Source organism: Triticum aestivum, chromosome 4A, assembly GCF_018294505.1.
Source record: "Triticum aestivum cultivar Chinese Spring chromosome 4A, IWGSC CS RefSeq v2.1, whole genome shotgun sequence".
Lineage (NCBI taxonomy): Eukaryota > Viridiplantae > Streptophyta > Magnoliopsida > Poales > Poaceae > Triticum > Triticum aestivum.
The window spans coordinates 332,403,293-332,475,381 of record NC_057803.1 but is presented as its reverse complement, the minus strand read 5'-3'; the positions used below and the strand labels follow the sequence as shown (position 1 = coordinate 332,475,381).

The following is a 72,089-nucleotide window of genomic DNA, read 5'->3' as shown; positions in this document are numbered from 1 at the left end:
ATTTCTATGTCAATATTAAAATTTTGTCTTGAATCTTTCAGATCTGAATATTCATACCACAATTAAGAGAATTACATTGAAAATATGCCAAGTAGCATCCCACATCAAAAATTCTGTTTTTATCATTTACCTACTCGAGGATGAGCAGGAATTAAGCTTGGGGATGCTTGATACGTCTCCAACGTATCTATAATTTTTGATTGTTCCATGCTATATTATATTTTGTTTTGGACATCATTGGGCTTTATTATACACTATTATATTATTTTCGGGACTAACCTATTAACCGGAGGCCCAATCCAGAATTGCTATTTTTTTTCTTATTTTAGGGTTTCTCAGAAAAAGAATATCAAATGCAGTCCAAACAGAATGAAACCTTCGGGGACGTGATTTTCCGAACGAACATGATCCAGAGGATTTGGACCCCACGTCAAGACATCAACCAGGAGGCCACGAGGTAGGGGGGTGCGCCTACCCCCCACGCGCGCCCTCCACCCTCGTGGGCCCCCTGTTGCTCCACTGAGGTACTCCTTCCTCCTATATATACCTACGTACCCCAAAATTACCTGATACAGAGCCAAAACCCTAATTCCACCGCCGTAACTTTCTGTATCCACGAGATCCCATCTTGGGGCCTGTTCCGGTGCTCCGCCAGAGGGGGCATTGATCACGGAGGGCTTCTACATCAACACCATAGCCCCTCCGATGAACTATGAGTAGTTTACCTCAGACCTATGGGTCCATAGTTATTAGCTAGATGGCTTCTTCTCTCTTTTTGGATCTCAATACAAAGTTCTCCCCCTCTCCTGTGGAAATCTATTTGATGTAATCTTCTTTTGCGGTGTGTTTGTTGAGATCGATGAATTGTGGGTTTATGATCAAGTTTATCTATGAACAATATTTGAATCTTCTCTGAATTCTTTTATGTATGATTGGTTATCTTTGCAAGTCTCTTAGAATTATCAGTTTGGTTTGGCCTACTAGATTGATCGTTCGTGCAATGGGAGAAGTGCTTAGCTTTGGGTTCAATCTTGCGGTGTCCTTTCCCAGTGAAAGTAAGGGCAGCAAGGCATGTATTGTATTGTTGCCATCGAGGATAACAAGATGGGGTTTTCATCATATTGCATGAGTTTATCCCTCTACATCATGTCATCTTGCTTAAAGCGTTACTCTATTCTCTTGAACTTAATACTCTAGATGCATGCTGGATAGCGGTCGATCTGTGGAGTAATAGTAGTAGATGCAGGCAGGAGCCGGTCTACTTGTCTCGGACATGATGTCTATACACATGATCATACCTAGATATTCTCATAACTATGCTCAATTCTTTCAATTGCTCAACAGTAATTTGTTTACCCGCAGTGAATACTTATGCTCTTGACAGAAGCCACTAGTGAAACCAATGGCCCCCGGGTCTTTCTTCCATCATATTAATCTTCCAACACTTAGTTATTTTTATTGCCTTTTATTTTACTTTGCATCTTTATCATAAAAAATACCAAAAATGTTATCTTATCATATCTATCAGATCTCACTCTCGTAAGTGATTGTGTAGGGATTGACAACCCCTTATCGCGTTGGTTGCAAGGATTTATTTGTTTGTGTAGGTGTGAGGGACTCGCGCGTGGCCTCCTACTGGATTGATACCTTGGTTCTCAAAAACATAGGGAAATACTTACGCTCCTCTACTGCATCACCCTTTCCTCTTCAAGGGAAAACCAACGCAAGTGCTCGAGAGGTAGCACTCTACTGCACCTGCCTTTGGTTGTATGACATGTTGGCCATCCACCCATTGGGCCCACATGTCATACACCCAAAGGTAGGTGCAGTAAGTCAATGAAGCTGCGTCCCCCTCCGTGCCGGTGCAGTATAGTCATCTCACCGTACTTCTAGTTGGGGCCAAATGGGAGAACTTTTATGTTTACTGGTTTATTGGTCCGCTTTGCATTTTGCGCCAAGTTTGGACCTTTGATTAACTAATAAAATGTAATGCATGTAACCAAAAATGTTGTGTAATTCACCTTATGAAAACCAAATAATCCAAAAACACTTCGGCACGGTACATTAACTCCCTCCTCGTTTCTTATTTTGTGACATATCAACCAATGAGAGATGCGGGCCATGCATACTTTCAATGACTTGAGACTACCAAACATCACATGCGGTGGTTAGTTCATTGCATGTAATCCTATTAAGTAGCAAAAAGACATTAAGTTATCTCGCCGATAGGAATAAAACAAAACACCATGTATTTATTTACAGAGGGAGTAGTACATTTTTTTACATGCATTACAAGATATTGCTAGTCAAATACTAAATCCAGATGGATGTGGTAGTACTACTAAATCCAGAGGGTGGTGCTAGTACTATTAGTAGTACTACCAATGTAGTAGCACTATACTACCCGTTGGTCAAATTATTACGTGTTACTCCTCACAGTGAAGTGACAAGACCCTATGCCAGAGATGACACCTGAGTATAGGCGCCGTGTTCGGCACACCATAGTCAGCCTCACCGTCTGCAGTCACTATCATCATGGCTGTAGACCTGGCCTTCTTACAACTAGCCGTGTTCGACATAATTTCCCGTGCGTAGATGCCCGTGCATTGCACGGAACACCAAGATTGGGGGGTGGACGCCGCCGGCAGCGGCCATTGCACAAGATTTTTCCATGGCCTTCTAGATGTGGTGGGGAGGAGATAAGGCTGATTGTGAGAGACAAGGAGTTGTTTGTAAATAGGGAACAAGTGCAGGCATCTTTTTGCAAAACTGGAGAAGTTTGGTTTGTATGCGTCAGATCTAGATCCGACGGCTATTGGTGAAAGATGGCAGGCACAACATCATCACCAACTCAGGACCTATTTGATTCGTAGGATTTTGAAAATGCAGGAATAGGACATGGCAATATTACAAGTTTCAAACTGGTATTACAAATGTTAGGAGTAATGCTGCACCTACGAAGAGGGAATTACTAGGAAGTTTACATAAGAACTTTCATTACTTTAGGTGGATGCAGCATTATCGTACAAACTAAAATCCACCGCCCTGACAAGTCACTAATGGGCAAATAAGTTTTCGAGTCTCTAGCCACTTGATGTTTCAAAAATAAATTCAGCTTCTGTGGAGACTTTGTCATTTAGGCTTAGACGCTTGTGGTGATCAGCACACCATTCATTGTTGCGCCAGAGAACGCCAAACCTCATTACCTTGAGCACACTTGCCTCTAGAACAAAGAACCTAGCCAATTAAATCTCTGATGTGCTGCCTCGGTAGTCGATCAAATCAATTTCTGTAAGATGGAGATCAGGGCATTCGATGAGATTTTTATATTGTGGCACATTTTTCACTTTCAGGTCTTTTTTTATCTGCAAAAGAAGAGAACATATTAGAGGAGCTGGCTGTATAAGATTGTCGTGTCATCAATAGGTACCAATATCATTCTCTCATACGATAGGGTTGGCTGGCTAGTGATATTTTTTCACTCACTCTCTCTCTCTCTTTCTCTTTCCTCTCATTTACCTAGGAGTACGTGAAAGAGCTTGGGCATTTGTTGCCTTCCACTATGTGGCCGATGCCATATTTCCCAAAAGTATGCCACATAATACGCATCGATGTGAAATCAAAAGATTTTGGCACCGCTCTCGCGATGTGAGAGAGTTAGCACCGCTGTGCACACAGACCCACATGTATAAACAAATCAATCAAACCAACTACACCAGCCTCTCACTCTCCCAAACAAGTGCTTTTTTATTGCATCAGTCCGCTCTCTCTCTCTCCCATGCAAGTGTTTTTTTGATTGCGTGAGTTAATTTGGCACCGAAGCAAAGTAGGTGATCTAGATTGGGGCACCAGGTGAGAAATGGAGGGGCATCGATGCCAAATGCATCACAAGAGAATTTGGCATGTGTTTTAGCCTACATAGTGGAGGGCCATTATAGCCCACTTTTGTACTACCTCTTATTTAGTATAATATTTTGACCATAGATTTACGTAAGAAAATGCCAATGCATGTCACTAAAAATTACACAATTTGAAATTATGTTCAAATACGAATCCAACGATATAGTTGTTAGTGACATGCATTAACATTTTGTGAGTTAAATCTATGGTCAAATTTTAATACTAAAAATAGGAAGAGTAAACCAGGACGGAGGTAGAACTTGCTCTTAGGGTAACCATAGAGTTACTGGAGTAGTCTAAGTTACTTTCCACTATGACTAGCCTAGGCTAATATAGTAGTACAACAAAACAACGATGCAGGTGATCACGTGAGAAAAAATACTAAAAACATTTCTTTCGGTGCAGTGCGTAGATGCAGTTCTGAACACTACACTTGTCATCGTAATTTGGGAAAATTACAAAAAATTGAGCTACGTTGTGATTACCGTTTACTAATAGGAAAGAAGTTTCACCTCGATGAGTAGCTTCTCCGTGCATGGAAAGCATGTAAGGAATCCAACAACTTGATCCAGATTGGGGCCGATAGATTTTATTGCCCAGATCTTCACAGTGTGCATAGACTGGGTCAAGATTGTGGGAATAATTTTCTGGAAGACGGTCATAAATACATCAAGAAGAAATTTAAAATGTGAATTTCAAGAAGATGGAGAAGAAGATGAGTGTTGTAGCTGAACGATTACGGATCCAATAAAGAGTTCGGAGAATTTGGCAGACGAGTGCACCAATGCTGTCAATTTCGGCGCATCAATGACCCTGATTTTTGTTGGACCTTCTAGATCTAATACAAGCAATCTCTCAAGGAAAGGCGCATTCTCAATGACCATAACGTCGAACAGCTGGAGTGATATCTTCCCAATTGATGTCTTGTTGCGGGGCCAGCAAGACACATAAATCCATCGGAGATTCGTCGAGGCGATGTGGAGGCTAATGAACCCGTGGATCTACTCAAGAAGAAGGTACTCGAGCGCAGTACACCTGCAGAGCAGGTGCTCCATAGCCTTCTTCGAGATGACAACGTCGAAGAGGTCGAGCTGCTTGAGTTGAGGGAGAAGAAGGGCGGGCGTGGCATTAATCTGGGGAAGATAGCAGGAGCTGAAGCTAGCGCGGCGCAGCGTTGGCGCGAGGTGGAGCGCGGATGGCGCCAGAGAGCAACATGCCTTTGCAATCCCTGTCACAGAGGCAGCTGTCAACGGTGAGGTTGAGGGGGACGAGGCGCCATAGGGGGCGCCACCACCAGGAGAGCAGGGCGGTACGCACGGCAGATTTGGTGGGGAGGAGGCCGATGATGACGAGTAGCATGTTGTCGGGGAGGTTGCTGATGAAGTGCGGGCTCGCCGGATGCGGTTTTGGCTCGATCCTCCTCCGCTTGCTGGCTGCCTCACCGTCCATCTCAACCGGCGGCGATGCCGGTGTACACGTGTGCTGGTGTGTGTTGTGTAATGGGTGTGCACGAGTGCGTCCTTCTGTGTATGCTGCCGCGCAATGGTGAATTGTGAGAGAGTGCGTCCTTCACACGGAAGAAGTGTGTCCTCAATGCGCCCTCAATTTACTAGCGTGCAGGGTGCTACCCCGAGTGGTTTCTGAAGGAAATATGCCCTAGAGGCAATAATAAAGTTATTATTTATTTCCTTATATCATGATAAATGTTTATTATTCATGCTATAATTGTATTAACCGGAAACATAATACATGTGTGAATACATAGACAAACAGAGTGTCACTAGTATGCCTCTACTTGACTAGCTCGTTAATCGAAGATGGTTATGTTTCCTAACCATGAACAAAAGAGTTGTTATTTGATTAACGGGATCACATCATTAGAAGAATGATGTGATTGACATGACCCATTCCATTAGCTTAGCACCCGATCGTTTAGTATGTTGCTATTGCTTTCTTCATGACTTATACATGTTCCTATGACTATGAGATTATGCAACTCCCGTTTGCCGGAGGAACACTTTGTGTGCTACCAAACGTCACAACGTAACTGGGTGATTATAAAGGTGCTCTACAGGTGTCTCCAAAGGTACATGTTGGGTTGGCGTATTTCGAGATTAGGATTTGTCACTCCGATTGTCAGAGAGGTATCTCTGGGCCCTCTCGGTAATCCACATCACATAAGCCTTGCAAGCATTGCAACTAATGAGTTAGTTGTGAGATGATGTATTACGGAACGAGTAAAGAGACTTGCCGGTAACGAGATTGAACTAGGTATTGAGATACCGACGTTCGAATCTCGGGCAAGTAACATACCGATGACAAAGGGAACAACGTATGTTGTTATGCGGTCTGACCGATAAAGATCTTCGTAGAATATGTAGGAACCAATATGAGCATCCAGGTTCCGCTATTGGTTATTGACCGGAGATGTGTCTCGGTCATCTCTACATTGTTCTCAAATTGTAGGGTCCGCACGCTTAACGTTACGATGACAATTTGATTATGAGTTTATGTATTTTGATGTACCGAAGGTTCTTCGGGGTCCCGGATGTGATCATGGACATGACGAGGAGTCTCAAAATGGTCGAGACATAAAGATCGATATATTGGAAGCCTATATTTGGATATCGGAATCGTTCCGGGTGAAATCGGGATTTTACCGGAGAACCGGGGGGTTACCGGAACCCCCCGGGGGTTATTGGGCCTACATGAGCCCTAAGGGAGAAGAGGAAAGGAGGCAAGAGGTGGCCGCGGCCCCTCCCCTTCCTAGTCCGAATAGGACAAGGAGAGGGGGCGGTGCCCCCCCCCCCCTTTCCTTTCCCTCTTCCTCCTCTTTCCCACTTCTCCTTCTCCAACTAGGAAAGAAGGGAGTCCTACTCCCGGTGGGAGTAGGACTCCCCCTTGGCGCGCCCTCCTTGGCTGGCCGCCCCCTCCCCTTGGCTCCTTTATATACGGGGGCAAGGGGGCACCCTAGAACACACAAGTTGATCTTCGTGACCGTTCCTTAGCCGTGTGCGGTGCCCCTCTCCACCATATTCCACCTCAGTCATATTGTAGCGGTGCTTAGGCGAAGCCTTGCGACGGTTGAACATCAAGATCGTCACCACGCCGTCGTGCTGACGGAACTCCTCCCCGAAGCTTTGCTGGATCGGAGCCCGGGGAGCGTCATCGAGCTGAACGTGTGCCAAGAACTCGGAGGTGCCGGAGTAACGGTGCTTGGATCGGTTGGACCGGGAAGACGTACGACTACTTCCTCTACGTTGCGTCAACGCTTCTGCTTCGGTCTACGAGGGTACGTAGACAACACTGTCCCCTCTCATTGCTATGCATCACCATGATCTTGCGTGTGCGTAGGAAAATTTTGAAATTACTACGTTCCCCAACAGTGGCATCTGAGCCTAGGTTTTATGGTTTGATGTTATATGCACGAGTAGAACACAAGTGAGTTTTGGGCGATATAAGTCATACTGCTTACCAGCATGTCATACTTTGGTTCGGCGGTATTGTTGGATGAAGCGGCCCGGACCGACATTACGTGTACGCTTACGCGAGACTGGTTCTACCGCCGTGCTTTGCACACAGGTGGCTGGCGGGTTTCAGTTTCTCCAACTTTAGTTGAACCGAGTATGGCTACGCCCGGTCCTTGCGAAGGTTAAAACAGCACCAACTTGACAAACTATCGTTGTGGTTTTGATGCATAGGTAAGATTGGTTCTTGCTTAAGCCCGTAGCAGCCACGTAAAACTTGCAACAACAAAGTAGAGGACGTCTAACTTGTTTTTGCAGGGCATGTTGTGCTGTGATATGGTCAAGACATGATGCTAAATTTTATTGTATGAGATGATCATGTTTTGTAACCAAGTTATCGGCAACTGGCAGGAGCCATATGGTTGTCGCTTTATTGTATGCAATGCAATTGCGCTGTAATGCTTTACTTTATCACTAAGCGGTAGCGATAGTCGTAGAAGCATAAGATTGGCGAGACGACAACGATGCTACGATGGAGATCAAGGTGTCGCGCCGGTGACGATGGTGATCATGACGGTGCTTCGGAGATGGAGATCACAAGCACAAGATGATGATGGCCATATCATATCACTTATATTGATTGCATGTGATGTTTATCTTTTATGCATCTTATCTTGCTTTGATTGACGGTAGCATTATAAGATGATCTCTCACTAAATTTCAAGATAAAAAGTGTTCTCCCTGAGTATGCACCGTTGCCAAAGTTCGTCGTGCCCAGACACCATGTGATGATCGGGTGTGTGTCAGGACCCCGACTCGATGTCACATCGATCTAGCCGGTAACACTTCATATCACTTTGCGGCCTCACGCACGGTGTTCCCACGGGTGTCGCCTTACCTTTGCCCGGGACCGTTTGCGCCTTTTGGCTCACGTATATGATAGTGTCGCTAGCATCCATATGATAAAGAGCCCGGGCTGACATGACTAGTCGTAAACCCAAAGTGGCACAGACTTACAGGGACAGGCATCCATGACCCAGCTTCGAACGTGTCGGTCATCAGCAAGTGGGTCCGGGCTGTAGCACTGGGCTAGCAGGACTCCGGTAAACCGGGCTGTAGCGGGCTAACAGGACTCCGGTACTCAAAGCGTGACATTTCCCCGAAGGGACAGACACAGGAACGAAGAAGGACACATGCCGGCCAGCCTAAGTGTTCCAGAGCAGTAGCAAGCTACCATGGCTCAGCGGTAACACTAGGAGACATTTCCCGGTAAGAGAGGCTACTAAAGATAAACAACTAGATAGTCAGATCCCACACATACCAAGCATTTCAATCACACACACAATATGCTCGATATGTGCAAATACAACGAAGCATCACAACATGACTCTACGACACAAGTACTTTATTCATTAGGCTCCGAGGAGCGAGATATTACAAACATGGGTCTCATGACCCAACACTCAGAGCATACAAGTCAAAGCACAAGCGGAAGCTATCATGTCTGAGTACAGACATCTATAAATGAAAAAGGCTGAGAAGCCTGACTATCTATCAGATCCTGCCGGGGCACAAGATCGTAGCTGAGGTAACAAGCTAAACGTCGAAGTCCACGTGGAACTACTAGTGAGACTGAAGTCTCTCTGCAAAAACATAAAATAGGCAAACGTGAGTACAAATGTACCCAGCAAGACTTACATCAGAACTAACTACATATGCATCATTTTCAACAAGGGGATGGTGGGGTTTAACTGCAGCAAGCCAGCTTTGACTCGGTGGCTATCCTAAACTACGACTGCAAGCGACTCTTTTGAGGTGGCGCACACGAGTCCACATATTCACCATATCAATACACCACTATGGATCCGCTCCCGTCTCCCTACGAGAACGCCATCCATAGCACTCACGCTTATCTTGCGCATTTTAAAGTATCCACTTTCACTTGTCTATGAACTGATATAAGCAACCCAGAAGTCCTTTTCCGCGGACACGGCTATTCGAATAGATGATGTTAACCCTGCAGGGGTGTACTTCTTCATACATGTTTCCACCACTTAGCGTCTGCACACGACATGTGCTCGGCAGACTTCAAGCGAAAGCCGACGTGGGTGTAGACCACGACCTACCTAAACACTCAAGTCTCTAGTCCAGGTTTATCGCCTATTCGGGTTCCATCCATGAGGAGATCCGGCCGGAGTTTCGCTCACAGCCCCAAACGATGTGAACAGGGTTCCCGAGATACCAAACGGGCATCCGGTACACCGTGCCACGTACCTACCGCATCACAGCCCACCCCTACGGTCAGCGCTGTCCACGGCCTCCAGTAAGCTACAAACACCAGAAACTACTTGCAACTCCTGGACAGAGGACTAGGGTGAATAAGAAGTCGAGCGGGGTCATATTTCAGGGCCCAATGTATGGTAGTAACTGAATCATGGATCACAAACACAGAACTCAGTTCCTGAGGACGGCTACAATGAGACAACCCACCATGTACTCCTACATGGCCTCTCACCGCTACCTTTACCAAATCGTGTTCACACACTTAGCTCTCACACAGTAGGACATGTTCACACGCCTCTGATTCATCCCCGATGAATCAGACCTGACTCAACTCTAAGCAGTAGCAGGCATGACAAACAAACATGAATGAGTAGGCACAACAGGGCTCAAACAACTCCTACTCATGCTAGTGGGTTTCATCTAATTACTGTGGAATGACAGGTCATGCAGAGGATAAAGGGGTTCAGCTACCGCAGCAAGTAACAGATGAATCGATGTTGTCCTAATGCAGTAAAAGAGAGCAGGAGCGAGAGAGTGGGATTTTATCGGAATGAACAAGGGGGTTTTGCTTGCCTGGCACTTCTGAAGATAACATTGAGTCTTCATCGGTGTCAACGATCACATCATCGGTATCACGTCTATCGAGAGGGGACAAATACCGGCAACACAGAAAGGAACACAATCAATGCAATGCACAATATGATGCATGATCATGACATGGCAAAATGAATGTGTTTTGGGCTAATGCAACTAGCAACAGATTAAATGAAGTTGGTTTGAATCCAAGATTCAAATTCAAACTCCATATGGGGTTATTTAAATGTCAGTCACTTCATTTGTCCTAAACAGTAGTGATAAGTTGTTCTAACATGCATGAAAATGGTACAGATGGATTCCTTGAATTTTTCTGATAATTTTTCATATATAATTTATTTAATTTGGAGTTACGGTTAATTTTCTATGATTTTTAGAAGTTTTAGGCATTTTCTGGAATTCCAGAATTAAATTAAATCCAGAAAATACTTTATGACATCAGCAGTGCGTCATGCTTGCATCAGCAAGTCAACAGGGCTGCCCCGGGTCAAACCTGACCAGTGGGGCCCACTGGTCAGTGACACAGGGGCTAATCCCGGTCAAACCCAGCGCTGACTGGGGTTTGACCAGGGGTGGGGCCCGCTGTCAGTGGCCTAGGGGTTGATTAGTGTAGGGGGGGGTTAGCCGCTAATGATGCCCACGTCATCATCGCCGGACTTACGCCGGCGGCGACCAAAATGGCGGCGGCAACGCGCCGGACTTGCGCTAAAGGCGACGGAGGCGGCGGCTGAGGGCACCAGGGCATAGCCCTCGCTCTTGCGCATCCAAAGGGCCAAATGGGAGGGGTTGGGGTGGTTCGAGCTCGCCGGGGTCGAGCTCGTGGCGGCGGCCGGCGTTCGGGAGCAGCCGAGTATGGTGCTAGAGGGCACGGGAGGCGAAGCTACTGGTAGCTGCAGGTTCGTGGAGGCGCGCTGAGCACACCGGTGTACTCGGGTGAGAGCTCCAGTGGCTGCCGTGACGGCGGCGACGAGGTCAGCGGCGGCCGGAGATCGGGCCAGCATGGCGCAGTGGCTGCAGCGCGTTAGCCAGAGAGCCGAGGAGCGCGTCGGGACCCTGGGGACCTGGGGAGCACGCGGGGGCTACTGGAGCGAGCGGAAGAGCGCCGGGACGCGAGGTCCACCGGCAATGGCGATGGCCGGAGCTCGGTGCTTGCGGGGAAGGCGGCTACGGCACGGGAACGAGCAGAAAAGGAGGGGGAAAACGAAGAAGATCTTACGGCGGTCCTGGAGATCAGCACGGGAGGCTCGGGGACGGCCTGGCTGCAGCCAATCGACGACGGAGAGGTCCGGCGACCGGCGGTGAAGAAGATGGCAATTGCGTTGCTTCGGTGCCTCCGGGCTCGCGTGATTCACCGGAGAGGAGCCGCTCGAGGTAGCAGAGGCGATGGACGACTCGAGGAGGCGAGGCGTGCGCGGTGGCTACAGATACGGTTGACGGCGGCGAGAGGCGTGCTCGGGGCTGCGAGAGAGAGGGCAGCAGGGGAGAGAGGAGCCGACAGGGAGGGAGTGAGAGGGGGTCGGGGGTGTCGTGGCGTCGCGGAAGGCGACCAGGGCGACGAGGGGGTAGCCAGGCAGGCAAGGAGGAGCTGGCGCGGCTCGCCTGTGCGCCGGGCACGCAGCTGCTTCGGGGCGAGGGGAGGAAGACGACGGAGGGTAGCGGTGGCGGGCTGGGCCGGCCAGGTGGGGGGAGCTGGGCCGGTCCTGATGGACCACCAGGTAAGCGCCAGGTAAGATGCTTTGCTCTTTTATTTTATTTCTATTTTAGTTACTGTTTTCTATTTTATGTAATTGTGTTTGGATTTATTAAAAATGCCAGAGCATTTCCAAAAATCATGCAACTGACTGTGGCCACTGTTTGGAATATTTCCAACAGTAAACATTTCAGTTTGTGATTATTTGAGCATTTAAAATATTATTAGCAATTAAATGCCCAAATGCAAATACTATATAATTTAATTCAAAAATCCAGGAATAGCCTATAAATATGTTCATCATTTTTGGAAGAGGTTTTCACCTCTAACAGAAATTATGAACATTTCCAAAGGGCATTCTGGGTTATTGAAAATATTTTTTTATTGAACCTAGTTAAATTTCATTTGGTGCTAGGGTTTCAACAATCCCCATTTCAAATTTCTTTGGAATTTAAACATGATGGCATGATGAACAAGCAAGTCAAGCAAGGGCTGAACTGGGGCTGTGACAACTCACCCCCACTAAACAAAAATCTCGTCCCGAGATTCAAGCGTAGGGTAAGGAGAGGGGGGAACGTCAACTAGTATAATCTTCATGATCCAGGGTGCACTTCAATTGAACGTTGATTCATTCACCATCATTGTCTTGAAGTCTTGCCTTGAGAACTCCAACTAACATAACAACGAGAGGGGAAGGGGACTCTAGAAGGACTGATCTTTTCGAAGATCGAACAACTCAGGATTAACTCACGGAATGAGACATAGGACTATCTCTCGGGTTGAGACACGAGATACACATCAAGAGGGGTGGAAAGAAACGGATGACGAAGGTTCACTAGATAGACAACAATTTCACGCTTAAGAAGGTGGTAAACGATTGTCAACGTAGCGAGGAGTTGAGTTGCCATGATACCATAACGATACACCCCGGAGGAGGGTGATTCGTAGATTATTTCCTTAAGTGGCAAAAAGAATTACCTTTGATTCAGAGATCATTGAAACTCTTTATATCAGCTTAAGGCAAATCATAATCGATCATTTGGAGGGGGTCGGTAGAATGGCATACTCAAACTTGGATGATGTGGATTACCTTGTTGAAGACAACGTAATGGATGATTTTTGCTTATCACCGGAAATGGAAGGGACATTGGTGGTGCAAGCTGGGAACAAAATGCAAATGCTGGGAACGATTCTGGTAACTGGGGAAGAACCCAACAATAGAGAGTGAATTCACTGTTGGAGTGGTTATAGCATAACCGAGGAAATCTGGGGCAATCCCAGCTAGTGCCGATGATAACACGTAGCGCTTGTGCGTGCTCTCAAGAACTTGAGCATTTCCATATTCATCAAGGTTTTACCAACATCCGTGTCAAGGGTCCGGTAACACAACTTACTACCATGATGAATGGTGATGGAGGATGCAGATGCAGAGGAAGATAACACCTTCTCAGATTACACCTTAGCAAAGCCAAGGAACAAAATCTGGATGATCGACCGAGAGACATTTAGCACTCCGCTTCTAATGTTCTCCTGGATGTGCTAGTGTATCCCATTCATAGATACGGTTTGATAACTAGAACATCAAGTAAAGGTCGGACTTCGGGAACACAAGAATCCATAAGGAACAACTAGGGAGGTAAACCCTACGAAATCCTTATAGGGAGGTGGCCAACTTCTTTAATCAAGATACTACAATAATAGGTCTCTCGGCTGGGTGGTGCTGGCCTCGACATCCACTTTACCGGTTATCGAGGGACCAATATTATAGTTCTTGGGAAATGTTCCAAACCATCATATCTGCCTGAGATTCAGATCTGGTTGGTGTCAGGATATCCCAGACTCATCAAGTCTAGAAAGAAAAATGAAAGTTTGCAACGCAAATCGACGAGATAATGTTGCGGGATTCTCGGGGAGTGAGCTACGATAGTAAGCTCCAAAACATGAGCTGGTTCTGCTACAACATGTGAACACGCTGTCCCAGACAAACATGACCACGTGGTAGTCTTATAATAAAACACTACCGAGTTCAGGAGGGGAAACCATCATTAAGGACATCGAAGTCTCCACGCGTGGAAATCCAAAGAGTTCACCTTGGACAGACTCCTTTATCTTTGAACAACTCAATCAGTGGCTTGGTGTGCTAGGATATACATATAGAATGAAGGTTGCAAATCTCCAGACCACCGAATACTTCGCACGTATGCATGACTGACTTGGGATGATTCCAAAGGAAACAACATTGACTTTCTCGAATCCACGGCGGCAACTTGCATCAAATGCACATGGACTGGAGGAAGTCACTTCTTACATCCGAACATTTGCTCCATGAACTAGCATGAAGAAATGCTTTCAAAAGTTTCCAACACTAACTTAATGTTCAACAAAATCATGGAGGGAATAAGGATGTTGTCAATGGGCTCAACAACAATTCATCTAGGTTTCCTTTTAAAAGGAATTCCATAGTTAAGTGAACACGGTGATAGCATTGGTCAGACCAAAGATATAATGGTGTATGCTCGAGGAATCAACCACGAGTAAGACAACATTACGAATATCGTTGGTTCTGATTTGATTTGACGATAGCCCACACTCAAATCAAAGGATTGATAAGACAATAGATCCAGCAACTGATCACAGGGACCAATCGATGAAGATATCATCTTTCTTCAACACACACTACACAAGAATATCCCTTTGGATGAACTAAATCGGGCAAGCTTCTATCTTCCAACTCTCCAAGTTGATGCATAGCTTAACCAACTAGCTCAGGGGTATCCAACACGGATTCTTGGAGAAAGGGTGGTTTACAGGATAAACCAACTTGATCACGAGCTTAACATAACAGTCAGGCGACAACCTGGTGATACTTTCGAGAAGATATTCGGAAAATCACGAACCACCGATATGTTACTAAGCTCGAGAACAATCTTGCTTTTCAGAGCAAGATGATATGATCAAATGAGCGAGGACTTGACAAAATCCTAACTCATCAATCAAAGAGTGCACCAGGAAATAAAGACTAGGTAGCACGATCAATCTTAGAATGGTGATTCAATAACCAACATACTAAGAATAAGATTATTGTCCATTAACTACCAAGCAATGGGGTTGCTAGGAGTATTGAGTTCACACATCATGATTCACTTGTCGGCACTCCGGCTGCAACAACACGGAACCGAGGAATGAACAATGATGGCAAGAAGTATCACTGTACCAAGAGTTCATAGGATGGTGTGCAATTCCTATAACAATCCCGATATAAAGATGGTAATACTTCAGGGTAGAACAGGATCAAAGGCTGGATTAGCAATTTGATCTGCGGGGCACAACTTCTTTGACCCAATCCTGGATATGGAAGAGGTACTGGAGTTTGTTTCTCCTAGTCATTCTGCGATAGAATGGCTTGACGGACCACAAGAGTATTAGGCATCGATAAACGAACGCACGCATACTCTTGACTATCAATTGATAGACGAGGGTCAGAATGCAACTAAAGAGATCAACTCAAAGGATCATATAATTTTCTGAGTTGTGGACGCATAGATTAGTATGTCGAACCAAGTTCAACATGTTTCTTCCGGATAACCCATGCTGAAAGGTAGAACTGGCAGAGTCACGATTTATGAATGGAGAACTCCTCAAGAGTACTCTAATTGTGATCTTTTGATCCAATAAACATCTGCCATAAGCGGTTCATAGTATTTGGAAGAAGGAAATACCACGGACCTCGAGGACTATCGCAAAGTTACTAATATCCTGAAGGAACTAGCAAACACTATCAACATGAAGTAAGTAGAGTGAATCTCGGGTTCAAAGCTCAAGGAGTAGAATACCTACTACTAAGTAGCATCACAGGATGCTTTCGAGAATGATGGCCAGAATCATCACACTGGGAACACAAATCATGGCTAAATTACTAGATGATCCCCTAAGACACCTAGGGTCATAATAATATCTCCAACATATATGTCAAGGTAACGGAGTACCTCAACTTACTGATTAGTGTGGTTAATCTGGCCCATGGGAACATTGAAACGGGAAGAAAGGATTTGCAAATGCATCAGGCTACTTAGAAACCTGGGATGACTCGGACAGCATAACGGCTGTAAATGCTCAGAAAAGATTTGAGACATTCACAAAAATGGTGGCATAACCACTCAGAAGCACAATATCAAGGTTTCGAGATCAACAATTAACATACAGAGGTAGAAACTGAACTGAGGCTTAAATCCAACAAACTTATAAGTCTACTGATTAGTAACACGTGATCCTAATAGAAAGAAGAGATAGCCTAGTTCTTAATCCCCGTAGAAGATAAGATGATGACTCAGATCAGAAGGGCATAAGGTATAAGGAGTAAAAAGAGCCTTACGTTCCATCCCACAATCAATTCCCTTACATAACTAAAGAATTTCTAGACTCAACTTCGACCAGTTTGGCTTGGTAATCCTACAGGCAGTCAGGCTCTGATACCAACGCTGTCAGGACCCCGACTCGATGTCACATCGATCTAGCCGGTAACACTTCATATCACTTTGCGGCCTCACGCACGGTGTTCCCACGGGTGTCGCCTTACCTTTGCCCGGGACCGTTTGCGCCTTTTGGCTCACGTATATGATAGTGTCGCTAGCATCCATATGATAAAGAGCCCGGGCTGACATGACTAGTCGTAAACCCAAAGTGGCACAGACTTACAGGGACAGGCATCCATGACCCAGCTTCGAACGTGTCGGTCATCAGCAAGTGGGTCCGGGCTGTAGCACTGGGCTAGCAGGACTCCGGTAAACCGGGCTGTAGCGGGCTAACAGGACTCCGGTACTCAAAGCGTGACATTTCCCCGAAGGGACAGACACAGGAACGAAGAAGGACACATGCCGGCCAGCCTAAGTGTTCCAGAGCAGTAGCAAGCTACCATGGCTCAGCGGTAACACTAGGAGACATTTCCCGGTAAGAGAGGCTACTAAAGATAAACAACTAGATAGTCAGATCCCACACATACCAAGCATTTCAATCACACACACAATATGCTCGATATGTGCAAATACAACGAAGCATCACAACATGACTCTACGACACAAGTACTTTATTCATTAGGCTCCGAGGAGCGAGATATTACAAACATGGGTCTCATGACCCAACACTCAGAGCATACAAGTCAAAGCACAAGCGGAAGCTATCATGTCTGAGTACAGACATCTATAAATGAAAAAGGCTGAGAAGCCTGACTATCTATCAGATCCTGCCGGGGCACAAGATCGTAGCTGAGGTAACAAGCTAAACGTCGAAGTCCACGTGGAACTACTAGTGAGACTGAAGTCTCTCTGCAAAAACATAAAATAGGCAAACGTGAGTACAAATGTACCCAGCAAGACTTACATCAGAACTAACTACATATGCATCATTTTCAACAAGGGGATGGTGGGGTTTAACTGCAGCAAGCCAGCTTTGACTCGGTGGCTATCCTAAACTACGACTGCAAGCGACTCTTTTGAGGTGGCGCACACGAGTCCACATATTCACCATATCAATACACCACTATGGATCCGCTCCCGTCTCCCTACGAGAACGCCATCCATAGCACTCACGCTTATCTTGCGCATTTTAAAGTATCCACTTTCACTTGTCTATGAACTGATATAAGCAACCCAGAAGTCCTTTTCCGCGGACACGGCTATTCGAATAGATGATGTTAACCCTGCAGGGGTGTACTTCTTCATACATGTTTCCACCACTTAGCGTCTGCACACGACATGTGCTCGGCAGACTTCAAGCGAAAGCCGACGTGGGTGTAGACCACGACCTACCTAAACACTCAAGTCTCTAGTCCAGGTTTATCGCCTATTCGGGTTCCATCCATGAGGAGATCCGGCCGGAGTTTCGCTCACAGCCCCAAACGATGTGAACAGGGTTCCCGAGATACCAAACGGGCATCCGGTACACCGTGCCACGTACCTACCGCATCACAGCCCACCCCTACGGTCAGCGCTGTCCACGGCCTCCAGTAAGCTACAAACACCAGAAACTACTTGCAACTCCTGGACAGAGGACTAGGGTGAATAAGAAGTCGAGCGGGGTCATATTTCAGGGCCCAATGTATGGTAGTAACTGAATCATGGATCACAAACACAGAACTCAGTTCCTGAGGACGGCTACAATGAGACAACCCACCATGTACTCCTACATGGCCTCTCACCGCTACCTTTACCAAATCGTGTTCACACACTTAGCTCTCACACAGTAGGACATGTTCACACGCCTCTGATTCATCCCCGATGAATCAGACCTGACTCAACTCTAAGCAGTAGCAGGCATGACAAACAAACATGAATGAGTAGGCACAACAGGGCTCAAACAACTCCTACTCATGCTAGTGGGTTTCATCTAATTACTGTGGAATGACAGGTCATGCAGAGGATAAAGGGGTTCAGCTACCGCAGCAAGTAACAGATGAATCGATGTTGTCCTAATGCAGTAAAAGAGAGCAGGAGCGAGAGAGTGGGATTTTATCGGAATGAACAAGGGGGTTTTGCTTGCCTGGCACTTCTGAAGATAACATTGAGTCTTCATCGGTGTCAACGATCACATCATCGGTATCACGTCTATCGAGAGGGGACAAATACCGGCAACACAGAAAGGAACACAATCAATGCAATGCACAATATGATGCATGATCATGACATGGCAAAATGAATGTGTTTTGGGCTAATGCAACTAGCAACAGATTAAATGAAGTTGGTTTGAATCCAAGATTCAAATTCAAACTCCATATGGGGTTATTTAAATGTCAGTCACTTCATTTGTCCTAAACAGTAGTGATAAGTTGTTCTAACATGCATGAAAATGGTACAGATGGATTCCTTGAATTTTTCTGATAATTTTTCATATATAATTTATTTAATTTGGAGTTACGGTTAATTTTCTATGATTTTTAGAAGTTTTAGGCATTTTCTGGAATTCCAGAATTAAATTAAATCCAGAAAATACTTTATGACATCAGCAGTGCGTCATGCTTGCATCAGCAAGTCAACAGGGCTGCCCCGGGTCAAACCTGACCAGTGGGGCCCACTGGTCAGTGACACAGGGGCTAATCCCGGTCAAACCCAGCGCTGACTGGGGTTTGACCAGGGGTGGGGCCCGCTGTCAGTGGCCTAGGGGTTGATTAGTGTAGGGGGGGGGTTAGCCGCTAATGATGCCCACGTCATCATCGCCGGACTTACGCCGGCGGCGACCAAAATGGCGGCGGCAACGCGCCGGACTTGCGCTAAAGGCGACGGAGGCGGCGGCTGAGGGCACCAGGGCATAGCCCTCGCTCTTGCGCATCCAAAGGGCCAAATGGGAGGGGTTGGGGTGGTTCGAGCTCGCCGGGGTCGAGCTCGTGGCGGCGGCCGGCGTTCGGGAGCAGCCGAGTATGGTGCTAGAGGGCACGGGAGGCGAAGCTACTGGTAGCTGCAGGTTCGTGGAGGCGCGCTGAGCACACCGGTGTACTCGGGTGAGAGCTCCAGTGGCTGCCGTGACGGCGGCGACGAGGTCAGCGGCGGCCGGAGATCGGGCCAGCATGGCGCAGTGGCTGCAGCGCGTTAGCCAGAGAGCCGAGGAGCGCGTCGGGACCCTGGGGACCTGGGGAGCACGCGGGGGCTACTGGAGCGAGCGGAAGAGCGCCGGGACGCGAGGTCCACCGGCAATGGCGATGGCCGGAGCTCGGTGCTTGCGGGGAAGGCGGCTACGGCACGGGAACGAGCAGAAAAGGAGGGGGAAAACGAAGAAGATCTTACGGCGGTCCTGGAGATCAGCACGGGAGGCTCGGGGACGGCCTGGCTGCAGCCAATCGACGACGGAGAGGTCCGGCGACCGGCGGTGAAGAAGATGGCAATTGCGTTGCTTCGGTGCCTCCGGGCTCGCGTGATTCACCGGAGAGGAGCCGCTCGAGGTAGCAGAGGCGATGGACGACTCGAGGAGGCGAGGCGTGCGCGGTGGCTACAGATACGGTTGACGGCGGCGAGAGGCGTGCTCGGGGCTGCGAGAGAGAGGGCAGCAGGGGAGAGAGGAGCCGACAGGGAGGGAGTGAGAGGGGGTCGGGGGTGTCGTGGCGTCGCGGAAGGCGACCAGGGCGACGAGGGGGTAGCCAGGCAGGCAAGGAGGAGCTGGCGCGGCTCGCCTGTGCGCCGGGCACGCAGCTGCTTCGGGGCGAGGGGAGGAAGACGACGGAGGGTAGCGGTGGCGGGCTGGGCCGGCCAGGTGGGGGGAGCTGGGCCGGTCCTGATGGACCACCAGGTAAGCGCCAGGTAAGATGCTTTGCTCTTTTATTTTATTTCTATTTTAGTTACTGTTTTCTATTTTATGTAATTGTGTTTGGATTTATTAAAAATGCCAGAGCATTTCCAAAAATCATGCAACTGACTGTGGCCACTGTTTGGAATATTTCCAACAGTAAACATTTCAGTTTGTGATTATTTGAGCATTTAAAATATTATTAGCAATTAAATGCCCAAATGCAAATACTATATAATTTAATTCAAAAATCCAGGAATAGCCTATAAATATGTTCATCATTTTTGGAAGAGGTTTTCACCTCTAACAGAAATTATGAACATTTCCAAAGGGCATTCTGGGTTATTGAAAATATTTTTTTATTGAACCTAGTTAAATTTCATTTGGTGCTAGGGTTTCAACAATCCCCATTTCAAATTTCTTTGGAATTTAAACATGATGGCATGATGAACAAGCAAGTCAAGCAAGGGCTGAACTGGGGCTGTGACAGTGTGATAAGCTCTACGTCCATCTACAACGGGTGCAAGCCAGTTTTGCACATGCAGAATACTCAGGTTAAACTTGACGAGCCTAGCATATGCAGATATGGCCTCGGAACACTGAGACCGAAAGGTCGAGCGTGAATCATATAGTAGATATGATCAACATAGCGATGTTCACCATTGAAAACTACTCCATTTCACGTGATGATCGGACATGGTTTAGTTGATTTGGATCACGTGATCACTTAGAGGATTAGAGGGATGTCTATCTAAGTGGGAGTTCTTAAGTAATATGATTAATTGAACTTTAATTTATCATGAACTTAGTCCTGGTAGTATTAGCATATCTATGTTGTAGATCAATAGCTCGCATTGTTGCTTTCATATGTTTATTTTGATATGTTCCTAGAGAAAATTGTGTTGAAAGATGTTAGTGGCAATGATGCGGATTGGATCCGTGATCTGAGGTTTATCCTCATTGCTGCATAGAAGAATTATGTCCTTGATGCACCGCTAGGTGACAGACCTATTGCGGGAGCAGATGTAGACGTTATAAACGTTTGGCTAGCTCAATATGATGACTACTTGATAGTTTAGTGCACCATGCTTAACGGCTTAGAATCGGGACTTCAAAGACGTTTTGAACGTCATGGACCATATGAGATGTTCCAGGAGTTGAAGTTAATATTTCAAGCAAATACCCGAGTTGAGAGATATGAATTCTCCAACAAGTTCTATAGCTAAAAGATGGAGGAGAATCGCTCAACTAGTGAGCATGTGCTCAGATTGTCTGGGTACTACAATTGCTTGAATCAAGTGGGAGTTAATCTTCCAGATAAAATAGCGATTGACAGAATTCTCTAGTCACCATCACCAAGTTAGTAGAACTTCGTGATGAGCTATGATATGCAAGGGATAACGGAAACGATTCCCAAGCTCTTCATAATGCTGAAATTGACGAAGGTAGAAATCGAGAAAAACATCAAGTGTTGATGGTTGACAAGATCACTAGCTTCAAGAAAAGGTCAAAGGGAAGAAAGGGGAACTTCAAGAAGAACGGCAAGCAAGTTGTTGCTCAAGTGAAAAACCCAAGTCTGGACCTAAGCCTGAAACTGAGTGCTTCTACTGCAAAGGGACTGGTCACTGGAAGCGGAACTATCCCAAGTGATTGGCGGATAAGAAGGATGGCAAAGTGAACATAAGTATATTTGATATACATGTTATTGATGTGTACTTTACTAGTGTTTATAGCAACCCCTCAGTATTTGATACTAGTTCAGTTGCTAAGATTACTAACTTAAAACGGGAGTTGCAGAATAAACAGAGACTAGTTAAGGGTGAAGTGACGATGTCTGTTGGAAGTGGTTCCAAGATTGATATGATCATCATCGCACACTCCCTATACTTTTGGGATTAGTGTTGAACCTAAATAAGTATTATTTGGTGTTTGCGTTGAGCATGAATGTGATTTGATCATGTTTATTGCAATACAGTTATTCATTTAAGTAAGAGAATAAATTGTTGTTCTGTTTACATGAATAAAACCTTATATGGTTACACACCCAATGAAAATGGTTCGTTAGATCTCGATCATAGTGATACACATATTCATAATATTGAAACCAAAAGATGCAAAGTTAATAATGATGGTGCAATTTATTTGTGGCACTGCCGTTTAGGTCATATTGGTGTAAAGCGCATGAAGAAAATCCATACTAATGGGCTTTTGGAATCACTTGATTATGAATCAGTTGATGCTTGCGAACCATGCCTCATGGGCAAGATGACTAAGACTTCGTCCTCCAGTACAATGGAGCGAGCAACAGATTTGTTGGAAATCATACATACTGATGTATGTGGTCCGATGAATATTGAGGCTCGTGGTAGGTATCATTATTTTCTGATCTTCACAGATGATTTGAGCAGATATGAGTATATCTACTTGATGAAACACAAGTCTGAAACATTTGAAAAGTTCAAAGAATTTCAGAGTGAAGTGGAGAATCATCGTAACAAAAATGAAAGTTTCTACGATATGATCGCAGAAGTAAAATATTTGAGTTACGAGTTTGGCCTTTAGTTAAAAACAATGTGAAATAGTTTCACTACTCACGCCACCTGTAACACCACAGCATAATGGTGTGTCCGAACGTCATAACCATACTTTATTAGATATGGTGCGGTCTATAACGTCTCTTACCGATCTACCAATATCGTTTTGGGGTTATGCATTAAAGACAGCTGCATTCACGTTTAAAAGGGCACCATCTAAGTCACCATCTAAGTCCGTTGAGACGACACAATCTGAATTGTGGTTTGGCAAGAAACCAAAGTTGTCGTTTCTTAAAGTTGAGGTTGCAATGCTTATGTGAAAATGTTTCAACCTGATGAGCTCAAACCCAAATCGGAGAAGTGCGTCTTCATAGGATACCCAAAAGAAATTGTTAGGTACACCTTCTATCACAGATCCGAAGGAAAGATATTCTTTGCTGAGAATGGATCCTTTCTAGAGAAGGAGTTTCTCTCGAAAGAAGTGAGTGGGAGGAAAGTAGAACTTGATGAGGTAACTGTACCTACTCCCTTATTGGAAAGTAGTTCATCATAGAAATCTGTTCCTGTGACTACTAGACCGATTAGTGAGGAAGCTAATGATGATGATCATGTAACTTCAGATCAAGTTACTACCGAACCTCGTAGGTAAACTAGAGTGAGATCTGCACCAGAGTGGTATGGTAATCCAGTTCTGGAGGTCATGTTACTTGACCATGACGAGCCTACGAATTATGAGGAAGCGATGATGAGCCCAGATTCCGCGAAATGGCTTGAGGCCATGAAATCTGAGATGAGATCCATGTATGAGAACAAAGTATGGACTTTGATTGACTTGCCCAATTATCGGCGAGCCATTGAGATTAAATGGATCTTCAAGAGGAAGACGGACGCTGATAGTAGTGTTACTATCTACAAAGCTAGAATTGTCGCAAAAAGGTTTTCGACAAGTTCAAGGTGTTGACTACGATGAGAGTTTCTCACTCGTATCTATGCTTAAGTCTATCCGAATCATGTTAGCAATTGCCGCATTTTATGAAATCCAGCAAATGGATGTCAAAACTGCATTCCTGAATGGATTTCTGGAAGAAGAGTTGTATATGATGCAGCCGGAAGGTTTTGTCGATCCAAAAGGAGCTAACAAAGTGTGCAAGCTCCAGCGATCCATTTATGGACTGGTGCAAGCCTCTCGGAGTTGGAATAAACGCTTTGATAGTATGATCAAAGCATATAGTTTTATACAGACTTGCGGTGAAGCCTGTATTTACAAGAAAGTGAGTGGGAGCACTACAACATTTCTGATAAGTATATGTGAATGACATATTGTTGATCGGAAATAATGTAGAATTATTCTGCAAAGCATAAAGGAGTATTTTGAAAGAAGTTTTTCAAAGAAAGACCTCGGTGAAGCTGCTTACATATTAAGCATCAAGATCTATAGAGATAGATCAAGACGCTTGATAAGTTTTTTCAATGAGTACATACCTTGACAATATTTTGAAGTAGTTCAAAAATGGAACAGTCAAAGAAAGAGTTCTTGGCTGTGTTACAAGGTGTGAAATTGAGTAAGACTCAAAGCCCGACCACGGCAGAAGATAGAAAGAGAATGAAAGTCATTCCCTATGCCTCAGCCATAGGTTCTATAAAGTATGCCATGCTGTGTACCAGATCTATTGTATACCCTACACTGTGTTAAGCAAGGGAGTACAATAGTGATCTAAGAGTAGATTACTAGACAGCGGTCAAAATTATCCTTAGTGGAATAAGGAAAAATTTCTCAATTATGGAGGTGACAAAAGGTTCGTCGTAAAAAGTTACGTCGATGCAAGTTTTAACACAGATCTGGATGACTCTAAGTCTCGATCTAGATACATATTGAAAGTGGGAGCAATTAGCTAGAGTAGCTCCGTGCAGAGCATTGTAGACATAGAATTCGCAAAATACTTACGGATCTGTATGTGACAGGCCCGTTGACTAATATTATCTCACAAGCAAAACATGGTCACACCTTAGTACTCTTTGGGTGTTAATCACATAAACGATGTGAACTAGATTATTGACTCTAGTAAACCCTTTGGGTATAGGTCACATGACGATGTGAACTATGGGTGTTAATCACATGGTGATGTGAACTATTAGTGTTGAATCACATGGCGATGTGAACTAGATTATTGACTCTAGTGCAAGTGGGAGACTGGAGGAAATATGCCCTAGAGGCAATAATAAAGTTATTATTTATTTCCTTATATCATGATAAATGTTTATTATTCATGCTAGAATTATATTAATCGGAAACATAATACATGTGTGAATACATAGACAAACAGAGTGTCACTAGTATGCCTCTACTTGACTAGCTCGTTAATCGAAGATGGTTATGTTTCCTAACCATGAACAAAAGAGTTGTTATTTGATTAACGGGATCACATCATTAGAAGAATGATGTGATTGACATGACCCATTCCATTAGCTTAGCACCCGATCGTTTAGTATGTTGCTATTGCTTTCTTCATGACTTATACATGTTCCTATGAATATGAGATTATGCAACTCCCGTTTGCCGGAGGAACACTTTGTGTGCTACCAAACGTCACAACGTAACTAGGTGATTATAAAGGTGCTCTACAGGTGTCTCCAAAGGTACATGTTGGGTTGGCGTATTTCGAGATTAGGATTTGTCACTCCGATTGTCGGAGAGGTATCTCTGGGCCCTCTCGGCAATGCACATCACATAAGCCTTGCAAGCATTGCAACTAATGAGTTAGTTGTGAGATGATGTATTACGGAACAAGTAAAGAGACTTGCCGGTAACGAGATTGAACTAGGTATTGAGATACCGACGATCGAATCTCGGGCAAGTAACATACCGATGACAAAGGGAACAACGTATGTTGTTATGCGGTCTGACCGATAAAGATCTTCGTAGAATATGTAGGAACCAATATGAGCATCCAGGTTCCGCTATTGGTTATTGACCGGAGACGTGTCTCGGTCATGTCTACATTGTTCTCGAACCGTAGGGTCTGCACGCTTAACGTTACGATGACAGTTTCATTATGAGTTTATGTATTTTGATGTACCAAAGGTTGTTCGGGGTCTCGGATGTGATCATGGACATGACGAGGAGTCTCGAAATGGTCGAGACAGAAAGATCGATATATTGGAAGCCTATATTTGGATATCGGAATCGTTCCGGGTGAAATCAGGATTTTACCGGAGTACCAGGGGGTTACCGGAACCCCCCCGGGGGTTATTGGGCCTACATGGGCCCTAATGGAGAAGGGGAAAGGAGGCAAGTGGTGGCCGCGCGCCCCTCCCCTCCCTAGTCCGAATAGGACAAGGAGAGGGGGGCGCCCCCCCCCTTTCCTTTCCCTCTTCCTCCTCTTTCCCACTTCCCCTTCTCCAACTAGGAAAGAAGGGAGTCCTACTCCCAGTGGGAGTAGGACTCCCCCTTGGCGCCCCCTCCTTGGCCGGCCGCCCCCTCCCCTTGGCTCCTTTATATACGGGGGCAAGGGGGCACCCTAGAACACACAAGTTGATCTTCGTGATCGTTCCTTAGCCGTGTGCGGTGCCCCTCTCCACCATATTCCACCTCGGTCATATTGTAGCGGTGCTTAGGCGAAGCCCTGCGACGGTTGGACATCAAGATCATCACCACGCCGTCGTGCTGACGGAACTCCTCCCCAAAGCTTTGCTGGATCGGAGCCCGGGGAGCGTCATCGAGCTGAACGTGTGCCAAGAACTCGGAGGTGCCGGAGTAACGGTGCTTGGATCGGTTGGACCGGGAAGACATACGACTACTTCCTCTACGTTGCGTCAACGCTTACGCTTCGGTCTACGAGGGTACGTAGACAACACTCTCCCCTCTCGTTGCTATGCATCACCATGATCTTGCGTGTGCGTAGGAAAATTTTGAAATTACTACGTTCCCCAACAGTTTCAACTTTGTTTACTTCTCCGTGTGTCAGATGGGCCTCTAGTTTACTTATTATTTTCACACACTGCCACATGGGCCAGCACACGAAGATACAGAACACGAGCTGACAAGGCAGCATGTGGACTGGTTGACCAGTCAACTGAATAATATACGGAGCTATATGGTGACATAGTGAGCGTATAATCCGTCAGTATAGAGTGTTCGAGTGAGAGGGGAGGCCCGTGAGAGATAGCAGAGAGTGAGAGAGAGAGCTACTCCCTCCGTTTGATAATGTAGTTCCAACATTTTTTTTAAAGTCAAACTTTTGAAACTTTGACCAAGTTTATAAAGAAATTACTTATATCTACAATACCAAAGATAAATGATAGTATGATATAAGTACATGTTGTGATGAATCTAATGATCGTTCTAGATGTAAATGTTTTTCTTCACATATACCTGGTCAAACTTTTCTGAGGTTTGACTTTTCAAAACATCCATATGCTTATGGACATGAGAGAGTCCCTAACTAGAGAGAGAGAGAGTGAAATAGAAAGAGTGAGTGAAAAAAGTGTGTGTGCGTGTGTGAAAGAGACATGGACAACACTCGATAAAAGTCGAGAAAAAATGTGTATGTCTTATGCAAACATATCACACATGCATCTTCGACAATGGAAGCAAGGTGAGGAGATAGTGTGTGGTTGTTTGAAACCAAGAGAGCAAGACCCCTAGCACGTGGCCAAGAGGGGTCTGACAAACAAGGGAGAGAGGTCGAGAGAGACGTACGGATAAAATGCAGATATGGGGAGGAGAGAGTGTATGTTTGTCACAGAGAGATCCCCTGGAGATCGTGATGGGACTACATGGGTGGGAGATCGAGTGACAAGGTGTGTGCGTGATAGAATATACCCCGAGAGATATCGAGATAGACGTATGGATGGAAGGAGACAATACGTGTGCTCCTGATGGCTAGTGAGATATAATCATACTTAGGGGGGAGTGCTTGCGCCTATGATGGAGTGAGGGATTATGGTACTTATTAGGGGGTGCGTGTCACATAGAGAGAGAGAACAAGGGCGGAGAGTGTTGGATGGGTCTATATGTATAGCGTGAGCGAGACATGTGTATGTGTGAACCAGGGAGATATAATGTTTAAGAGAGATTGAGGAGCCCCGATAAGGCTGAGTGGTGCGTCAGATAGCTGAGAGGGGGAAAGAGATATTCCATCCGCTCGATAATGCAGTGCATGTAAATTTTTTAGAAGTCAAACTTTGGAAACTTTGATCAGGTTTACACAAATGTTATTTATATCTACAATACCAAAGATACATCATACGAAACTACATCTCATGGTGAATCTAATGGTATATGTTTACCGTTGTAGATGTAATTGTTTTTCTCCACGTACATGGTCAAACTTTATGATGGTTGACTTTTCAATAAATCAATATGCTATGGACCGAGGAGAGTGCCTAAGTCGAGAGAGATCAAGTGCGTGTGAAGGAGAATGAGTAAGTGTGCAAAAAGAGTATGTGTGTGAAAGAGAAAGTGACAACAAACGATAAATTAGAGAGAGTGTGTGTTTTTTCGTTTCTTAGGCGAACATCTCACGCATGCATCTCCGAGATAGAAAAGCGAGGCGAGGACATACACGAAGATAGCTAGTGTGTGATTGTTTGCAACAGAGAGAGACACCCCTATAGCACATATTGAACAGAGGTCTTGCCAACAAGGAACCACGGTCGAGAGGGACACATGGAGAACATGGAGGCATGGGGAGGGCGAGAGGGTGTGTTTGTGCTAGAGAGATCCCCTTGAGATCATCAGGGGACTATATGGGTGAGAGATCGAGGGAGGTGCGTGCGCGATAGAAAGATGCCCCGAGAGAAATCGAGATAGCCCATGCACATCTTTGTGATGGAGACTAAGATTAGCTAGTCATATACATATAGGGGGGGACTGCGTGTGCCTACAATTGAGTGAGAGAACATCATACTTGGCTAGCTAGGTATGAGATTGTGTGTGTTTGTGTGCGTGTGAGATGGAGAGAGAAGGAGGGAGAGAGATAGAGTTTTAGATGGGCCCATCGAGTGCGAGTGAGATATGCATGTGTATGTGTGACCCAGGTAGATGGAGAGTTTGAGAGAGGGGGGGAGAGCTCCAAGACGACATAGTGGTGCGTGAGAGAGTTAAGAGCAACAAGCCAAGGAATTTGTGTGCGTACGATGAGTGCACCCAAGATATCTATCTTGGACTGGAGAATCATACATAGTGTGCGAGAGAGACCTATAGATGGAGTATATATGCATGCGAACTAGAAAGACCCCCCAACACACACACAAAGAGAGAGAGAGAGAGAGAGAGAGAGAGAGAGATGGAGAGAAAGCGAGAGGGACCAGCAAGGTTTCTGTGTTGGATGCGTGCGATAGAATTGAAAATTGTCGGCGAGAGATAGAGAGAGCAAGAGTCCGAGAGAGGGGGAGGTCGCGTTTTATGCATCAAAGACTGATATAAACCTTGTTTCGATATAAACTTGCTTTCAAATATTTAAATCGGAGAACATGTTGTCTGCAATCCACACATGAACGGATATATGTGTATATCAGACAAGTTCATTAATTTGACTTTCAACATGTTCATGGACTACTATAATACCGTACAACATGCTACTCGATTGAGGTGTTCAATTTTGGATTTAGTTCACTATTTTGACCTGGTGAACGAGCTATTTCATTGAATTGAGATATTTCATTTGGGTTTGATTCCCGTTTTTGAGTGGGTCAACTATTTGTCATATAGTAAATCGCTAGCAACGAGCATGTAAAAACACATTACTCTCAAGTGTCATCTCTCCATCTAAAAAAGAAGTGGCAAGCTAATATTTCAAAATTTGATTCGAATCGACTTGGTAAGGTAGACGTGGATGCTCGTTCCCCCAAATTTTGAACGAACCTGTAAGACCCCGGATATGATTTTCCCAATATGTAATCCAACTCTTGCCGTTTCTGGCGTTAAGTTATTTTATTTTCTCGAGTTCGGGTTTTTCTCTCCATGTGTTGTTATCGTGTCTTGCATCTCATATCATGTCATCATGTGCATTGCATTTGCATACGTGTTCATCTCATGCATTCGAGCATTTTCCCCGTTGTCCGTTTTGCATTCCGGCGCTTCGTTCTCCTCCGGTGGTCATTTCTACCTTTCTTTCGTGTGTGGGGATTAAACATTTCCGGATTGGACCGAGACTTGCCAAGCGGCCTTGGTTTACTACCGGTAGACCGCCTGTCAAGTTTCGTACCATTTGGACTTCGTTTGATACTCCAACGGTTAACCGAGGGACCGAAAAGGCCTCGTGTGTGTTGCAGCCCAACACCCTTCCATTTTGGCCCAAAACCCAGCTAAACCTCCTCCATCATCTCGGTAGTTTGATCACGATCACATGGCCGAAAACCGCACCTCATTTGGACTCTCCTAGCTCCCTCTACCTATAAATAAGTGATCCCCTCCGAAATTTGCGGTCTAACCCTAGCCTTCCCCTACCTCGCGACACCGCCACCTCACTCTGCCCAATAGCAGCGCGCCAAGTCAGCTTCGCCGCCCCGCTCGACCTCTCCCACATCGCCACCTGTCAACGCCGCGCCCTCCTCTCTCCTCCGCCGCCGCGGGCCCGTGCGGCCCAGATCCGGCCCGCGGGGCCCGAACCGCCCGCGCCTCCGCCCGGCGAGGCCGCGCCATCCGTGCGAGGGAGCCGCCCGCTCCAGCCTCGCTTCGCCGCACGCCGTCTCGTCACCGGCGCACTGGTCACCGCGCCGCTTCGCCGTTGCTCCGGCCCCGCCGCCGCCGCCGGGTGCTCGCCGGCCACCGCGGCACCTGCCGGAGTCGTGCACCACACCGCCGCCTCCATCCGCGCCTTCCCCGACAGCTCCGGCGAGCTCCAAGCCGCTCTGGTGAACCTCGAAGTCCGTGCTCCGGTGAGATCCGATCTGGATCTGGAAACCCTAGGGTTGACCCCTTGTTTTTCTTCTAAGTCTTCAGTTTATTTAGCTATTTTCATCATGGTGTATCTCCGCATCCGTAGCTCTGTTTTGGACATATAGCATATCAAAATGTTCATCTCAGAGAGTACATCATTTCATCTCATTGCATCATTTTCATTTGAGTTCATCTTGATGCCCGAAATGCTGTTAGAAGAGTGCTATTTGAGATTATTGTCAGATCTGCTGCTCCAATTAGATATTTGTCATTTTTGCCATGATTAATGTGTGCATGATATGCCCCTGAGTTCTTCATGAGTTTTGTTACATGTTTTTCCATCTATCCAGAGGTGCAACCCATGTATTTTTTCTGATGTGTGTGGTGACTAGCACAAGCTTGCAAAGTGGAGCATTCGTTAATGCTAATTTCAGGGACTTAGCATTTCCACTAAGTCCTTGAGCTGTTCATCTCAATATGCCATATGTTCTTGTAGTTTACTAGTGATCCATGCCTCTTTTGAGGATGATCAGTAAGGATGTTTTGTTAATATTGTAGTGCTCTATCCATCCATTTCTTTTTTTGCAATTATGGAGCACCCTAGCTTGAGTCAATCGAGCTCTACTTTTGTCATTTCGTGAATCTGGGCAGATTGTCTACTTGTTAGCAATTTTGCCGAGGATGTTGTAGTTTTTCCGTGCATGCTATGTTATTGTTCTTGCCATGTCTAGCTTATATTTTGTGTATTCTTGATGGTTGTATGCTTAGATTGTCATGACTTGCTCTGTAGTGAGTGCATCGAGCTCGTAAACATGCCTACTTGATATCTGTTTCAGCATGCTCCAGTTTTCACTAAGTCTGAGAACTGATTATGTTTTTCCCATGTTCACATGCTTGCAAATGTATTTTCTGATCCCTTTTGGCTCAAGGTCACTAAGGGACTTTTGTTAAGCTCTTTGAGTAGCTCCATGCCATGCTTTACTTTGCCATGTTCAGGTCCTGTAGCATATAGTTTTCATGCTCCAAAGTGGGCTATCTGTTCTGAAATTCCAGACAAGTGTTAATTTCACTAAGTCTGAAATCTGTTTACCAAATGCATTTTTGCCATGCTTGTTTGAACCTGTTAATGGATGAATTGGCCGTAGCTCAGTGCTAGTCTTTTCTTAAGCATCATGAGTGGATCCCTGCCATGTATTTTGATGCCATGTTTGGGTGCTGTAGCATGTTTATCTTGTTGCATTTAGATGGCTACTTGCTGTAAATCGCAGAACGTGGTCATATTGGAATTGCTTGCCGTTCCAAACCGTAGCTCCGATTCCGGCGTTCTTTATATCGTTTTCAAGCGATTTCATCTCATCTTTCTAGTGGCACACTTGGATTTCCAAGTTGAGGCCAGGTTCATTCGTTCCTTGTCAAATCTTGCATATGCATCACATATCGCATCCCGCATAGCATACCATATTTGCATCATGTTGTTTGAGCCTTGCACGTGGTTGATTGTGTCCTTGTTGCTTGTTTGTCTTGTTTGGGTAGAGCTGGGAGACGAGTTCGCTAACGAGGAGCCCGTTGAGTTTACTTTCGAGGATCCAGTCAACTCTGACAACTTTGCAGGCAAGATGATCATACCCTCGAAATCACTACTATCTTTGCTTTGCTAGATGCTCGCTCTTTTGCTATGCCTATGCTATGATGCCTACCACTTGCTTATCATGCCCCCCAAATTTCCATGTCAAACCTCTAACCCACCATGTCCTAGCAAACCGTTGATTGGCTATGTTACCGCTTTGCTCAGCCCCTCTTATAGCATTGCTAGTTGTAGGTGAAGATTGGAGACTGTTCCTTGTTCGAACTTTATTTACTTGTTGGGATATCATTATATTGCCTTGTTATCTTAATGCATCTATATACTTGGTAAAGGGTGGAAGGCTCGGCCTCTCGCCTAGTGTTTTGTTCCACTCTTGCCGCCCTAGTTTCCGTCATATCGGTGTTATGTTCCCGGATTTTGCGTTCCTTACGCGGTTGGGTGATAATGGGAACCCCTTGATAGTTCGCCTTGATTAAAGCTTTTCCAGCAATGCCCAACCTTGGTTTTACCATTTGCCACCTAGCCCCTTTTTCCCTTCGGTTTCCGGAGCCCGAGGGTCATCTTATTTTAACCCCCCCCCCCCCCGGGCCAGTGCTCCTCTGAGTGTTGGTCCACCTCGTCAGCCGCCGGTGGCCACCAGGGGCAACTCTGGGCTGGCCTACCGGAAGTTTGGACAATCTGAGTGTGCCCTGAGAACGAGATATGTGCAGCTCCTATCGGGATTTGTCGGCACATTCGGGCGGTGTTGCTGGATTTGTTTTAACTTGTCGAAGTGTCTTGTAGAACCGGGATACCGAGTCTGATCGGAATGTCTCGGGAGAAGGTCTATTCCTTCGTTGACCGTGAGAGCTTGTCATGGGCTAAGTTGGGACTCCCCTGCAGGGATTTGAACTTTCGAAAGCCGTGCCCGCGGTTATGGGCAGATGGGAATTTGTTAATATCCAGTTGTAGATAACTTGAACCTTAACAATTAAAATGAATCAACCGTGTGAGTTACCGTGATGGTCTCTTCTCGGCGGAGTCCGGGAAGTGAACACGGTGTTGGAGTAATGCTTGCCGCAGGTTGCCCCTTTAGTTACTCGTTCGCGCTTTGCCCCCTCTTCTCGCTCTCTTTTGCGAATAGGTTAGCAACCATATATGCTAGTCGCTTGCTGCAGCTCCACATATATTATACCTTGCCTTACCTACAAGCTTAAATAGTCTTGATCGCGAGGGTGCGAGATTGTTGAGTCCCTGTGGCTCACAGATTACTTCCAAACCAGATGCAGGGCCTGATGATTCCGTTCCAGATGACGCGCTTGAGCTCAAGTGGGAGTTCGACGAGGACTCACACCGATAATATGTGTCTTTCCCTGATGATCAGTAGTGGTGCCCAGTTGAGGGTGATCGGGACCGTGTCGCATGTTGGGTTATCTTTTATTTTGGCGCCGTAGTCGGGCCATGAGTGCTTGAATGTTGTAATGCTATTTATGTACTTTGATTGACGTGGCGAGTGTAAGCCAACTATGTATCTCCCCTTTTATTATCTATATTACATGGGATGTTGTGATGATTGCCTAACTTGCGACATTGCTTTCAATGCGGTTATGCCTCTAAGTCGTGCCTCGACACATGGGAGATATAGCCGCATCGAGGGCGTTACAGAACCGTCAAACATCCCCTGCTTGGTTGAATTCACCCGAGCAAATAAATGGGAGACGCGAAATTACCGTCCTATGTGGGACACGCATCAATTGGCCCGTTGTACATCGAGGGTAGGTTCGTAACTTCATCCAAGCGCGCCTTCTCCTCGGCCGAAATGACATGTGCTGAATAATTCATAAACCATGGTTGGCAAAACACGCTCTCCTCGCCCGAAATAGCTCGCGCCCACTATTTCAAAACACGCTTTCCTCGCCCGAAATCGCTTGTGCCCACTATATTTCAAAACACGCCCTCCTCGCTTGAAATCGCTCCCACCAACTATTTGGGGAGAAGCAAAGTTACCCTACTATCCCCGACCCTCAGCACACAGACCCAAGCCGAGAAGCCAAAAGGTAGGGGTAGAACTGTAACTCCCCCTCACATTTCAGACAAATGCGTCTGTAAAACATGGTTCCACTCCCCTCCCAATTCCCCCCCCCCCCATACATACCTTGTGGGCGCCAAATCACCTTCTCCCCGGAAGCTCCCTTCTCCCAAGCCACGAAGCCTCAACCCCTCCTCCATGGCGCCCCCACCGCACCAATTTCACAGCCGCACTCCTCCCTGATGCCGGAGACGTTGTCCATTTGCCATCGTGCACTAGGCCGTGTGCCTCTTACTCTGTGCTGCTGGAGCTGCCTCGACGAGGGCCGCGTGAACTGTATCGGAGCCGATTCACCCCTGCCGTTGTTCACAGCGCCGGAGCGGCTCCAACTTCGGATCCGTCTAGAGTCCCGGCGATGCTTCCCAGTAGCCGTCGACCGTCGCGACATTGCTGTTTCCCTGCCGCCGGTCGCCACCGCAACCGCGCCGGCCTCACTGACTCGGCAGCTGGACCTGCCTACTTCACCATGCCGCTAGATAGATCGCACCCTCATCTCAAATCACTCTATCTAGGGATCAATTGCCTAATTTTTATTCTGGGCCAATCGATTCCCAATGGGAAGCAGCACCCCTCGAGGCGGCGGAGCTCCTAGGCTGCCGGTTGGCTGGTGTCTAACATAAGGGTGCGGGGCCGCAAGTTCGCCATGGAAGCAGCGCTTAGATGGCTATCTTAGAGTTGCGTGGGTTGAAGGTTCTGCCGCCGCCGGATCTGGATGACGGGAGTCTTTGTGGATTGGCCCGGGGGCGGCGGAACCACGGTAGCGCGGTGGGGTGGGGAGCGGGGTTTTGGCCGGGGCCACGGACAGTGGAGGTAGGCTGCTCTGTCGTTGGTCACTGGCTCTTCGCGGAAGATTCCTAATAGTGTCAGCCGGGAGGCACAAGACGGCCATCAAGCCATCCGGCGTAGATCGGACAGTACCAAAATAAAATAAAATCGTGTGACCCGAATTTAGTCTTCAGTCAACAGACGTGTGGCCACTCTCGTACCTTGCTGTTGATCTCTTAGTGTATTTCTTTAGATCAAAGAGATGTGTCGTTCTTTACATTATGTGTTATCTGGGTCTTCAGCCATACCGTCTTCCGACTCACCGCAGCTGTTCCAACAAGGGAAGCATACACCATATGGGAGCTATAGTCCCCACTCAACAGTTCCCTGCGTCGAATGCACGTGCCCGACATGGACAGCCACAACAACTGTAGGGCCATCGACAAGTCGGCACATGATGCTCACTCCTATGGATGGCGGCATGATAGGCTGTACCCTCATCTTACTTGTGTGCAACATTTATGGCTTTGTTATTCATCTAAGCATGGAAAATAGATCATCACATTTCACTGTATATTCATGTTGATCTTTTATGGGTCCTGTTCAGGAGTTAACGATGTTCCATAGTTCAGCTAAGATACTTGTTCTTTAGGTAACGCTGTTCTATAGTTATCATCCATCAGCCAATGCTATCCCACAGGCAGGTGATTATAGTATTATACCACTTCTAGTATTACCTATGTTATTCTTTAGTACTTTTTAGTGCCATCTAGTTAATCTCGAGTACAAACGATACATATTCTGTAGCTTTCATTTGTGTTCTCCCTTTAGTTTTTGAGACCTGTTGCTGCTAGTTAACCCAGTCCTACTATTTATGTCGTCTCCTACAGGCACTCATTACATAAATCTAACTACTAATTGTCTTCCATGCATGTCAGATATAATTGCACACATTGATATATCCACAAGAACCCCACGGAACAATGTAAAGGCCAATAAATTTGATGTCAATGATACCCAATATGCACTACATCACGGTAGCGCTTTGGCCACACATCAATATGTTGCCATAGGGTACCTTTGCCGACAGAAAAACTATAGCCAACACCAATGCTGACAAAAGGTAAAACAGTCGGAGGACTTGCTGTGGGCGGAAGTATTGCCGACAGTTATTTACTTCCCGACACATTTTCAGTCGACATACACCCCACCTATGCCGACACATTGGATGCGTACATACACCCTACCTTTCCCGACAGTTGGTTTGTGGACATACACCCTACCTCCGCCAACAGTTGGTGTGTTAACATACACCCTACTTTGGCCAACACATGGATTTTCCTTCTATGTCTATACCTTTGCCGACACTTATTCTGTTCGGCTAGGTATATACCTTTGTTTACCAACAAATTAATTGTTGGTAAGATAGAGTAAAGCCAAAACAATAATTTGATACATATGCATACACAATGTTCAAATGTTATCCACAAATAGCATCAAGATGAACACATATTGCACAACAATGATGACAAGTTAAAAATCATACATATATACTCACACAGGTTCACAAACACAACAATAATCATAGTATGACCATCTAGAATACACAAGTGACATAAGGACCACTATTTGCTAGTCTGAAAGGGTTCACAGACAAATTACATCCATGAGCACAAAGTTTCTAATCCAAAAGACTTGAAGCACCAAATGGGCCAAAACACACATAAGATTAATGATACAATGGAAGTAGGCTAATCCAAAATATGGCAAACAACCAAATGTTCCATGACACTCCAAGTCCTCACATCCAAGCGCTAGGTGGCTGTGTACCTGAAAATATTCCAGACAAATTTGTCAAGAAAGTGCAATGAACCCAGAAGTTGTTCAAAACTCATATGAAGATTGGCAGGCTAGAGAGGCACATGCTAATTTGTACTTGATTGTTTATGTGAATACTCGCAGAAACAGAAATATACAACTAGGAACTAGTCCCCGATGGCATTAAATTAATGTGCTGATTGTTGTGTATATTAATGTTTCATTTGCATGCTTATTTCATTGGAAGTTGTAGACTGGAAATAAATGAACTAGGATAGTTTAAGTTTAAAAAAGTACACATATACATGTACATTAGCAAGACTGGTAACTTGCATGTAAACTGAACCAATGGAACTAAAGGATTTGGTCCTAAACACAAGTAGCATGACAAGCCATTCAGAAGTTAATGAATTCATGAGGTGCACATATACACAAGTTTTAGCACAGACTATTTACTTAATAGCAGGACATCAAAAATCACTTAAATGCATCAATGGAGAAACCTAGGAGATCAGAGGATGGGAGAACACTGAAGCCAACTAATATGAGGCATGCCATGCCACTTACATTTGACTAGATTAGAATCAGACCCAAGACCCATGTTGTCCCAGTAAATTATGAAAATAATCAATTAAAATACAACTTTTGCAGTGTAGTTCCAGAAATAAAACACATATACACAAGTTTGTCAAGTATGTGTCGAAGTTCAAAAACAGTAAACTTGATGTATGCAGTATGTTGTAGTACCTCTATGCACTGGCGGAGGCTCATGGAAGACAAACAGGGGAGTGATGCCACCTTCTCTGCCATCCATTTATCATGTCATGCTGCGCCCCACTAAGCATCACTGAAGGCTTGCTGCTGCATCTGCACGCCACCAATGTTGATGCATGTCGTATTGTACGCCACCGATAATCACCAGCGGCTTGTTGTTGCATCTGCATGCCAGCACTGCTACTGCCCTTCTCGTCATCTCATTTTCCTGCCATATAGTGCGCCACCGATCATCACCAGCAGCTTGCTGCTACATCTGCACGCCAGCACTGATGTTGCCCTTCTCGTCATCTAATGCTCCTGCCGTATTGTGTGCCACCGATCATCACCGGCGGCTTGCTGCTGCATCTGGGCGCCATGTAAAAAGATGTGATCCATGTGAGCTTAATTCAAATGTTACAACTCGGTCAGCCAAGCTATTATTGTATCAATTAAAGAAACTTGATTCAGATTAGAAGTACTTAAGCCGCACCTGTTTTCAATTTATCACACATATTTTTCTTTTAGTTTGAATTTGGTGCCACTTGGTTGCTTGTCACGCTCTACCACTGCCTCTATGACTGCTCCAGGGAAGTGAACAGATTTTTGAATTGGATGTCAAACCAAGAAGACCAATCATAGAATCTTGACTACAAACAAAGTAAGGCAAGAAAATGTCAGCACGCAATGCTCCAGCCAAACTTGACTCACAAATAAGTTTTAATTTCAGATAGACTAGAGAGCTATGTGTGCGGTGGTTTCTTCGTCCACACCATTTGGTTTACTCTAATACTTGACCATCAAGGCACACGTTGTAGCACTCGTCCATCTTGATACAAGGTATAATAAGTATCAACAAAAGCTTGAGTGGACAATCATTTTACAATTTGTATTGTTCTAATTACTCGAATTGTAGTGCAACAATGTTGGTTGTTAATTAGGCAAAATTTTCACATTATAGCTAGTCCGCGTTGGTCCATGCACCCGGAAGGACAAAGAGCTTGGTGTTCAAGTTGTGGGAGTTGTGCAGAATGTGGACTGATTAAAGACACGTGTCAAGGTTGTTCTGTAGATCCCACCCACAGTATCAGATCAGCTAAAACAAAGCCGCCCAATTTCAGTCGAGGGAGTTAAAAGTAGGCACATAAACCATAGCAATAGTACAAGGGGCTCATGGAGCGCCGAGCGTAAGAAGAAGAACCAGTTCCTATTAAGTTCCAAGTGGACTCGCCGCACATTGACTGAAAATAGCTCATGTGCCAAGATACTAAGCTAATACATATTTATATTGTTTGTGATAAACCGAACATTCATTTCTCGGGCCTAGTTTAAGATAATTCGATGACTAGAATGTATTAGTATTCCCACTAAAACTTCTCATGAGAAAAAAGTGGAAATCAGATAGCACCAGCACATCAAGATGATGGATTAGTTGGACTGGTCAACAAAAAGGAAACCCTCGAGAAGCATCAGGATGGCAAAATGATGGATCCATCCATTCCATTTGCTGACTTACCACGGCATATCCTCAAATGGCTTGTATAAGATCAGTGAGGGCCCAGCGGTGCCAGCGGCATGCCTCTAGCACAAGCTGAAAATATAACAACAAAGCTTATCATCATATTATTGTATGCCAGTGATCAAACTTGCATGGATCCACATACTGAATCTGAAGGTTTAGAGCGTTACGTTTTTGTTCTGCTATTCAGATTGGCCAAACACATGGGAACGACCATAGTTATTTATGTCAACACATGGGAACAACCTGGTCAAGAGGGAATTGCCATTTTAGCATGTGGAGAACGATTAATTATGCCAACACGACCATAGTTAAACACTTAACAACACTGGACAACCTTTAGAACAAAAAAACTCGACAAGAATGGTCTACACTTCAGTTAACAAATGGTTTTGTTTATTTGTTTCCAGTTCAAATAAAATTACCTACAAATATGTTGTTTGCCAGGAACAAGCAGCTCTACAGTCCGAAAATAAGAACTGGTCACAATTTACACTGTCTTACTACAAATACCGTTCCTTAATTGAAGCATATAACAGACTAATTCAAAGAGAGTTTTGATCTAGATTTTCACAGGGAAGTAAGAAACATATTTATCGATAAATAATAATCATTTTCACATAGAAATCATAACCATTTTCACATGGAAATAAATGCATTAATAGTCTACAATGATAACAATAGTGCAACAACATTAGAGTCACACCAGATCTATAATAGAGTACCTGAAATTTTTCAGATCCATAGCATTTTTAGAGAAATAAAGCATCACATAATAGACTAGAGCTTCTCAGACCAAACTAATAGATACAGCCAACTAGGTAGGCATATGAGAATGGCAGAAGATAATTTTCCTGGGACGCAGCATAAAACAAATTGCTGTTGGTGACAACAGACGAAGTTTGCAGAAACCTTTCATGAGACATCGCGCCATTGGTGGCGGCGTCGCCGAGCTTGTTGGAGACGAGATCTTTTCCTTAGAGGAGGAAGAGGAGGGCGCTGACTTGGTCCTTCTTGAGGGCTAGTGGTGGTTTGTGAAGGTCCGGGCGGACGGAGCTGCCCTTGGCCACAGCACCGGGGAAGGCATGAGTGGATGGGGTTAGGGGATCTGGGATATGGTCACAGCCATCGGTGGAAACTCGGGCCAGCGAAGATGCCCATGTTGTGGCAGCGAAGGGGCCGGGAAAAGGCAGGCGATGGAGGGGTCCGGGACCTCGGGGCTATGGGCGCTGATGGCGGCAGGGACGGGTCCGGACGGAGACCCCGAGAACGGCGGCGGCGGCAGAAATTGTGGGCAGGGTCGGGGGCGGGTAGGGTTCACGCGAGTGGATGTGAGGCTACGGGATTGTTTGGGGGTACTTTTTTTAGAACGTTTGGGGGTACTTGGCCAAGTGAGGTGAAAACTGGGCCGCCCGCAGTGAAAACTTTGGGCTCTCGCGCCTAATTCACTCGGCAATTTTTTGGCCTTCCGTTGTTTGACACGTGTCCACATACGCCGACACTTAATCCGTATCTATACATCCTACCTACGTCGTCACTTAATCTGCCATCAAGTACATACCTACGCCGACTGAAAAACTATCAGGGCGCGCACATCTACTAACAAATAATATGCCACTAAGTGATTGCCAACATATACATTGTTGTTGTGTGATTTCCGACACATAGTTTGTCTATAATGATGTACATTGGCCGACCGATTATATGATTACAAAGCTTCAGAGCTACACCGACAATTCTTCTGTAGAGATTAATAGACCTTTGCCTAGAGAAGTGTGTCACCCAAGTTCTACAGTGGTGTAGTGATGATGGAACATATAAAGGCAGTTCTTTAGAAAACTTGCAGAAAGATGTTGAATCCTCTTCACCACATAAGGTCCTTGCTCTAACTTGGCCCGTGATATTGGTACAACATGCATATAATGTCCTGGAGTGTATCTACTCTATTGCAATGCCATGTGCTTAACATGCTGATCATGCATGTAAATATGCCATGCCTTCCTGTTTTTCAGTACATATTCCATTCATGATAACATGTTTTCTAATCCAAGTACTGTCATTCTACTCTATCGCAATGCCATCTGCTTAATTTGGACATCATGCTTCTGAATATCTTATGCATTGTTATTCATCAGTATGTACTTCATCTGTCTATCATACCATGTTTTTTACATTGAAGTGATGTTCCAGTGCTCTGTTGCAATGCCATCTTAGTTTCCCAATCATACACGTGTATGTTGCCTTAATTTTTTCTGTACGTATTTCGATAGCATACAGTTTTATATTCAACTAGTGTTTTTTTACTGTGTTGTCATGTCGTATCCCTAGCTCTTACCCCATACTCCCTTCATCCGGATTACATGTTGCCGATATGGATAAAAAAGGATGTATCTAGAAATGAAATACACCTAGACCCATCCATTTTTTCCTGGATGGAGGGAATACATGTCAATATGTCATGCCTTTCTATTCTTTAGTACCTATTTCATCTCTCTACTTTAGCATGTTTTATAATTGAAGCACCATTCTTCTATACAAGGCATGCAAGGGGAAGACGACTATGTTAGAATATGAAGGGTTACAAACCAGGTCTTTGCAAAAGATCCAAACGCCAGGAGATAATAAACCAACTCCAGTTTTTATAGATACTGCTCCAGCACAGAGAAACCCAACTCCTACTGATAATAAGCAGATTCCAGTGGCCAAACAACTAGTCCGCTCCAGTCCAGAAAAGAATGCCAACTCCATTCTAAGAAGCATGTGCGTATCCTCGCATCATGAAATTTTATAGCATTCTGATCATATTTTTCTACATGTTTCTTACCCATCTCTCTTTTAGAAAATAAGGTTAAATGATAGAAGACTTCCTTCATTGGGATTGTATTCGAGGAAAATATCTTGCGGAAATTCTTTGTGCCCCAATGCTGATGTAAGTACCTGTTGTATATCACTATATTTTTACATCGGCATGTTTTTTGTTAATCGGCATGAATCCAACCTTTATCTGATCTAAAATTAGTTGTAGCAAAATGTTAAAGACGCCAATGTTGATTTTTGTAAAGAAAACTGCCTAGTAGTTTTGCATACAGAGCTGCATGAGTGTACTATCTCATATCATGCACGTTACTGAATTGTAGTACTACTCTGGTTGTCCATTCATTCATTGTGTCAATGTTGCTTTCGTATTACCTTACCTGGCTGATGACAGTTGTGCCATATTGTGTTAATTTGGTGTTGGCTAGTTGCCCAAACGTTCGTTGTGCCAATGTTGCTTTCCTATTATATGACTTGGCCAATGATAGCAATGCTAGTGTCTTAATTTGGTGCAGGCTGTTGAAGATAAGAAGACAAACTCTGAAAACAGCAAGGCAACCCCATTGTTTCTTTCCAATAAATCTAGGCCAGGTAATATGTTAATAACTCATGATTAATCTGTTTGGTTCCCCTCCTAATTTATGCTATGATGCAATGGTCGAGACACTCTCCACTATCAATAATACAAGCCTGCCAAAATCGCCATCTAGATCTGTTCAGTATCCTCTGTCTCGAATGCAACGCAAAAAATGTATGTTTGTGAACCAATTAATGGCTGAAGGAATGATGGAAATGATGGAGGAACCAGAGGTGCAGAGTCATGCGACACAACAACTGATCAATGTTTCAAAGACAGTGTAGCAAAGTAGCAAGAACTTGCCCACATGCTTATGGGTGTCATCCGTGCTGAGGTTGCAGATTGTGACGTTGTAGATCATTAGGTTCTGTTCATTTATTTGCACTGCCATCAATCTTTGATTGCCCAGTTGATGTAATTTCCTGTAATATATGTTGGATGTGCAACGTTTTTCCATGTATTTCGTACCTTTGCTTGATCGGTTTTGGTCTTGTGCATAATTGCTCATCGTAATGGGCTCAAATTATCTAATTTGGCCTAAAGACATGTACGAACTTGAGTGGGCCCATTAAGTTAATGTGTCGTTACCAGGTCGGAAGTTAATGGTCGGCCCTCTTAAGTCCCGGGTCGTTAACAGGCCGGCATCAAAGCGGGCAACAGGTGGGCCCAATTGATTTCACAGGCCGTTAACAGGCCGTTACTAAGTTCGGGCTACATATGGCCCAACTATACTGTGGGCCTTTAGCAGGCCGAAAGAGACACTGGGCTTTGTACTGGACCATGAAGAGCATGGGCCGCTAAGAGGCCGAAAGTCAGGTCATATTGTAAATGGCCCAACTGTGTTATGGGCCTTTAGCAGGCCGAAAAGAGAAACCAGCTTGGTATTGGACCATGAAGGGCATGGGCCGCTAAAATGCCAAAACTCAGGTCCGACTACAAATGGCCCAACTCATTTATGGTTCGTTAACAGGCTGAAAGGCACACAGGGCTGAGAATTAGCCCAACACTTAAATGTGCCACTAAAAGGCCAAAACTCAGGTCCGAGTACAAATGGCCCAACAGATATATGGGCCTTCAACAGGCTGAAAGCCACACCGGGCCAGAAATTGGCCCAACACTTAAATGGGTCGCTAAAAGGCCGAAACTCAGGTCTGACTACAAATGGCCCAACTGATTTATGGGCCGTCAACAGGCTGAAATAAAACACCGGGCCGAAAATTAGCCCAACATTTAAATGGGTCGCTAAAAGGCCGAAAGATGTACATTGTGAAAATTGGACCATCCACTGAATGGGCCGTTAACAGGCTGAAATCTCATCGGGCCGATATTCCAGGTAGTCGCCCAGCAGCAGCAGCGTGGGCGCAACGCTACCGCCGCTGGCACCGTCAGGAGCCGAGCGACGGTACGGTCAACTTCATCAACATCCATGCCAAGTACGACTTCGGAGGCCATGGCACGAGCTCAGCTCACTACAAAAAAATACACTTCCGTGATGATATGTGTTTGTCACAGTAGGTCATGTTTTTGTCATGCATGTACATCCATGACGATTTTATGACAGAATCAAGATAGTCATACTTGTGCTGTTGTAGAAGTCTTCCATGACATTACCAAAATTATCATCACGGAAGTGTCCACTTCCATGATGATAAATCGCGCATCACAGAAGTGCTTTCATCAAGGGTGACTGACACGTGACATCCACCGTAACGGAACACCGTTAAGCTATCAGGTCCGGTTTTGCATCCGATAACCCGTTAACATCCTGGACCAATGGGGATTTTCCACGTGTAAAATCATCATTGGCCGGAGGAAACATGTGTTGCCTCACCGTTGGGACAGATTTCATCCACTCATTGGATAGGAGGCGCCTGTGATAGTTCGACATGTGGCATGGCTCAACAGTGGCCCATTCCGGTGAAAAATGTGGCCCAGTAAAAAATAGCAGGCCGGCCCATATAAGGCCTAGTTGTGTCAGGTCCATTTAAGCCCACGACCCATACGAGATGTGCCAATTCATTCCGTCAACGGCCCGTTAAAGATTTGACACCATTGCAGCCCATCGTCAGTTCGAGCCCGTTAACGCCCCGCTACGTGGTGCGGCGAAAGCGCTTGAGGGTCAGTGGCTCCGTCGGGCGCATCGGCTTGGTCGGCCCACCCTGGGGGAGGTGTACGCGCTGCGACCGCACCCGTGGTGGGGGCGGCCGGAGGGCGGCGGTTCGCCCCCGTCCGAGCGTCGTTGTTGCGGCTGTGCCTGTCGATGGGGGAGAGGGGCGCAGATGGAGTGGCTCCCTCACTCGTACCTGGGGGAGCGTGGCCGTCGGGGTGCTGATGCTGTGGCTCTCCTCCAGCACCTCCTGCTCCTACGTCGGCCGCGGGTGAAGTGCTGATGGAGCCGCCTACTCCGACCACTTCCGTAGCAGCGTCCGCGCCCTCGTGTGCCTCCGCACCCCCCGCAACGTCAGAGGCCACGGTCGGCGGAGCCTTCAAAGAGGATGGATGAGCTGGAGGACTGGGCTTCTTCTTAGGCGCCATGGTCGATGGCGTCGCCGATGATGAAGATGGTGGTGAAGATGACACACTGCGTACGCCTTCAGGCTCGCGCAAGCGAGTCCCCTACCTGGCGCGCCAAAGATGTCACGGGAAACCACGGCCACCTATGGGACCAGGAGGTCCCTTGATGGTTCGGCATGGGGGCGACGCATTGCACAAAGAGAAAACGAGCGTGGGGTAGCGCGACAGAGATCACACGAGCAATTTACCCAGGTTCGGGACGCTGCAAGGCATAAAACCCTACTCCTACTTTAGTGGATTGATTGTGGAAAAGGTGGTGGTGCGTAGTACACTTGCCCGGCAGGGGTTGCCTCAGGCAGCAGCGACTACGCGCGTATGGGGGTGTGAGTTATCCAACCTACTAACCCTTTCTACAGTTGCCATGGGGCTCCTTTTACAGATCAAGGGGTAACCACAGTGGCAAAGTAGTCATTATGCACTAATAAGATGGCAAACAGTGCTATCATACCTAACTCTATGGGCTGACGGGGCGCATTAAATGCGCCGCTTAACGTCACATCGTTGGTTACCCGACAAGGCTTGCTAGGCTATATTGCCAGCTCCACGCCTGTTCTCTTGACACGTCGCAGGACGGGTGTCATCTGTGGGTTTCTTCTGTAGGAAATGGTTGCCGTGTGGCGAACGGCTGCCACTTAATCACTTTGCGGCTTGACACCGCACTGATCAACCACGTGGGTCATGGTGGAGTGGTTTGTGAGGCGGTTTTGCCTCCATGAGCCCCAGCAGGCCCTGCCGGGCACCTCGGTTGTCTGCTTCTGGGGGTGGCCTCGCCCCTTGCCGGGCTCGCCTGCCCGACAAGGGAGGCTTTTCTCTTGACGATATCCTGCTTCCTTGGGTCGTCCTTGGTCCCTCTGATCTGCATGGTGGTCCTTAGAATCTCTTGGTTTCTTGTATTTTGACTTGGGCTGGTCCTTCAACCTCGTTCCCGTCCTTGTGCACAGTCTAGGCAACAGACCCATGGTTTGTTGCACCGACAATGTGGCGAGTAATTAATGAGGAAAGAGAGGCATGTGGTCACATAGCTAGTTACTGTTACATCCCACATACCAAGACAAGATGAGTCTACAACCTAATAAATAAAGTGTTGCATGACACCACACATATGTTACTCCCCACTATAGTTGTAGTAACATAGAATAGTAACATATACATGTTACTAGTCTAAGTTACTACCTATTGTGACTAGTCTAAGAAAGATGATGAGCGAGAACACACAGATGGATCGCATGGAGGCCAAGATATATTCTAGCATGGTTGATCGATATCATCATTAGGCCCCTCCCAATGCTCCTCTTTGTATAGATGTTAAGGTTGCCAACTATGCAAGAAATCTAACGTGGTATGCTAGTTAACAAGAAAGAGAGTAGAATGGTGACCCCAGGAAGAAACGGTACTAAGCACATGTACCTAGGTGGAAGCACAATTTTGAGTCTACAACTAATTAAATGCATGAAGATTAGCACCCAAAAGATTAGCACCTTTGCATTGGGGACTTGAGTTGCTAAGGCATTTAATATACTTAGCACCTCATCTAAGCACCTTTGCATTGGAGGAGGTCTTACATGTTCGATGTTTTTAATAGTACTATTGGGCTGCCGTTTTCCGCACTTCTCCCGAATAAATGTGTACTTTATTAGAGATTAAAATAAAATAAGAGTACAGATGCTCCACCATGCGGTTCCTAGTATCTGTATACTAGTGGTAATACTACTCATACTACTAAACCTTGCGCTTGGCTCTTTGCCTCTTCGGCAAGTCGAACAATGATGGTAATAAGTGTATGCCTCTGGCAATCTGACACTGAATGAACTGTTGCACGTCCACCGCTTGGGCAAGGGTAGGCTACATTAGTCAAAAGCTTCTCCTCGTCCTGCGAGCCACCAAGCTTGAGGTAGACGGAGAGGGTGTAAACAAGCTTCACCTTGTCCGGCAAGCTTCTCGTTCTGCGAGTTTTTAACACCCACAATGCAGCTATATCTCCCACGTGTCGAGGCACGACTTAGAGGCATAGCTGCATGGTAGGTCTGTCGCAAGAGGGGTAATCTTTACACATCCCATGTACTGAATAAGAAAGGGATAAAGAGTCGTCTTGCAATCGCCACTTCACACAATACATAAATAATCCATACATCATCCAAAGTACAATCAAAGGTCCGACTACAGAACCAAAATAAAGAAAGACAACCCCAAATGCTAGATCCCCGATTGTCCCAACTGGGCTCCTCTACTGATTATCCGGAAAAGAAACATAGTAACGGCCCGAATCCTCGTCGAACTCCCACTTGAGTTCGGTAGCGTCCCCTGCACTGGCATCATCGGCACCTGCATCTTTTTGGAAGTATCTGTGAGTCACGGGGACTCAGCAATCTCACACCCGCGAGATCAAGTCTATTTAAGCTTAAGGGTAGGAAAGGGGTAGTGAGGTGGAGCTGCAGCAAAGCACTAAGCATATATGGTGGCTAACTTACGCAAAAGAGAGTGAGAAGAGAAGCAACGCATGGTCGAGAAGCTAATAGTGATCAAGAAGTGATCCTGAAGCTACTTATGTTCAAGCATAACACGAGACCATGTTCTCTTTGCAGACTCCGCTGAAAAGAGACCATCATAGCTACACACGCAGTTGATTCATTTTAATTAAGTTAAGTGTCAAGTTCTCTACAACCGGATATTAACAAATTCCCATCTGCCACATAACCGCGGGCACGGCTCTCAAAAGTTTATACCCTGCAGGGGTGTCCCAACTTAGCCCATCACAAGATCTCATGGTCAACGAAGGATATTCCTTCTCCCAGGAAGACCTGATCAGTCTCGGAATCCCGGTTACCAGACATTTCGACAATGGTAAAACAAGACCAGCAAAGCCGCCCAATGTGCCGACAAATCCCGATAGGAGTCGCACGTATCTCGTTCTCAGGGCACACCGGATGAGCACTCCATACAACTAAAACCAACCCTCAAGTTTCCCCGAGGTGGCGCTGCAAAGGACTCTAGTTCGGACAAACACTCAGAGGAGCACTGGCCTGGGGGGTTTAAAATAAAGATGACCCTTGAGTCTGCAGAACCCAAGGGAAGGTATATGGTGGTAGGTAGCCAAATGGCAAAACAAAGGTTGGACCTTGCTGGAGGAGTTTTATTCAAAGCGAACTGTCAAGGGGTTCCCGTAACACCCAACCGCGTAAGGAACGCAAAATCAAGGAACATAACACTGGTATGACGGAAACTAGGGCGGCAAGAGTGGAACAAAACACCAGGCATAAGGCTGAGCCATCCACCCTTTACCAAGTATATAGATGCATTAAATTAAATAAGAGATAATAATGATATCCCAACAATATCCATGTTCCAACATGGAACAAACTTAATCTTGACCTGCAACTAGCAACCCTATAAGAGGGGCTGAGCAAAGCGGTAACATAGCCAAACAACGGTTTGCTAGGAAAGGTGGGTTAGAGGCTTGACATGGCAATATGGGAGGCATGATCTAGCAAGTGGTAGGTAACGCGGCATAGCAATAGAGCGAACAACTAGCAAGCAAAGATAGAAGTGATTTCGAGGGTATGGTCATCTTGCCTGCAAAGTTCTCAGAGTTGACGAAAGCTTGATCCTTGTTAGCGTACTCAACAGGTTCCTCGATCACGTACTCGTCTCCCGGCTCTACCCAAAGCAAGAACACAAGCAAAGGAACAACAATCAACCACGGTGCAATGCACAAGCAACATGATGCAAAACATGGCATGACATGCGGGATGTCATATGCAATGCATATGCGTGCTCCGGAAGGAAAAGGATGAACACGGCATCAACTTGGCAAACAAAATGTGCCGCTGGAAAGATGATATGATTTCGGTCGAAATTGATATAAAGATCACCGGAATCAGATGCACGGTTTGCAAATGGCAAGCAAAACAAAAATGTCACAAATCTGCGATTGACAGCACGATGCCATCTAGAATGCAACAAGAAACTAAGCTACTGCACTCGAAAATAGCAACAAAGCATATGGCAGTGATGTACTAAGGATGCTTGAGAAAACATGAACACTGAGCTACAACTAAATCACACAAGAGCAGGTTCAAACAAGCATGGCAAAAGTGCAAAAGATATCAGCATCACAGACTTAGTGAAAATACTAACATGCCAGAAAGTAACACCAGGAAGCCATGTTTAGAGCTAGCAAACAACATGCTACCGGAACATACAATAGCAATACAAGGCATGGCATGAATCTACTAAATGCATAGAACAAAAGTCCTTTACTGATCATGAGCCAAAAAGGCACAGAAGATAACATGGCACCCATGTAAACATAGCAAGTTTTATTAACAGTTTCAGACTTAGCAGAAAACAGAGCATGGCATAAATAGAGTTATGTAGGCATCTTTGCGAGCTCAAATCACTCACCACAAAGCCTTGCATGACAAAACAAGCATAGCATCAGCAATATGACATGTTCATGAAGCTAACCATGGCAAGAGCAAGTTCATAGTATGCATGGATCACTAGCAACAACCATAGCAAAATTGATTAACATGTAAACAATCTTCCAGGAACATTTTGTAGCAAAAGTAGAGCAACATTAAGACATGCTAGGTCACTCCATAATTGCAAACATGGGCATGTATGGATAGAGCATAACCATATGTTCAAAACACCCTTACCGAAGATACCCAAAACAAGCATGGATCTCACTGTAGCATCAAGTTTACATGGCATCAAAATAACATAAGGAAAATACATGGCAAAGATCACAAAGCCTAGTTCGCATGCTTGTGTTAGTCACCACAAAGATCACAAAAATACATGGCAAGAACCTCTATAAATATGGCATGGCCATATGATGCACACAACAAATGTGACAAAAATGACAAAACAACATACTCTGATAAGTAACAACACCTAACAATTTATAGCACTCATGCATAAGTGATTTGGGCATCAAGATGAACTCAAACAAGCATGCCACAATGTAAAGAAATGAATAGCATCTCCCAATGAACATTTTGATATATCATGCGCATGAAACGGAGCTACGGTCATGGAGTTATGGCATGATGAACAGGGGCATAAAACATGAGGGGGAAAGGACTTGGAGGAAAAACGACCTTCCGAATTAGATCTAGGGTTCTTCGAGCTCGCGGATCGAGGTTCACTGGAGATGGTTCCGGAGGCGGACGGAGTTGGAGAGGACGACAGAGAGGTAGCCAGAGCTCCACTAGAGAAGGACGGGGCGGGCGCCGGGCGACGCGGGTCGGTGGAGCGGGCGGCGGGGCACCGGACCGCCGCGGGGCGTCGCCGGCGAGGGCGCGGTGGCGGCGGGCGAGGTCCGGCGAGGGGCGGTGCGGGGCGCGCGGGTGATGGGCGGCGGAGGTGGCGGCCGGCGCGGCAGAGACGCGGGCGGACGACGGCGGGGTGCGGGCGGCGATGTATGGGCCCGCAGGGGCCGGATCTGGGCCCGGCGGGCCTCGGCGGCGCGCGGAATGGCGGCGGTGACGTGGCGGCTCCTGGTTCGCTGGGTGGCGGCAGGGGAAGTGGATCTGGGGTTTGGACCCGAAAAATTCGGAGGGGATCACATATTTATAGCTAGGAGGAGGTAGGAGTGTCCAAATGGAGTGTAGTTTTCTCCCACATGATCATGATCCGACGATGGAGGACATGGGACTAGTTTGGATGGATTATTGGGCCGTTTTGGAGGGGTGCTGGGCTGAAACACACAAGAGGCCTTCCCGGTTACCTGGTTAACCGTTGGAGTATCAAACAGACTCCAAATGGCATGAAATTTGACAGACGGTCTACCGGTGGTGTACCAAGGCCACTTGACAAATCTCGGTCCATTCCGAGAACGGTTAACACTGCTCACGAAAAGAAACAAAAGGGTGCTCCGGTGCACGTAGGAGTGTCGGATTGCAAAATGGACAATGAGGAAAATGCTCGGATGCAAGGGACGAACATGTATGCAAATGTGATGCACATGATGTCATGATATGAAATGCATGACATGAACAAAATGCAAAACAAAGACAAAAACCAAACCACAAAGGGGATCTCATAACTTAAAGCCGGAAATGGCAGAGTCGAAGTTACAAATATGGCAAGTTACATCCGGGGTGTTACAGATTGACGGGACACACCAAAAAGTAGTGCTAGTCCATACTCCCTCCTTTATGGTTAATATGGCTTAATATTTTTGTGGGTAAATGAGAGAGATTTATTCATATGTAAGTATTCTTAGGACGATCAGCCAAGAGACTGGTCACTAGGAAGCGAGGTACCCCGCAAAAAAGAAGAAGGAAGCGAGGTGTTTCATCAAGCCAGCTCTCGGTCACATTCAAAGTGCAGCTAGCACGGTTTACGCAAAGATGCGCTGCATGGTTTGGTATCCTGTTTAGATGCTGAATAAAAAAGAGAAAATATTACCGAGCACTCCTTTTTCTAATAGGATAGGAGCCTGAATTAAGAGAAAATTGTGGCGAGTGTTCCATGCAATCAACTTCCATTATCACATGCGAGAACCCTCGAAGAGAACCAAATGCGTTGAAGATTGCTTTATCATAGATTAAAATAAAATAAGAGTGCAGACGATCCACCATGCGGTTCCTAGTAGTACATACCTATATAGTAGTACTTGTAGTACTAGTACGAGAGTGGTGTTTTGGTACATGAGAGCACGCGCTCCTGGTTTTGAAAATGTGTTTGAAACATATTTTGAAATGTCAAACAATTCTAAACAAAAACATGGGGCGTCCATCTCGATATTGTACATGCTCACAAAGTCGTGTCGTGAAAACCGACAACCTATGTATCGTGTGTGAAAAAGAAAAAAATCTGGTGTTAAAAAATGCTTTCCACAACACATCATTTTGTCTTTTTACACAAACCACAAAAAATATCGGTTTTCTCCGAAACTTGACGTGCACACATATAATGCCAAGATGTATGCGCCCAATTTTTATTTAATTTTTTTCACACTTTAAAATATTTTTTTCCTGTACAGGAGCGCGTGCTCCCGGGAGCACCAATGGATTTCCCTAGTACTACGTAATACTAGTACTTGGATTAGTAAACTTTGCGCTTGGCTATTTGCCTCTTCGGGGAGTCGAACAATAATGGTACTAGTACAGTGTATGCTTCTGGCAATCTGACACCGAATTAATGGTTACATGTCCACCGCCTGAGCGAGGGTGAGCTTGCATTAGTTAAAAGTTTCTCCTTGTCCTGCGAGCCACCACGCACAAGGTTCTCCCATCCTGCAAGCTTCTCCTCATTCGGCAAGTTGACTGGACGCAACAAAGTAATGCTAGTCCATACTGTTACCTTTCTGGTTAATATGGATTAATTTGAAACGAGATAAATACACTGTCTGTCACTGTATATTTGTAAAAAATACGGTCAGTGGACATCATTATACGCTCATTGCGGTCAATATATACATTTTCCGGTGTTTATACGATCACTAGCTCACCATGGCTGAGTATGTGTGTGCATGCACGTGTCGGTTGAGCACTTGAGCATGACCGTGTGTGTTCCGTCATGTGCTCAGACATGCATGCATTAGGGTGTTGCGCACATTTTTGTGTCCATGTGTACGTGTGGCCCCTCCAAATGCTCCACCTTGTGCACATGCTAAGGCTACCATGTAAACAAATAATCTCACATGGAAAGGTAATTAATAGGAGAGAGATGAGTGTGATAACCCCTGGAAGAAACAATACCAAGCGCGAGAACCTAGGCAAAACACATAAATGAAAGAAGCCCACCAATGCATGAAGAACTTTAGTTACAAAACCATTAAATGAAGATGATTAGCACCAACGAGTTAAGCATCTATGCATTGGGAGCTTTAGTTGCTAAAGTTTTTAATGCTTAGCACCTCATGTAAGCACCAAATGCATTGGAGGTAGCCTGACTGTTGCATGCATGCATGGGGTTGTAGTCCCTCACATTCACATGTTCATAAGTCAATGCTTTGTAAAAATGTTCCATGCAAGGTTTAATCATTCATTGTTCACGCATGCATTCCCGATATTAATACTTTGGTAAAGACAATTTATTGAGGAAAATGAGCCCACGAATTGAGTACAAAGTGGACCAATAAGCCAGGATGGAGGGAGTACTAGTACTGAACTGGAAGGAGGGAGTAGGTACTAGTAGTACTACGTAACAACATGCAGTAAGAAAATTCCCCTATGCGCATCCTGTCTACATGTCATGCAAGAAAATAGAGATAAGTACAAGTACACGTGGGGGGGGGGGAGTACGTGTAGGGGCCAATCGGGAGCAGTCAAATCACACAGTAAGTTAGTCGGACAAAGAACCATCATTTCACTCTTCAATGACACATATGCAATATAAAATGGTTGATATGGAGAGAAAAATAAAACCACTCCACTATATATGCACTAGCAGGAGCCTAAGCTACAAGCCTCGTTGCTTGGGTTGCTCTCTTCACAAGTATAGAACAACGGTGGACACACCGCTGGTCATGGATCCGGCCTGATCCCGCCACTGGGGGAAGGGGACGATGTTCTGCATAGATGCGGTCGACAGCGACGAGGGGAAAACCCACTGGCAGTGCGTCCCGATCGGGGGTGCCCGCGGTATGGGCTGATGCTGCCTCCCAACTGCCCTTTTAGCTACACCCTGACGTCCCAGGTACAACTTCATTTTGGAGATAGCTTGCTTCACTGCCACAGCTCCCCACGTAGCTCCATCTCAATGTGGATCTTCCTCTACTTCTACCGGCTTCTATTTGTGATGAGTTTATGTCTCATGAACTAGTGCCACTACTATTATTCTAATCACACCTCTTCAATATCTTCGCCAACAGGGATGCTCAGCTTGATTTTAGTGGAACTGCACAAAAGCATCGTATGATCCGAGGGTGCCAGGCTTCTTTCCTTCGATAGGTTCTACCTAGCCAGGAAATCAAATCCTGTTTAGTAGGTTTTTTGTACACACTCTCACAACTTTTGTCTTTAGTTGTGAACTAAATATTGGCTATGATCTGTGAATCATTGAGATGCATCATCATGTGTGTTAGTTTTCCTTTGTATTTGACAGAATGTTATAACGGGGAAACCTTGGAGTCAGGATACATACATGAAACAAAATCATAAAGCTTCGTACTCCCTTTAGTCCTTTTTTGTATGCGTATAAGGCTACTCATAGTGGGGAGTATCATATACTAGTATCATGCATAAATTACATAGGGGACAAAGGTAGTATGTGAGAGTGTATGGTGGGTCATGTGGTAAAATGTACTACTACACAAAGAAAAAAGGACCGGAGGTGTCGCACGATGTCCAAGGAATGTGGTGATAGTGGGAGGTGGGCCATGTAGTCACTAGGCTACTTTGTTTCATACTCCTCCAGTGTAAGAGTGGAGAAATTTAGTTTTATCACAGAATAAATAAATAAGATTGCATGCCCTCTATGATGCTCTACAGCCGCAGTAACAGTGACAAATGAGCCGCCAAATCACATAGACCCGGTATAGTTATTTGACGGAAGAAGCAAACCATCACTCTATCTCTCTCATGCAGTACATTATTCTTTTGGAAACCAACGTTTCATTGGATCACGCCATTGAGCAAAACCAACGTTTAAATCATGTATGTCGCGTTCGTGTCTCACCCTCCTCCACGGCTCCACCCCACACGGTCGCTCGGCATGCCATTCATCGCAAACCGAGTATACGATAACTTCCCCGCCTGCTTGTCGATGGATCGCACCATGGAGTACTAGTACTACTGGAAGAGATTGACGAGGAGAGGGAGGATAGCTCACTATAGCATGAACTCCAAGAACTTTTTACATTCATGTTGTGGCCGGCCGTGGTGACGTTTGAACGCTGAGCAGTCATGTGCACTGGGAAGCGGTGCAGGCGGCGCTCTCTTGGCCTACGTGCCACTTCAATATCGGCGCCAGTGAGAGGTCGCGTCCACTTTGGCTGGGCATGAAAGCGGCACTGACCTTTTCGGGCAGGAAGCACGCGCGGGTGATGAACAGGGTTTGGGTTGGCCAGGGCGGTCAGGACCGGGCATGGCAGCGGTTCAGACGCCCGCAAACAAAAGATGATGTACGTAAATATTGTTGCATATATAATCAATAATGTAAATAATATGCCAGTTGAACAAATATGATTGGAGATGGAGATGGAATTTTACATAAACACTGATATGCATGTGTATGTCTATGTGTGTGTGCGCGACGACTCTCGCGACTACTCGTACACACCATCGATGTTTCATTTTCCCTGCACACACAAACTTAGTACCGCCTCATTTTGTTCCTAGGATAGGAATATCATAGCAGTGGGAAACAATATGAAGTGAGATAAATGGAGTACGACGTACAAGAAGAAATGTACATGCACTCACTATGCCTCCGAGATACGCGCGAGTACACGATGGAGCGCATCTGTACACGAAGAGGCAGCATATGTACGTAATAATTTGACCCTTAAATTTGTTCACTTAGTAATGGAGGGTCGGGGACCAAACATGAGCGATACAAACTGCGACTTGGAAGCGGGGGCATGTTTTTGATCGAGTTTTCTTTCTTGGTACGTTAGAAAAAGATTTGTCCGCCAGTTTTTGTTTCTTTTTTCCGGGAACACACATATTCTATTTAAAACCACTGCTATGCAGAGATTTTTTACTCCACTATATATATAGCCTCCTGTTTGATCGTGTTTCTCGCTCTCTCACCGTCTCCATATCTAAACAAGATGACAATCTCCACTCTATCTCTCTCCTCACCAGTGGTCACAGATCTGGCCAAATCCCGTCTGCTACGGGAGATGAGGAGGTGCAACATTGACATTGTCACCAACAGCGATGGAGAAAGCCGATGCGCACCATCCTCTCTGAGCCAGCGCTGGCACGGACGAAGGTCCTCCGCGCCCTTGTTCGCTGCCGTCATGTGGGCAGATCTCGCCCACCCGCCTGCCTAAGCGACATCTCGCCCACCTGAGGTATAATTTCTTTTGGATTTCACGCTTCATTGTACTAGTCCAGCTGCCCAGGTCACTGCATGCGGGTTTTCTTCTAAGCCACTACTCCTCGGCTCCCCATGCACATAGCTAGGGTTCGTCAGCTGGTCCAACATCACCTATTTTTCACTATTATGGAGGAAAGGCAACTCAAAAAGTTTTCCTAGTTTATGCCTCGATGGAGGTATACTTGTTTTTGGAAAAAATACATGGTGGTTGTGCGGTCATTGTTCATATGCTCCTATTATGACGCCCCTTTTAAGTAATGCTGATGTCAATCCAGAGGCGTCGATAAATGCTTCTGTCCTATTTTTTTATCGGGTATCTTGGTTTAGTTCCCATCAAGATAATCATCATGCTTCTGTTTGTTGGTGTACTTTTCATTAATTCTTATTGACAATTGAGATGTCACTGTTAATGTTGTACCACTACCTATACAAAGTAACAACACTATATCCATTTTTTATATTTTTGCGAACAGTGATGCTTATCTCCATACCCGGGCATGTCTTCCTTAATTTTAGTGGAACTGCACAAAATTGTATGGCCATTGTTTTTCTGCCTCACTATCCTCTGCAAGGTGCTTCTTCCTTCCTTGAGCTTGATTACCGAGAAGAAACATACCATAGTGAGGATTTGTCGACCTTCATTGGTGCCTCACTTAAACTTGAAATGGATGATGCATCACCATGATGACATATCGATGCTCATGGTTGCATCTCATGATTGCATCAGCTGGTGAAGGACAGGAAGTGCGACTAGGACACGTGGATCGTTAGTTGATCATATGTAGTTTTCTTCACTAGTATGTTAAATAAAGAGTTTCATTTCGTACTTACACAATTTAAAACAATTGTTATGCAGAGAAAAAGAAAATCACTCCACTATATTAGTAGTATACATGAGTACTATATAGGCTGGAGCCTCAGCGCTTGTTCGCTATGGTTTGCACTCTCCACTCTCGCTGCACTACATATGTATGTATATATATATATATATACATGCTGGAGGCTCAGCATTCCTTTGCTAGGGTTTGCTATATTCATAGTCTCTCACCCTCTTCACCAGATCTAAACAAGACTATGTTGGCCTCTGTCTCTCTGTCCCCCTCATAGTTGGTGAAGGAGCTATCCGCATTTGGTCACACCGGGAAGGGGAGGGGTGCAGTGTTCACTCTGTCACCTTCAGCGAGGGAGGCAATCCATTGACGGCTGCATTGTTCTCTTTCACCCCAACGCCTGTGTAGGAGGGCCTCCGACCCGTTCTCCTTGCTGTCGTACGTAGTGTGGGCAGATCCGGCCTCCCGCCGCATGCCTAGCCACATCCCAACGACCAGGTATTACTTTCTTTGAAACCGTCATTGCTCTAGCTGCATGCGGATCATTTTTGATTCTGTAGTCGAATCTAGGTCTTGGTTCAAAGAGGAAAGAAGGGTGGCATGGGGTGGAGCATGAATCTAGGACGTGGTTCAATGAGGAAAGGAGGGAGGGAAAGTAGTATAGACTGGCTATCTAGCCGCTTTGTTGGTTGAAAAGGAAAAAAGGGGGTAACCCAATATACACATCTATAAGGACAATCTCTTTGTTGAAAAAGGAAAGAAACTAGGGGTCCGGGTAGTTTGTGCAGTACTAGATTTGCTGCCCTCACATAGGAAAAAGGTGCAAAGAGAACAAACATGGGACCAACGCACATATGCTGCTTGGCAACATACTCTGCATCACCCAATTATACGTGTGGATGCACATGGTGCTGGCATGTCCCATGTCCCATACAACTATTTTTATGTTGTTAATCTAAGAATGCAGCTGGAAAATTGAAGAAATGCCATTGTTAAAAGTAAATTACATTTTAACGAATGTTGTTTTAAGAGAATGTCTTTGTTAATATGAATCAATGTAGCCATTTTATAAATGCTACTGTCAGCGTCCTGGGAACGGGGGTCCCCACACTTGTCTGCCTGCGGCCCACGGCGTGGCTCCAACAGCGGCCCTGTAAGGCCAATCTTCACCAGCAAACACTCAAGACCCTCGCGAGGCGGACGACGCAGACCTCCTCGGGGGCCACCTCACTAGCCTGGCTCGCGAGGGGCGGAGAGATCAAGGCGGGGGCCACCTCGCGAGGTCCCTGTGACGCAAGCCATGACGACCAAGGCTAGGCGGGTGCCAGCACACGCAGCATACTCATTTCTTCTTTGGTTCTAAAGAGGCAAGCGCAGATGAGGAGTCCTGAGGCAACAAGACCAAGACCAGCAGGACGACAGGATGGAGGTCACCGTGGAGCCCAGGACGGCGTCACCACCAGAGCCTTTGGCAGGCGAAGAACACCTTTTGTCAAGACAACTTGTACTAGTTGTTTCCCTTCAAATTTGGCCGTTGTTGGATCCCTTCCCTGCTACATTTGGGAAGAGGATCAGGGGCTCTAAATAGGACAAGCCACCACAGTAGGGAAACGGGTCCTGGACCATTCAAATCATCCTCAACCACACAAGCTCACCGAGCTCAAGGACACCTCTCCTCAGGAGGTTGTTCTTCCCTTGTACTCGATCAACCTCAGCCCACGAGGCAATCCACCACACCACTCAAGAGTAGGGTATTACACCACATCGATGGCCCAAACCAGTATAAATCATGTGTCCTTGGTTCTGCGAGTTCGACGAGCTGAGCTTTGAGATTGTGGTGAGAGCATGAGCTAGGGGTAGGAGAGATCTTCGTGCGCACCCTAGAGATCAAACCTCAAGGGTTTTGCTGGAACCCGAAACTGACATTTGGCGCACTAGGTAGGGGTGCGCTGAAGCTTTCCTTCCGTTGATCCACGTTCCACCGCTCCACCGCATCCATGGCAGACGCGTGTCGAGCCTGCGCCGAGCGCCAGGCCGCCCTCGCCACCCGGGTCGCTCAGATGGCCCCTATCTGCGGGCCTCCCCGTCGTTCTCCATCGCCCGCCGCCAACGCCGCCACCAGCCTCACGAAGACCGTCCTTAGGGAAATCCTGGCCTCCCTCCGCTACCGCCACCACCAAGAAGGAACGACGTCCACCATCAAGATGAGGGGGCTGGGGGCTTCCAGGAGCCGCGCGCCGTCACTTGCGTCTTGGGCGGTGCTCAGGCCCTGGCTTCCCAGTGCATCTTCAAGCAGTTTTCTCGTGAGGTGAATGCAACCCTCTCCAGGCTCGAGGCCACGCGCTCGCTCAGGTGGTCCAAGTACGCCATCACCTTTAGCTCGGCTGACCATCTCAAATGCGTGGCGACCTTCAGCGTCCTCCCGATGCTCTGTTCACCCGTCATCAGCAATGTCCAAGTCACCAAGACCCTCATCGACGGTGGTGCGGGGCTCAGTGTCGTGTCCGTCGAGATGTTCAACAGCCTTCAAGTGCCATATGATCAGCTACAGCCTACCAAGCCTTTCTTAGGAGTGACCGACGGCTCCACCACCCTAATAGGGCAAGTTCGTCTCCCTATCACCTTTGGCCAGTGCGACAACTACCACACCATGCTCATCGACTTCGACGTCGCTCACATCCGGCTGCCATACAATGCCATCCTCGGTTACCCATCTTTAGTCAAGTTCATAGAAGTGAAGCGGCAGAATCATAACACTCCCCTGCGAAGAAAGAGATGCGGTGTGCTCCCTCGAGCGCACCTTCCAAGCCGTGGCAATCGAAGACCCTGCCAGTGAGGGAACGCAGTACCCTCCTGAGGCCATCTCCAAGAAGAATAAACAGCTACTCCGCAGAGGCCTCAAGGGGGCGGTGTCTCTAGCGGCGCCGCCTCAGGATCAGCGCCCGCACCTGGGGTGCCTCCCTCCCTCGCATAGGAAGGCGCGCCTGGTGCCCTCCTCGGGCAAGGCTCGGGGGCTCTCTTTTGGAGGGCCTCAGACCTGGCCAACATCATGAGGGAAGCGCTCGAGCACCACGTGGAGGCGTGCTTTGCGGCACATCTCCCTAAGGAGGGCACCAGGCGAGGAGCGCCCGGTGCTCAGGAGTTCATCGTCAAGGCCACCTAAGAGCTTCAAGAAGCAAGGGCTATGTGCGACGACCGCCGCCCACCGCCCGGCGCAGCTTCCCATCCTGGCGAAGACGGTGGGCTGCGATCTGCGTCGACATTCTAGGGCTCAACAGGGCCGCATCTTAGGAGCGCTTCTAGCCTTCGCGTGCTGGACGCTGAGAGGGTCCACCTCACAGCTATGTTCGCAAGCCGTTTGGCTTGCCGAACGCGGCGGTCGCCTACCAGCGTCATCTCCGGAGCATCCTGGCGGCTCAGGATGCCAGGCATCACGCAGTCCAGGCGGATATGGCGATCGTCCTAAAGGAACCACCAGAGCTCCCAGAGCTTCCTGAGGCTCAGGGTTCTGGCGGCTCGTGTGGAGTGACCCTCCAGCGCGCATCATCAGCTACTCCAACACTCCTTCGACAACGGAACGAGGTGACATTTTCCAAGTTTATTCAGCTGGGAGTGCCCCTCGGGCTGCATTATTCCCAGGTCGCATGGGCTTGCCCCTGTGGCATGTATCTTTCTGCATCTTTAGCTTACTATACCGGGGGCGCCCCTCGGGCTGCATCATCCCCAGGCCGCTCGGGTCCATCCCAGTGGAATGTGTTGTTGTCGCATCTATCTAAGCTCGCTGGTTCCCATGCCTGAGTTATTTATAGTCATCACTTGCTTGATGGTCACTCGCCTCGGCCGCCCGTGTCGCTGACCGGCCCCTTGCTCATCCTGCAACGGGGGCTACTCATGCTGGCACGGCGCTTGTGCTCGGGTCCATCCCTGCAACGCTGACAAATCTGAGTGGTCGAGCTTTGGCTCGCGGCACGCCCGCACATGTCACCTCACCTAGTCCTCAGTGCCTTCATCTTCCTGTGGAATGACCAGTGGCAGGCCAGCAAGCGTGGTGGCAATTTGTACCACTCTTCGCGCTAACCTGCAGGAACCTCTCGAGGGCGACAACAGGTGGTACCGAGGGCTCCCTCTTTTCCCATGAAATTCGCTTGCGCGTTAAAGTGGCGGTTCCTGAGCATCGCGACTCAGGAGCTCTTACTGGCTCTCCAGCTCTCACCCCCTGGCCTTGACCACAGCATCGCGACCTGACATACCAATGGCGGTTGAGATCGCTCGAGAGCTGGGACCCGAGGACGTAGAGCACACAGAAGAGCGTGGGAAAGAGGATAGGCTCGCACGGGCCTAACCTGGCTACGTTATGGACGTCGATGCATGAGTCTGACCCCGCACAAGGAATCAACCCTGGACTACAATGATAAGTTTCGCACCCGGGTCAGCCGAGCGCTACAGCGTAAGATTCCCACCTCTTGCAACCTTGTTGCGGCAATGTCACCTCCCTTTCCCACCTTTAGGTAGCTGCATGCATGCTAAAGGGGACCTCTTGAGCATCGCGCCTCAGGAGCTCTAACGGGCCGCTCACCTCCTGCCCTTGACCATGGCATCGCGACCTGGCATACCAGCGACAGTTGCAGCCTGCCTGGGGACCAGGACCTATCGGCGTAGAGCACCAAGCTACCGCGAAGTTGGAAAGGGGAGACCGAGCCGAAGGAGGACATGCATTCATAAATCTTCATAGTAAGGACGATATCAAAAAAAGGCATTACATACCCACAGGGTCCATCTTGGTTCCTCGCAGGGAACAAAAGAAGGAAGTTTCAAGGAGCCCTATCTACATGCGCCAACGCCGCCGAGGCCATCATCAACGTTGGGCCACGGGAGGCCGGCGCCAACCTCATCCAGATCAGCGGCTGCGGCGGTCGGACATTGTGGCTGCGCTCCGGACATGGCGCGAGCTCGGAGGCACGTAGCTGTCATCGCTCATCTTCGGAGTTTCGTAGGGCTCGGGAGAGTCCCTGGACTCCCAAGCGCTACCACTGCTGCCGGAGGAACCGCCTGTGAGGCTAGCGGCATGGCTTGCCCCTGCCACAGCGCCGACTAGATGACACCCTCTAGGGAAGCACTCCAAGCGGTGGCCTTCCTCGTCGAAGACCTTGAAGAACATCATGGAGGCGCCATCGTACTCGAAGTGGATGGTGAGGGCTCCCTCCATACGGAAAACCCGGGCGACCTCACCCCAGCCGTGGGTCATGAAGATCTTGCTCGGAGAGACGACCTCAACCTCCGCCCCTGTTGCTGGGGCGTCACACACGGTGTGCTGCAGCCAAACCACGAGGGGACCCCTCGGTGGCATATCGTCGAAGAAAATCTGTGGGAAGAGAATCCAAGTATGCGGAGGCATCACCACCCGCATCACGAGTTCGCGCGAGGAGCCCTCGGCATGGGTTCCTGGGACGATGGTGCGAGCCACCACGGCGCGGTGACCGTAGCCTCGACGTGGACGGCGCTGGTCGCTGTCTCTGCCTTCGGAGCCCTCGGTCTAGGCATACAAGGGCAGTGGATACCCCGGGGGAGGCCGCTCACACCAAGCCTCGACACCTCTGGCCTCACGGCTACATCCCGGCGGCGGGCCAGCCTCTTCTTCGGCGGAAGCGTCCCCGGCTCGTCGCGGGGGGATTTTCCCTTTTCTGCGGCTGAGAATATCCGAATCGACGCCATGGGAGTTGCTACGAGCGATAAAGCAATGGAGGAGAAGCGAGTGGAGCAGGAAGAGATGGGCGGCGGGGTCTCCCCCCCTCCTCATTGATAGCAGGAGAAGGCCAACCAGTGCCCCCACGATCATAGGTAATGATGGTTTTCTCTGGATGCAACAATAATTCAACAAGTCAGGCAGTTGCCGAGGCAGCATGGGGAAGCGGAGACGCCCACATCCCATCAATTGCCACACGTCAACCAGGGCCGCAGGCTATTGGGGCTCGCGGTGCTCCGCACTTGCCCCTTGGCTTCGCCTCGAAGCCAAGCACGAGCGCGCTTTGGGCCCGGGGGCTACTGTCGGCGTCCTGGGAACGGGGGTCCCCAAACTTGCCTACCTGCGGCCCACGGCGTGGCCCCACCAGCGGCCCTATATGGCCAATCTTCACCAGTGAACACTCAAGACCCTCGCAAGGCGGACAATGCAATACCTCCTCGGGTGCGGCCTCACTAGGCTGGCTCGCAAGGGGAGGAGAGGTCAAGGCAGGGGGCACCTCGCGAGGTCCCTGTGACACAAGCCATGACGACCAAGGCCAAGCGGGTGCCAACGCACGCAGCGTAATCATTTCCTCTTTGGTGCTAAAGAGACAAGCGTAGACGAGGAGTCCTGAGGCATTAGGCCAAGGTTTCCATATCAGTGCAACAAGACCAAGACCAGCAGGACGGCAGGACGGAGGTCACCATGGAGCCCAGGACGACGTCACCACCAGAGCCTTTGGCAGGCGAAGACCACCTTTTGTCAGGATAACTTGTACTAGTTGTCTCCCTTCAAATTTGGCCATTGCTAGATCTCTTCCTGCCTACATTTGGGAAGAGGACCAGGGCCTCTATAAATAGGACTAGCCACCACAGTAGGGAAACGGGTCTTGGAGCATTCAGATCATCCTCAACCACACAAGCTCACTGAGATCAAGGGCACCTCTCCTCAGGAGGCTGTTCTTCCCTTGTACTCGTTCATCCTCAGCCCAAGAGGCAATCCACCACACCACACTAGAGTAGGGTATTACACCACATCGGTGGCCCGAACTAGTATAAACCCTGTGTCCTTTGTTCTGCGAGTTTGACGGGTTGAGCTTTGAGATTGTGGTGAGAGCGGGAGCTAGGGGAGGAGAGATCTTTGTGCGCACCACGAAGTTCAAACCTCAAGGGTTTTGCCGGAACTTGAAATCCGATAGCTACTGTCCTACTTTGTTTTCCATGAAGATAATTTAGATGCTTCTTTTGGTCGCCGTATGTTTCATCCTCCTTTGTTGGCCAGTAATTGTTTCCTTTTTGCCTCTCTTAAAATAGGGATATCTATTCAACTTGTTGCTATAGTAAATTAAATGTCACACCAGCAACTTTGCTTGATTTAGTTTAACTACACAAAACGAGATTGGATTTCCTATTCGTGTTGGCAGATTCGTAGGTGATCTTGACTGTGTCATGAAAGGTCAGTACTGGCCTTCATCCACATGATCATGCAATGTGCTTTGAGATGTTGTGCTACTTGTATTGGTACTGTTTTAAATAAATGTTAAATCGAAGCTATTGAATTGTTGTATTTTCCCATTAAGTGAACAAAATGGGACCAACCCAGACATGATGCTTGTTGCTTTGTTACAAAAAACTCTGCATCACCCCCTTTCAAAGTAGATGGAAGCACATGGTGTTGTTGCGCCCACTCTCCCCTGCAACTGTTTATGCTATTTGTTAATCTAATGCCACTGGAAAAGTTAAGCACTCCGACTCTCAGAATTAACTACTGAATCTTAGTTCAAAACTGCAATACTTGTGATGGATCGGCGGGAGTACCATTTTTGTTAGGGATCGGCCAGAGTACATGTTTAATAATATTTTTGAGATATTGTCTCTGTTATTATATATCAGTTATAGTGTTTTAAAAATGGTACTATCCTACTTTGTAGTTCTTTCTACATGTTTAACCAAGGTATTGTTAAGATGATGTCTCTGTTAATATGAATCAGTTGTTGTTTTAGGAATGGTACTTTTTTGCTTTGTCATTCTTTATACATGTTGAACCAAGGTATTGTTAAGATAATGTATCATTTAATATGAATGAATCACACTGTTTGAGAATTGCTACTCTCCTGCTTTGTTTCCCATTAAGATAAGGTAGATGTTTTTTCTTCTAGGAGTATAAGTCATCAACCATTATTTCTCAGTAATTGTTTCCTTTATACCTATTGTTGCATACAGGGATATCAAAACTTTTGCTCGGTTCTATTCCGACTTTGATTTTAGTTGAACTGCACAAAAGGAGCCAATGTGTTTAAGGCAAACTATTGCATTAGTGGGCCCAGTTGGTCTTTCCACTTTGCAGAAGGAAGCTGTCATTGTTTGCGCTACATTACAGAAGGAATGATCAAGAAGCTTTACAGAGTATTAGTAGACGCTGGTGACATGACTAGTCTGTAGAGAGCATGGGAAACTCAACAACATGTGGAGTGCAAAATTCACTCCACAAGGAAAGGTATGGCCAAGTCAGTTGCCGATGCAGCTGTAACAAACAAGGTTAGTATCGGCCTTCATTTACATGATTGTGCTTTGTTATGTTGTGATACTTATATTTTTGTATTGTTTTGCATAAATTCTTAATTGAAGCTATTGTATTTATATCTTCTCCTGTTAAGATAATGAAGATGATTATAGTTGTAAGCGTATGTTTAATCATCTAGTACCACTATTATATTTATCACGCTTTTTTTGTATTTATGCAGACAGGGATGCTCAGCTTGATTTCAGTGGAGCTGCACAAAATGTTTTGATGGTTCGTGTCCTCCATAATACTTCATCATGCACAATACATCGAATGGTTCTCTAATCATTCGTCGTCACCTTGAGCCACCAGACTTTCTACTTGAATGGAGTTGCCAATGTGTTCAATGCCTTGCAACATATAAATACGAAATCCACCATGCTACACAAGACATTGTTTGATTTCAGTGGAACTACACGAAAAGATACGCTAGTTAAACCAGTTCCATGTGCCATTTCAATGTGTAAACTGAAGACAAACCATGCCCGTCTGAATGGAGCTACCAACGTCTTCAAGGCAAAAGAATTCCCACAAGTTCAAGGAAAAGAACTATGTCCAACTGAAAGGTTAAGAAGAAAGACAAAAAGATAGATGTCTACTTTACTTGTGGTTTAGAGGAACACTCGGCAAACAAGTGCCCAAACAAGTACAAGAAGCTAGGACAGGACTCCAAGTACACAAGACATTGTTTGATTTCAGTGGAACTGCACAAAAAGATACGCTGGTTAATCTGGCTCCATCTGCCATTTCAATGTGCAAACTGATGATAAACCCTGCCCGTTACACAATCATAGGCATTACATATTTTGAATGGGAAAATCTTGTCAAAGTTTAATCATTGACATTAGCAAGAAGACATTAGTTTAATATATTGGAGTTGGAAGACCTTGTCAAATTTTGCTCCTTGATGTTAGCCAGAAGACATGCATTTGATATTTTGGAGTGGGATGCCCTTTGCTGTGAGCAGCATCGATCATTTTTTCCTATTCCTTTGTTCAATTAGAAGTAAATATTTACTCTGCTGAGATGCATAGTCACATGAAAGTTGACTTATGTAAAGTATTTTAAGAGTTTGTTCTGAATGTTTTCTATGTAATGCCAGGCCTTGTGAGTTTGATTGCAAAGTTGAGCTTGGAATGTTGTTGCATGCGGCATCACGAGTTGTTCACCATGCCTCTTGAGAATAATGCTTCATATTGCTCTGCATGTTGATCTAATGCCAGTGATTTGCATGTTAAGAAGATCATCCTCTTATGTTGTTTTTGTGCTTAAGAAGTTCATCGTCTTATGTTTCATTCATAGCCTATGCAACAGCTCAGGTAGGTTAGAGGTGAAACCATATGATCTTCCGACCAACTCATCATCTTAGGCCATGATTGGATCGTCGTTTACCAACCAAAACCGCTTGAAAAACTGATGCTTGTAAATAAAAGCAAATGGTCTTGGGTGAAGCGCTTGGTTCGTTGATTTCGACTAGTAAAATATACACTGGTCTCTCAAATTACATGTGTAACTCGCCGGTTTTTGTTACAGACACCAGGCTGTTAGTTTCATTACGCCTGTATTTTACGCATTGTTTCCAGTGACGAGTAAAATACACTTGTATCTTAATATAGGTGTGAAACAATCCAGAGCTCCCAACGAGTAGGTGCCATAGGTGTCCAATGATCCTGCTTCCTGAACGAGTAGCAAACGCTGTATCAGACCATCCGTAGGGCCCGCGAGGCCCTCTCCGTCGTCCTTTGAGTTGTTGCGCTCGCCGTGGCACCGAGCATTGTCAACATAGTCAATGAACATGAGGAATCAGGAGATGAATTTACTTGGAGAGGATGACAGTAGGGACCCACCAGGGCCATAGCCATACGTATGCAAGTTCCTCCTTATTATATACAACTACATTTTTTTTGCTTCCTCCTGGTTTCCTGACATCACAGTCCCACACCATTGTCAACCTATATAGTCAATAAATGAGAGAATTGCACAAGGAGCGGCTAATAGCTGGGACCCAGCAGCTCGAGCAGTATTTGTTTGTTTAGGCGTAAGCGGAGTTTTTCTTGAGCGATGTTTTTGTTGCTGTTCAAAGGAGCAGGGTATCAACTGGGCGGGCTATGGCCCATCTAGCCCAGGCTATTATTTTATGTCGACTAAGTATCTAGCCTAGATATGAATTTTTTAATGTAAAAATGGCTAGCCTAGCTATACTTTTTTTGTGGAATACCCAACCTAGGTAAACTTGTTATTCTCCGCCCCGCTGGGCTGTAATCTTTCCTAGGAGGGATGCATTAGGCCTAACAAGAAAATGGGTTTTAAGAAATAATAAATGGGATGTAATTATAAAAAATGGGCTGTAAATATACAAAAACGCACCAAACAGGTAATTAGTTTCAAAAATATTAATTTTTGATTTTGAAAATTTTAATTTCGTAACTTATTGCGCGCACAATATTTCGTTAGATTTTTACCTAATAGAAATTCATTTTGAAATCATATTTAATCTGACTCGAAATTTCGGGATAAAAATATTTCGGATCCCATGAAAATGTGGGATTTTTGGTTGAATTCTATTTTGAGCGGTTGGTTCAAATTATTAATCATTGTCCTGCCTAGAAAATGGGCTGTAATTTTAATAGACTATAAATGGGTTGTAGTAAATTCCATTAGAATTCAAAAATGGGTTGTGCATTATTACAAATCGCAAATGGGCTATATGTTCTCTACCACAGATGTCATGCTCACTTGTGGGCCTACTATTTTTTTGAGAATTATAGTCAGTGACATGTATGGAAGGCTTGTGGGCCTACTAACGCGTACATAAGGCTTTGTCAACTTATAGTCAAGACACGATTCTAGCAGCAGTGGCCGTTGGATGTCCATCCAACGGCTGTAGTGATTCTTCAATCTCAAATATTCTTGCTTCAGCCGCCCAAACCACGGCCAGCGGTACTGCCTGCTATCGCCTCCCGCGGCTGGCTGTGCTGCTACGCAAGCTTCACCGGCCCACCCTACTCCCAAACGCCGTCCAAGTGATGGTTGTTCTTCTCCAGCGATGGTAGCCTCACACCGCAGCCGAACTAGTGAACCCTCATACTCCCCTCCACGTGGGAATCCACTGCTGTGTATTCACCGGCTCCAGGTCGTTCCTTTCCTAGGACTCGCCATTGTTCACTACGTTGGTTCTCTCAGCGCGGCGTGGTCAACTTTGTCAACAAACGACGGCCATCGGAAGAGGCATGTACGTGGACTGGCTGACAGTAGGGACCCACATGGCCCATGGCCAGATGCAGCAAGTGCCCCTATATTATGCGAAAACAAATAATTTCTCCCCCTGACAGGTTTGACCCACTAGCTACATCTTCGCACGCAAGGAAGTGCTTCCTTTCTTACGCGGAAATAAAAAGTTTCCTCTCCCTGACAGCTGGGACCCACCAGCTTTATTATGGTCCTTTTCTTGAAAAGATTGTCGGCGTTTTGGGAACCAGGGTACCCAGACTGGCCTGCCTGCGGCCCACGGCATGGCTGCCTCGACGGCCTGGTACGACCCATCTTCAGCATTGACAACACAAGACCCTCGCGAGGGAGCGGCCTCCTTGAAAGTGCGTTATATCGACTAGAGGGGGGTGAATAGGCGATTTTTATAAAATTCTTCACTGAGGAATTTGCCAGTGAGGAAATTCCTTAGCGAAGAACTACTAGCAGCGGAATAAGTACTCAAAGGTAAACATAACAGAATACAAGCATAGTCATCATGATGAAATGAAGACAGGCACAGAGTACAAGAAGCATAATCACAGGGTAACACAGGATGAAGACAAATAGACTGAAGAAATTGAACTGAGGAAATTGAGAAAGTCTTCAGTCAAAGTCTTCAAACACAGATATGAACAAACACATAGCACAATTATGAGGAAATGGAAGAGTTGAGGAAATAGAACCAGTAAGCTCGGTGAAGACAATGATTTGGTAGACCAGTTCCAACTGCTGTCTCGGTTGTATGTCTGGTTGGAGCGGCTCAGTATTTAAACTCGAGGACACACAGTCCCTGACACCCAGTCAAGGACACTTAGTTCAAGACACCCAGTCCTCACTGTATTCTCCTTGAACTAAGGTCACACAGACCTCGTCCAGTCACTCGTGGTAAGTCTTCAGGCGACTTCCAAACCTTCACAAACTTGATCACTCGGTGATCCACAATTCCTCTCGGATGCTCTAGACCATGACGCCTAACCGTCTGAAAGAAGCACAGTCTTCAAAGGTATCAAGCGTCGGATCCACTCAGGATCAATCTCTTTAGTGATGCTCAATCACTTGGGGTTTGTAGGTGTTTGGGTTTTGGGTTTTTGGTTTTTTCTCACTTGATGATTTTCGCTCAAAGACCTCGAAGGATGGGTTGCTCTCAAATGACAAGTGTCAGTTTCTCTCGGAGCAGCCAACCAGCTAGTGGTTGTATGTGGTTGTTTACTATGTTGTTTGCTTCTTTCCGGGTTGCTTCTGGCGTAGCTTCGGTTTCTTTCCGGAGTTGTGAGGATCCGTTCGACTACGTCCGTTTGTATTCTTCATGGACTCGTTCTTCTTCCTTGCGGGATCTTAGGCAAGATGACCATACCCTCGAAATCACTTCTATCTTTGCTTGCTAGTTTCTCGCTCTATTGCTATGCCTATGCTATGATACCTACCACTTGCTTTATCATGCCTCCCATATTGCCATGTCAAACCTCTAACCCACCTTGTCCTAGAAAACCGTCGTTTGGCTATGTTACCGCTTTGCTCAACCCCTCTTATAGCATTGTTAGTTGCAGGTGAAAATTGGAGTTTGTTCCTTGTTGGAACATGGATATTTGTTGGGATACACAATATCTCTTATTTAATTAATGCATCTATATACTTGGTAAAGGGTGGAAGGCTCGGCCTTATGCCTGGTGTTTTGTTCCACTCTTGCCGCCCTAGTTTCCATCATACCGGTGTTATGTTCCTTGATTTTGCATTCCTTACATGGTTGGGTTATAATTGGAACCCCTTGACAGTTCACCTTGAATAAAACTCCTCCAGCAAGGCCCAACATTGGTTTTACCATTTGCCACCTAGCCTATTCTTTCCCTTGGGTCGGCCGGCTCAAGGGTCATCTTTGTTTAACCCCCCCCCCCCAGGCCAGTGCTTCTCTAAGTGTTGGTCCAACTAAGCGATGTCCTGGGCTACCAGGGGCAACTCTGGGCTGGCCTACCCGACGTCTTGCTCATATGGTGTGCCATGAGAACAAGATATGTGCAGCTCTTATCGGGATTTGTCGGCACATCTGGGTGGCTTTGCTAGTCTTGTTTTACCATTGTCGAAATGTCTTGTAACCGGGATTCCGAGCCTGATCGGGTCTTCCTGGGAGAAGGAATATCCTACATTGACCGTGAGAGCTTGTGATGGGCTAAGTTGGGACACCCCTGTAGGGATTTGAACTTTCGAAAGCCGTGCCCGTGGTTATGGGCAGATGGGAATTTGTTAATGTCCGGTTGTAGAAAACCTGAAACTTATCTTAATTAAAATGCATCAACCGGGTGTGTAGCCATGATGGTCTCTTTCCGGTGGTGTCCGGGAGGTGAACACGGTGTTGGAGTTATGCTTGAACGTAAGTAGTCTTGGATCACTTCTTGATCATAGTTTCTCGACCATGCCTTGCCTTCTCTTCTCGCTCTCTTTTGCGTAAGTTAGCCACCATATATGCTAGTGCTTGCTGCAGCTCCACCTCATACCTTTTCCCTACCTATAAGCTGAAATAGTCTTGATCGCGAGGGTGTGAGATTGCTGAGTCCTCGTGACTCATAGTTTACTTCCAAAACCCAGTTTGAAGGTGTCGATGATACCGTGCAGGTGACACAACTGAGTTCAAGGAGGAGCTCGATGAAGATCGTGTTCGTTATGTCATTTTCGTTTCCAGTTGATCAGTAGTGGAGCCCAGTCGGGGCGATCGGGGATCTTTTGCATTAGGGGTAGTCTTCTTTTATTTTGGTTCCGTAGTCGGACCTTGATTGTATCTGGTTGATGTAATGTTATTCTTATGTATTGTGTGAAGTGGTGATTGTAAGCCAACTCTGTACCTCTTTCTTATTCAGTACATAGGATGTGTAAAGATTACCCCTCTTGCGATATGCCTACAATGCGGTTATGCCTCTAAGTCGTGCTCCGACACGTGGGAGATATAGCCGCATTGTGGGTGTTACAAGTTGGTAATCAAAGCCTTCCCTGACCATAGGAGCCCCCTGCTTGATCAAATCGCTAGCGTTGTTGAGTCTAGAAAAATGTTTTGAGTCATTCAGGATTATATATATCGAAGCGTAGGATTCTTTTTACTCCACAGTCCCTTTGTCGCTCTGGTTAGGCATCCTGACGTAGAGTTTTGACTCTTCTCTTCTCAAATTTCACTAAAAAAATTTTTTGGATCACGCGGGTATCTTGGAATCGTTCCGATGGTTTTGTGACGAGAACATTGTTCTTGGTGCCTCCTGACATTTAGGGGTTGTGGCAATGTCCCGGGGAGTTGAGCTCCGAGGTGTTGTCGTCACAATTTTATCGTTGCAATTCTGGAATACCGGAGTTCGCCGACATCGAAAATCTCTTTTATGCAGTTGTTGGTGAGATAACCTCGACGCCACCCAGTACTGGGGTGGGAGTTCGGGAGTATTGCCATAACTTGTATAACAGATGCTTTTTGAAGGTTGAGGTATACGATTTCCGAAGGTTTCTTGGTTATGTGTTGAAGGATGGATACAGCTGGATGTAGTATTTGCTAGTTTTGGGTGAGATATTATGCTTCCCCTGTATCCCCAACACCTGATTGCATAACCGGAAAGTTTCGGGAGTTTATAAGTGGGAATTTAAGTAGCTCTTAGGATATCTTTCC

At 46.3% G+C, this 72,089-nt stretch overlaps 1 long non-coding RNA gene across 1 annotated transcript; it reads right to left on the bottom strand.

The window, feature by feature from the left end:
- Positions 1-36,562: 36,562 nt before the first annotated feature.
- On the bottom strand, positions 36,563-40,470 carry LOC123086060 (uncharacterized). Its single transcript, XR_006440343.1, has 6 exons — positions 40,039-40,470; positions 39,297-39,372; positions 39,124-39,198; positions 38,101-38,257; positions 37,602-37,976; positions 36,563-36,866 (listed from the first exon to the last, which is right to left on the bottom strand). It is a non-coding gene; the product is annotated as an uncharacterized lncRNA (long non-coding RNA).
- Positions 40,471-72,089: the final 31,619 nt, after the last annotated feature.